Source organism: Saccostrea cucullata, unplaced genomic scaffold (assembly GCF_032062105.1).
Source record: "Saccostrea cucullata isolate Sc308-1 unplaced genomic scaffold, CSIRO_AGI_Scuc_v1 ctg184, whole genome shotgun sequence".
NCBI classification, from domain to species: Eukaryota; Metazoa; Mollusca; class Bivalvia; order Ostreida; family Ostreidae; genus Saccostrea; species Saccostrea cuccullata.
The window spans coordinates 15,970-88,058 of record NW_026926406.1 but is presented as its reverse complement, the minus strand read 5'-3'; the positions used below and the strand labels follow the sequence as shown (position 1 = coordinate 88,058).

The following is a 72,089-nucleotide window of genomic DNA, read 5'->3' as shown; positions in this document are numbered from 1 at the left end:
TTACTATTACTATTAAGTATTTATGTGTATCAATATTAAGTATTTATATATTATACTTTCTCAGATTCCATTAAACATTACAAGATAGGAGCAGAGCAAACAAGGACTTTTAAAATAACAGAGGTGGAATCAGGCGCCATGGAAGAGTGAACATCCCCTGCCAACTGGTCACACCCGCCATGTGCTCCTTGTCATTTTGGGGGAAAACCCGGACAAAGCCATAGACAATTAAGTGTGTAAATAATGGCCTTTTAATCAGTAAAAAAAAAGTTAGTGAAAATTTGACTTTATGAAAGACGCTCTCAAGATCATTGTATCGACCATAAAACTTACGATATGATGAGTATAAGCGAGACTGCTGATATTCTTGCTACATCTATTGTTTTTCAATATTTTTCACGTTTTAGAAATTGTTCTTATGTAGAGCATGACCTTTTGAATCAATTGTGAGATATAAACAACATATGCAGGTGACATGGGCATATTGCTGCATAAGTAAGGGAATTCAAATGCAAAAAGTTGAAGTCATCATGTCTTTCATGACGTCACGTTTTATTGACACCCGGCTCAAGTCGGCTGCACGGATATTTGCACCCAACTTTGTAACCGATCAAAACTTAATTTCATAATTTCAATTCTTTCCTAAAACCACTGATTAAAAGAGCAAAGTAGATATAAATTCCTGTTAAGAAATTGAAGTTTGAGCATCGATGGTTTTATATATCTCATTAAATTTGATCTGAAGATTAAGAGTGTTCTCTACGTACAAACAATGCAACAGAAGCAAGCTATCGGTAAACAAATTGATACTAAAAAGGATAATAACAGTCTCGTTCAAATTAAACATTTTGCAACTAAATAGAAATAAAGAACAGAACATTTTATTTCTATTGAAAAAAATACAAGTAATAAAAAAGCAAAACAATTTATGCACATGTGTTTCGTCAAACAACAACTAAAATGTGCAGTACGTAGGGGGAACGTGTACAATATTAAATCTTATAATATAGCTAATAAATCGACCGTGTAACACTTAACAATTCATATTTTTGAAATGATTTAGAGTTTTAGAATATTAATATATAAGTTCAACTTTTTAAATTTTTAAAAATCAAACTGATTTGTGTATATTGAAATTTAACATCTTTGTTAGAAATTTAAATTTTCAAATTTCAAAAACAGGTTTTTGAATTTTAATTTTTAGATTTTTACCTTAAACATTTAAAATTAAAATTTCCACGAACAAATTTTGTATTTTAAACTTTTAAGTTTTTAATTTACCGTTTGTTTAGAAAGTTTACGCTTGACAATCTGAAGTTCAATACAGGATTTCAAAACGTTTTAGATTTTTTGAAAGTTAGAAGTTTGATTGAACATTTTAATTTCAAACAACCAAAACACTTGGAGGTTTTAGATATTTACTTCACATATCCAAAATAAAAAATTTCCAAATCTGGCTTGAATTTTGAAACTATTTCAAAACCTCATTCGGTTAAGCAAAAGAGCTTTTAGATAGTTAGAATATTGAACTGATATTCAAAATTCAAATCGGGTTCAGAAATTTGATATTTGGATATTTGAAGTAAAATTCTAAAGTGTTTTAGCTACTATAGTATTTGAAATTAGAACATTTGAATCAAAATTTCAAATTTCTAAAAATCTAAAAGGTTTCAAAGTTTAGATTTAGAAGGTTCGAAGTAAATTTTAAATAATCAAAAGACAAAATATATTATCTGAATCTTGGATTGTTAAGAGTAAATTTTCTAAACAAACGGTAGATTAAAATTCAAAAGATCAAAATATTCAAAATTTGTTTGAAGAAATTTGAATTTTGAAAATTTAAGGTAAAAATCTAAAATATCAAAATGTTAAAACCTGATAAGAAATTTGGAAATTTAGATTTTTTAAATAAAATATTAAATTTCACTATACTAAATCAGTATGAATTTTTGAAATTTAGACATTTGAACCAATATATTAACATTCTTAAACTCAAAAACTATTTTAGCGATTTGAATTGTTAAGTGTAACACGGATCATAATAATCTAAATTAAAACACTTCTTTAAATCTAGAGAATTTTAGCGTTCAATTATTGAACGCCGAGTGTTCGAGTATATGTGTCCAAAGCATTCCGAATATGAGCGTTCAATATCTAATGCCTGTTGTAAACACGTGTCTCCTGATCAACACCTCAAGATAATAGATAGTGGTAGCTAGCTAGGATGTGTTAACTTTCACAAAAAACTGAAATCATTTTATAATTAAATACATATTAGTCTCCATAAAACTTCTTTAAGAAAACCATAACTCTCTGTAGGATTGTTAGAATTGGTATTGAACGCTTACAGGACAAACGTTAATTAAGATATTATTAATAAAAAAGTTCTCATAAATTAGATTCGTGTGTGACCGATCGGCAGGGATGCTCACTCCTCCATGGCACCTGATCCCACCTCTAATGTATTGGAGGTTCGTGTTTGCTCTACTTCTGTTGATCTTGAATACTGTTCATTATCTCTATATGTTTCATTTCTTGTTGGATTGAAATCTTTAATATAAATCAATGTGAGATGTTTAACTATATAATAAAAGAATTATTGAACTTATATTGGTGACAAATGGCACTAGTTGGCTGTACAAATGCACTTGCATTCTCGTGCATTTGAACAGTCACCTCGTGCCAATAGTCATCCATATAAGTTCAATAACCCTACATTATGTGAACATGTACAATAATGCATCTTATGTGAATGGGAAAAATATTTGAAAAAAAACCTGTTTCCTTTGTATTGTATTCTATTGTACTGTTGTGTTACGTGTTATTTTTATCAATCTTATACTTATAGGATCTCGACTTTAATTTCTTCGACGGCTTTTCTTTTAAAAAAGAAAATAGTTCAGAAGCATGCAGAAGTTTTAAAGCGCAGACTGTTTATTGGAGTTGAACTGTTTTGTTAAGCTCATTAGGGATTACATACGGTAGTTTTTGTTTAACTCGTTCTGTACTTCCGGCTTGTAAGTTTAAAAACACAATTAAACCGGTTTACAGCTCAAAAAAAAAAGGAAAGCGTTTCTTGTGGAATACAAGTTTACATTTAAAGATGACTGCAATATTTTTTCAATTTTATATTTAGACAAGAGACGCCCTGCATGGTTCATGCCCAAAAAACAATTCATTAATGTCGTCATCATCTATCGGCATTGACAATATCGCCAATACAATTTCCTCATAAATTCACATAGCTGGATTTCCCGAACATCGCCAACTTCTTCGTGAATAGATGGGACAAAACCTTATACCCTCTGTGTTCAAGATGCCGAAAGATGTCAAGAACATGCTTTATACTATCTGTGTTTGTATCGTCAATAAACAATAAAAATATCATAGCAATACTTATCGTTCTTACATGTTATAAAATAAACTTTATCAAAACAGCATCCATCTTGAAGACTTTGTTGAGAAACAAAGCGAAGAAAAATCACGCTGGAATAAGAAACAACGCGTTAAAGGTTTTCTCAAATTCTTTTTCTTAACAACTGTTAAACGCAGTCTCAGCACGAAGAATACCACGTGAAACTGTTCTACACAGTAGAATATTGAACTATTGACCTTTGACCCTAATCCCCATGCTTTGATCCATTTTTCCTGACAACTAACGGCACACTGTTTCGTCCAAACCAGACCTTACTAGCATCAATGTCTGCAAATCCTCGCGTGAGTTTTGGTAGACTGTGGTCCGTGAGGTATAGGTTTTCCAGACTTTCTAGACTGGGAGGAACTGTGTCAGATATCTCTGCGACTTGGTTCCCAGATTAGTCTAAGACACTGAGGTTCTTGAGGTAGTTAACTGGCATTACTTCTGTAATCGCATTGTTGCTGCAGTTCAGTTCTATGTTGTAAATAGTTTCAGTCAAATATGTTGGAAGACCTGTAAGATTTGATTCGAACAGTCCATGCATATTCTTCGAAGCAAATTTGCTTTTTTTCTGCCTGATTTAATTGTTCAGTAAACTTGTAGTTGAAACATTATTTTGTTTTGACCAAGGTTGCGCATTCATTGTAGCAGCCGCTAATGATAAAATGCTTCTTATTGATAGAAATATCATTGAGGGTTACAATTTTATGCCAATTGTCATAAATTACTGCATTACTAGTGACATTCTTAACGAGGCTGGGGGATGGCAGTCATTTTCAGCTTATTTCGACCTCCTTTAAAAGAAGAGCTCCATATAAAAATATACAAAAACTAGAAACTCTTGTTGCTACAGCAACAAAGAAGGTCTTCCGTTCTCCTCTATTTATCTACATGAATGAGCTTTAATCTATGTTAAAAAGGCGTATAATATTTTTAATGATTGTAGGAAAACAAACAGCCGGAGGTGTAACTTACCAAGATTCTTCACTTTACTTTAGACAATTATAGTCTTAATAACATGTACAAAAATCATTTTCAGTTTTTTATCACTTCCTGTGACGACCAGAAGGAACGGCGTACGCATTTTACCCTATATTTTTTGCCTTATCTTCATGTTGTTTTATTCATATAAGTTTAGTGTCTTGATCTGTTACAGTTAAAGAGATCTCGTAATATTATCTTCTCATTTTGAGGACAAATAATCACGTGACCGGAAGTAAATTTTTGAAAAGATATTTGAGGTTACTCTAGATATTTCAGTCTAAATAATATGTCCTAAAATCATTTCTAATGCTCTTCTTATCAAAAATATTTATTGCATAGTATAATACTAAATTTATGCAGTTTTTCTTTCATAAGCGGAAGTTGTCCATTTTGTTTCCAGTGGGACCGACATATTTCCAAACTACAAAAAAGATGCTATAATGTATTACTAAGAAAGATTCCATAAGAAAAGTTTTTATTCATTTGTTCACTTCCTGTGACAACCGGAAGTGACGGTGGACAATCTTTTCCTGACTAGTTTTGCCTACACATCAAGATCTACCACTTGTAAAAGTTTGGTGTCTTAATCTCTTACCGTTTACGAGATCTAGTTATGATAACTTCTCATTTTGAGGACAGGAAATCACGCAACCGGAAGTGAATTTTTTAAAGATAGTTGGCGTTACTTAAGACAGTTACAGTCTTAATAACATATCCAAAAATCATTACAAATACTGCATCTATAAAAAGTATTTACTGGAAAGAAAAATACTCAAATTATGATAGAAGCTTTTCTCTTATAACCGGGGGTTGTGTTCTTTGTTTTCGGTGTTACAGTACTGACTTTTTTCAAAACTACAAATAAGATGCTATTGTGTGATAAAAAAAGTTTCCATAAGGAAAAGTTGAATTTTTGGACTTCTTTGATCACTTCCTGTGACGACCGGAAGTGACGACAGACGATCTTATCCACCATGGAATTGCTAACTCATCAGGATATACCACTTGTCAAAGTTTGGTGTCTTAATCTCTTACTGTTTTAAGAGATCTAGCTATAATAATTTCTCATTTTGAGGACAGGAAATCACACGCAACCGGAAGTGAATTTTAAAAAAAATAGTTGATGTAACTGTAGACATTTGCAGTCTGAATAACATATCCAAAACAGTTGCAAACACTTTATCTATAAAAAATATATATTGGAAAAAAAATATTCAAATTATTTAGTTTTTCTCTTATAACCGGAAGTTGTCGTTTTTGTTTCCAGTGGAGCTGATATATTTTGAAACTACAAATAAAGCGCTATAATGTGATGCAATAAACGTTCCATAAAAGAAAAGATGAAATTTCCGATTTTTTGACCATTTCCTGTGACCACCGGAAGTGACGGCGGACAATCTTAACCCAAATGTTTTTCCCTTTTCGTCAAGATATAATACTCCTCAAAGTTTGGTGTCTATATCTCTTACCGTTTCAGAGATATAGCCATAAGAACTATTCATTTTGAGGACAGGAAATCACGCGACCGGAAGTGAATTTTCCAAAGATATTTGACGTTACTGTAGTCATTTGCAGTCTTAATAACACTTCTAAAAATCATTTCGAAAACTTCATCTATAAAAAATATTTATGGTAAAGAAAAATACTGAAAATATGCAGTTTTTCTCTAATAACCGGAAGTTGTCGTTTTTGTTTCCGGTGGGACTGACATATTTCGAAACTACGAGTAAGATGCTATAATCTGATGCTAAAAAACTTTAAAAAGAGAAAAGTTGAAATTTTCGATATTTAAGAACACTTCCTGTGACGACCGGAAGTGACGGCGGACGATCTTAAATTGGATTTGCCTACTTATCAAGATATCATCCCTGTAAGTTTGGTGCCTTAATCTCTTACCGTTTCTGAGATCTCACTCGGATTAAATATTTTTGAAAAAAGCGGAAATCGGACATATCTGACGACCGGAAGTGAATTTTGAAAAAATGAAAAAAACGTCTCGGGGTATTTTCATTCTCTATCATCCCTGAAAATTTCAGGAAAATCCGTCCAGCCATCTCTGAGAAATCCTGCCGACAAGATTTGGGGAAAAAAATAATAATAAGAATAATAATAAGAAAAAACAGTAGAATCACTATAAGGTCTTCCGTCTGAAACGGAAGACCTTAATGATCAAATTTTAAAACTAAAATATATGATTTTTTTCTTTGCCAAATGATTGTTGACAGCTTAAGATACCGTATCTAAAAAAAAAATAAGTTAAATCTGGTGGTTAATTTGTGGTTAATTTGTTGAACCCCCCCCCCCCCGCCCCCCCAGCCTCCTTAACTTCTAATGCTAAATCTCTGCTTAATGAAAGAATTATTATATAATTTTGCAATCTTAATAATAAACCATTAAGCTGTTTTATCATAAGCTGTTGCTACCGTGCATAATATAAGTTAAAGGTATAACTGCAACTGAAGCAGTTGTTGGCAGGATTAGTACGAAAGCCTATTAGGACCAATCTAGAGAAAAAAAAATTAAAAGGCGTTATAACGCCTTTCGAAAAGGCGTAATAACGCGAAATAAGGCGTTATTACGCCTTTCCATTCCAAAAGGCGTTATTACGCCTTTTTAAAAGGCGTTATAACGTCTTTCCATTCTAAAAGGCGTTATTACGCCTTTCCATTCTAAAAGGCGTTATTACGCCTTTCTATAAGGCGTTATTACGCCTTTCGAAAAGACGTTATTACGCTTTTCCAAAAGGCGTTATTACGCCTCTATTTTGAATACATGATTTAACATATTTAGCCCAACCGAGGGGTGAGGGGGTGCAGAAATCTTACCTTTGGGACATTAATTTTACAATTTGATATAGGCCTAATTTCTCAAAAAATAATTTAAACAGATAACAATTAGATCTCCAGAAAAAAAGATTTTTAAATGCGTCATATATTTTCAATGTTGAACCAACTAAGTCCTTCTTTAATACCAGACACACTTCTACCAAGGATCATTGATTTCAATAGCTCATCATACCTATGCAAATAGTTTGCCTACTTTTTTCCAAGAAGAGAGAAAAATATCTTCAAATGACATGAATTTTAACCCATGGCAAGCAAAGCTCCAAGATTCATCTGTCTATATCGTATCTTAACAAGTAGAGTACGTGTTGCCTTCTCTTAATATGCATGCAAACAGTTGTCAGTGTGATGTGCAGGAATATAGAGAATTGCATAAATAAAGATGATTTTGATTAAATCTTTCATTTATTTATTAACATAAAATAACGCCTTTCCATTTTCAAGTAGGCCAGTAGTACGAGTGCAAATGGGGTGCCCCCCTTTCACATATACATACTTTTGTACAGTTGAAATATTATAATTAACTATTTGGTGCTTAGTTTCTGAACATTTTGTTGCAGTGTATAAAACTGTGTCAAATTATTGCATTTAAACAAAGTTTTACCTAGAAGTCCCCCCACGAGTTTGGCCAGTAGAGTGGGGGTGGTGGTTGGGGGGGGGGTGTAAAAGCACGGGCCTGTTAAATGCAAAATAATAATTATTCAAAAAGAGTTAAAACCCTTTTGGAAAGGCGTAATAACGCCTTTTGGAAAGGCGTAATAACGCCTTTTGGAAAGGCGTTATAACGCCTTTTAGAAAGGTGTAATAACACCTTTTGGAAGGCGTAATAACGCCTTTTGGAATGGAAAGGCGTAATAACGCCTTTTGAAAAGGCGTAATAACGCCTTTTGAAAAGGCGTAATAACGCCTTTTGAAAGGCGTAATAACGCCTTTTCAAAAGGCGTTATAATGCCTTTTTTCGCGTTATTACGCCTTTTCGAAAGGCGTTATAACGCCTTTTAATTTTTTCTCTCTAGATTGGTCCTAATAGGCTTTCGTAGATTAGAAAGCCTCGACACAAACAAATCATTTGGGGGAATCGGGGGGGTGGTAAACAAAGTTCATAGCTGGGAAATTGTAAGCCTTTTTGAAAGAGGGAAAACAAACATTATTTTTAGACGACATTTATATAAATGATTCTTCGAAGCATCAGAAAATAATTGATTCTTTAAAAAAAAAAATATTTTGATACAGATGTGTATTTAATTCTTGGCTGTTTTGCTTGGAACCGGAAGGGCCTCATTAAGTTTTTGTTTGACTTTATACTTCCGGCTGGTAATTTTAAAAACACAATTAAACCGGTTTAAAGCTCCCAAAAACGGAAAACGTTTTTTCTGGCATGCAAGTGTTCCTTCAAAGACAACGGTAATAATATTTTCAATTTCATTGTTGGAGAGCAGACTCCATGTATGTGTCATTCCCAAAAGCACTTCATTTTTGTCTTCACCATCTTTTGGCTTTGACAAGATCACCAGTACTGTGCGGCTTTTCCTTATATTCTCATACAGTTGTACTTCTCGAACATCGCCGACGTCTTCATGAATTGGTGGAACGAAACACTCGTACCCAATGTGTTGAAGATGTCCATAGATGTCAAGCACGTACTTAATAATATCTGAATTTGTATCGTCAAAAAGAACATAAACATCATAGCAATAGTTTGTGTTCTTCTTTTTCCTAAAACGATTCTTTATTAGGATAGCATCAAATCTGAAGACTCGGACTATAAGCATAGTTATCAAAGCTATAGCAGGAAGGAGAAAAAAGGCAAAATAATTTTCGTCGAATTCATTTTGTATGCAATTGTCAAACGCTATCTCAGCACGAAGAATACCTTGTGAATCTGTTCTACACAGTAGAAGATTTGAACTATTGACCTTTGACCCTAATCTCCATGCTTTGATCCATTTTTCTTGACAACTACACGGCACACTGTTTCGACCAAACCAGACCTTACTAGCATCAATGTCTGCAAATCCTCGCGTAAGTTTTGGTAAACTGTGGTCCGTGAGGAATAGGTTTTCCAGACTTTCTAACCTGGAAGGAACTGTGTCAGATATCTCTGCGACTTGGTTCCCAGATAAGTCTAAGACACTGAGGTTCTTGAGGTAGTTAACTGGCATTACTTCTGTAATCGCGTTGTTGCTGCAGTTTAGTTCTATGTTGTAAATAGTTTCAGGAAGATACGTCGGAAGACTTGTAAGATTTTGATTCGAACAGTCCACGGTCATTCGATACCGACTAGGTTGTTCTATACACGTACAGACAGACGGACAAAATGTTTGCTTATGGCAAACAAATATGTCTAATAACGTAGAGTCATTAAATACATTCAAAACATTGAAGTTCTTCAAATGCCTCGGGGATGAACACGTGTATAAGCCATCATATTGCATGTTATAAAACGTTTTGAAGATCTCCATATCTCCCAATAGCAGCACTGCTAAATTGCAATCACAGGGAAGCTGAAGGGTTCCAAATGTAAACTTGCCAATGAAGTCATATTTATACATATTTCTAAGCGAATTTACGCTATTTCCAAACACTAACTGAATGGGATGTTGATTAACGACGCAATCATCACACGCTACTTTGCCGCCGCCATACTGTACACCGGTTTGTAAATGCATTTCTTTCGTTTTCACAAAGGTTATATTACATCCTGCCAGTGTAATGTTACAAAATGTTCTACGCTTGAAGTAGGAGTTAGATACATCATAAGACTGGAAAATATTATTTGATAAATCTGTGACAAAAATCTCTGTACCCATCGATATGAAAGTGTTAGGTCCGACAGATCTTATGTTTGTATTAGTCATCAGAAGAATGCGCAAATTAGACATACCATAAAAGGTTTCATTGGATATCGATGAAATTGGATTCTCACTTAAATCTAAAAAGTCAAGAAAATTCAAGCAGTTAATACCATCAACATCTCGTATTCTGTTCCCTCTGAGCTTGAGAGTGACCAAGGTGGTGTTAAATTCACAAACATTTTCTGGCAACCTGCTCATATAGTCATATTCATCAACAAGCCAATAGTATTCTGAAGATGAGTCATTTCCAACAATGTTTGACCTTCCAAGTAAGTTTATATACTCAACGAACAATGGGAGATAACTTTGATTTGAATCAATCCGCCATATTGGTTCTCCATTACAAACACAGCATTGGACATAATCCTCCTGGGGATCTTGGAGGAGACAAAAGTCTGGACAGAGAACGTGCGGCTTGTCGGGCCCAGTTTCCGATTTCCAGCTGTGAAATTCTTGTACATTTGTCGCAGAAAAAAGTGCAAAAATTTGTAGAATGATTACAACTCTTAAGTTCTTCATTGTGTTCAATGACTGCATGGATTCTCTTCACACTTTTTATCTTCCGTGAGTTTTCAGTACAAATGACAACATAAACTATCATCAGGAGTTAAAATGACGAATCGACTTCCGCCTACTTTCTCTTTTAATTGTAAATTCCAAACTACAAGTCTTTAATAGTTTTCTTTTTCTTATTACCATTTTGTAAAGTTTTTTGAGTACATTGTTTTCAAAACAAAAGTGTTATGTTATTATCTTAATTTATGGTGACTGGGACATTTTTACAATGGTGATTTTATCAACTTAACAATAGTTTTGAAACGTATACATTTAAATAAATTCCAATCACGAGTTGTTATTTTTTTTTACAATATAACATTACAAAGACTTATCTTTCTATCAGCAATTATAGACAAGACATGATTTTGAAAGGCTTTTTAAGACCATTGGATATTAAGCAGAAAACACGTTAATATCTTCCTCATGAATTGGACAAAGAAATGGAATTTCCCTCTTCTTTCCACCTCCTGACCAAACCATTTCAGCTAGACTTATTTATTTGTATAAATTATGTAGTTTTTTAAAATTGATTCATATTTATTTATTATTTTTCATATTAATCCATTCATTCAGAAAAAAAAACATGTCAAAGTTACTAGTATATAGATATCTACAATCATTAAGGATTAATTAATTTTTACTTTTTTAATTACTCTTCAAATAGTTCAAAGGATGTTTTTACCATTATCTGTTACTTTTACAAGGTAAACATATTATGAAAATGTTTCTTATATATATATATATATATATATATATATATATATATATATATATATATATATATATATATATATATATATAAACAGTAATACTATTTAATAGCAAGTTTCAGATTCTTGTTTTTGCTGAAGTTTCAAAGGAACTAGTTAAAGTTGAACAAATTCAACAATTCAATTCTCTTTGATAACAGTGTTGATAATAATTATTTTGGGGATGTTCATATTCAAAATTTTCTTTATTTTTGAATACAAAACACAAATTGCAAATTTTTTTATTCAAAATATTTTAATTTTCAATCAACATTCAAGCATCACATAAATCAAAAAAGAACAAATTAACAATGAAAAACAATCAAACCTTTAAACAATAAATTATAAAATGATAAAATATGAATGATATGAGTGGTATTTTATGAGAAGTGCGTTTACTGACGTCACGTGACGTCATCATCATCATTCCTTCTGTCGTATGCAATATCTTGCCCACCATTGGCTTTTGGATAGCTTTTCGTCAGGGGGATGCTTTGAAGTCCATTCTCTGCTACACTAGACTCAGATTTATGAAAAGCCCGTCCACACTTCCATTCAAAACGAAACTCCTTACATATTTCAGACCGCCACGGAGACTGTAAAAGATTTTCATTTTTAATTCATTATACTCTAGATATTCTATTTTAGAACATTAATTTCAGTTAGTAATAATAATTAGTAATTTCATGATAAATACAGTACTACTCTTCTGTAGAGCAAATTAATAAAGTTTGTCGAAGTTTTTGTAGAACAAATAATTAAACGACGCATTTTAAACAAAGGCATTTACGTCATATTTCACCAGGAATTTATGATTTTGCCTTGCAAGAGAGTTGACTGTTCGCAGTTATGGTGAAAGAATTTGCTGCTTGTATGTATGTTAAAAAATTGTAATGCATTAATTTGAAATACTGTGAAATTACTAATTTTCGTCGGGGTTTATTTTCCGTTGGTTTAGAGGCATAGAGAGATCCATGAATTAATGAAACCCTCGAAATTTAAAATTTCATATGCAAAATACTTATCATTCTCTAACCAAGAAATCAAGTCACCACAAACCTATACTTTTTCCTCAAACCTGGAAAATTTGACCCCAAGACTATGTGAATTTACAGTATTATTACTTATTAACTAGTATTGAAATTATTTTTCTATATTAAAATAAGGCTTAGAAAATAATCAGAAAAAGATGTTTAAAACTAACATTGTATTTCCTGGCATTTTGTCGTGCAATCCACAGGAATTCCCCAAGGGCGACAATAAGCCCACAAAACGTTCCTATAATTAGCACGAGGAAAATCCCGCCTACATTCTCCATCGTGAGCGGGTTTGTCGTTTTGGTTGTCCCCCCTGAACAATCTACAGCTTTCTTCTGTTTCCACCACTTGTCATACATACTTTGAATTTTCTGCTCTTCTTGCAATTTTATTATCTCCCTTGATACATCGTCTGTTAATTCTGAGCCTGAAAGTTGAGGAAAATCATTTCATGCATTGATTACTTATAATATCTCTTTCGGAAATACTGTTTCACATTAAGATAACTACAAGAATTATTTCTCTTACAGCATTTTTCCTTAAATGATCCGCCCAAAGGCATATTATTGAACAGCAATTTTTAAAGATTTCAGTTTTTACGACACCTTTTGGAAGACCGATCCCGTATCCTTTGGAGTCCAGCCAGTTTCCGACCTGCATCAAATCGCAGTTGCGCTCAACACGGTATTCGATGGAGGACGATTCTGATAGGTAGGCATAGTCTCCTTGGAGGACTCGTCTCTCCCCCTCCTCTATTTTGGCCCACACTGGAGGGTCTGCACTCTCCATAACGTTATACATTTGAACGTATGTGGGATTGCTAGACGTCTATAAAAATATACATGTAAAATTTTAATTACAATTTCATCAATACTTTGGAATGAGCAGTGACAAACTCTATGCTCGTGTCACAACAAACTGTCAAATTGTTACGTATGAATCATTGCAGGTTTGAATCAGTGAGAACAAAGGAAGAATCCTCCCCCTTTCTGCTTTATAAATCTTTTCATTCAAGCGGACCCCATCCCACATTTATTCACTGTAAGTATCGTTATCTGACTGACCTTGAAGAACTCTAAGGTACTCCCTCCTTCGGTGGTTCCGTATTTGATCTTAGACTGTCTGGCCAGATCCTCGGCACTTTCGATTGGTGAGACTACATTTTCCACAGTCAGAAAGGCAGCTAGATTGGCGGTGTAGGAAGAGATCAGGATCAGCGTAAAGAACCACCAACATGCCGCCACAGTCCGCGTTGATATCGCCACAGGGGCCAACTCACAACCTGGAAAACAACAAGGAAACTAATCGAACAGGATTATCTTCAAAACATAAAGGTGGTGTTATAAGCGTACAATCTGTGAATTAGTTAAGTCTGGTCTTCCATTACTTGTCTGCTATCTTTGCGATTCAATCCGACGCAAGGATGCTGGAAATAGTCAGTGAATAAAGTAAATTTGATGATATGGTCATAGTAATTAAAAATATCTAAAAGCAGATATTCAACACCAATATATACTGATAAAAGGTCACAACGAAAAACAAAAACAAGCGATTCAATTCAGAATTACTAAAAAATTTTCAGTGCTTTTTTTTTGAAGACAAGTAATTATCTTTAAATAAGAATTTGCAAAACTAAAAACTTAATATATGAAATGAAATAACACCTACCCTGCTGCATGAGCGCCGCTATGACATACCACAGGGAACTAAGGGGAGTGAACTGGTTCTCCACTTCCTCTGTTGTTGGATCACAGGGATGCGGATTAATCCATTCATAGGGCGTGAATCGAGCCGTAATAAGAAGCACCAAACTGACCCCAAGAAACACCGAAATTATCCCTGCCCACACAATGTTGTCAAGGGGGGCTAAGAAGGACATTAGTTCCGGGGGATCAGGTTTTGGCTTCCGGAACAAAACTGTGATCCCCAGATTCATAAATGGTTTGGTAAAGTCTACATATCTCGCTCTTGTGTGTGTAATAGTAAATCCGGTAATTGCCATGTCCACTTCCTAAAACATAAACATTCAAATAGTCCGTTTTAGCATTCAAATAATCTGTTTTAGCATTCAAATTTAGTCCGTTATAATATCTATACGTTATCAATCCTAATTTGCTTCATTTAATGTATCAGACAGAGCAGCAGGAAAATAATAGAAGCGGTGAAATTTTGTCTTTAAATATATATGCCCCAGCCCAGCACTTTTAACATTCCATATATATACTGGTCCTATTGCTGATTACTTACGTTGTCGACTAACATCTTAACCATCCCCCAGCACTTAATGGTACCATTAGCCAGCTCTTCACAGTTACCGTATTCTCTGTCTGGAGGTTGTACCACCTCGTACTTAAAATTTAGTCGCTCTGCCAGAGCATCCATTATGTCGATACAAAATCCCTCATATTCTCCATCTTTTAAAATAACATAGGGTTTGACCTGGAAAAGAAACATGTCCAATTATAAAGACTGTAGCCTGACTTTAGTTAGCAATAACTGTATTTCTTAGAATGCTTTGCAATAACTTCACTAAGTATAACACAAGAATAAGCATGTTTGTATATAAACAATATTTTTATATAAGTAATTTAGAGTAATGCACTTAAAACACACAAAGACACAAAGAAGCTAAGATGGAGTCGTCAGGCGTTGATACCTTGGTACCATAACAGATCTCATACTTTGCTCTCATGTGTGTTTATTTCAGAGTAATCTCAAAACGACATGAATGACTCTCAATAAAGTTCGATAAACGTTTTTTGAATGGAGAAGGAGGGCGAAAGAGAGTAATCATCTGGGTTTTCATGAGAAATCCAGCAAACCTATCTGAAAAGAATGAAGAAAGCAACTCATCACAACCATGGCCAATTCATACTTTCACCACAAAAACTAAAACCCTAAACTGCTCACCACCAGCTCTGTTACTTTTAAAATCTACTGACAACCACCACTGTCTATCCATACTATCCTACACTGCCCTCCACTGCTACTTTATAATTAAAAAATATTTTATTCATATCAATAAATTGGATTGAAAGGAGGCATATGATCGTTCTCTCCATTGCCTTTTTTATACATCTCACCAACACCACTTTGCTTTATACTACTCACAATCATTTCTGTTGCTTAATACTACTCCTCATTACCACTGTTGCTTTATATTGTTTACCACTACCATAACCCTTTTATACTAGGACAATTATCTGTTAAGCTTGGCGTTTCAGTAAGGTGTGGCATTCTCAGTGCTTCGTAATTACATGTAGTCTGTCAAACGGCGAATAGATTCCCATTTCTTAAGAAATTAATAACATGATCAGGAACTTTAAATTATTGTTGACAACGATGAGATGACGTAAACTCCACCTCTTTGCCTGGCAAGACAATGTTATTTGTTATTCGGTACACTCATGACATTTGCCCCAATTTCTATCATATTTTCTGTTTATTTCAACAGTGAATGAAAGCTATGTAAATTTCAGATGCTACTTATGTAACTTCAGGAATGCCACGCCTTACTGAAAGTACAAGCTTAACTGAGAATTTTACTATTCACAATCACCAATATAACTCTATACTACTCGCAATCATCCCTAGTACGTAATACATCTCAGAATCACCACTTTTGTATTCATACACTCACCACCACTACTGCCACCTTGTAGGTCCTGACTCCTCGTATTCGAGTTGCGTTTCTGTGTACTAGCTTCATATTAACGGACTGTACAGGATCCCAGGACCCAATCTAATATAGATCGTATAGATTAGAAATAAAAGGTTTCAGATGATTAAAATGTCCATGTTAATGACACATAATCAATTTCAAAAATGAGAAAAGCGTATCTCTACAAGAAAAATGTATACAAATGAAATGAGATTACTTAATAACTTCAGAAAATATAAATAAAGATATATTTTTTAAAAACTGGTAGAAAAAGCTATTCAATAAAATCCTTTACGAGTAATGTCTTACACGTCTAAGCTGGCTCCTGGTTAGTTGATATATATTCAGCGTGAACATGTTTCTTTCTCCAAACCGACCGATCTGAACCATTCCAGTTAGACCGTCAAATAATGTGATCTAATAAAAAGAGATTCCAGTTAGACCGTCAAATAACGTGATCTAATAAAAAGACTGAACCATTCCAGTTAGACCGTCAAATAACGTGATCTAATAAAAGACTGAACCATTCCAGTTAGACCGTCAAATAAGGTGATCTAATAAAAAGACTGAACCATTCCAGTTAGACCGTCAAATAAGGTGATCTAATAAAAAGACTGAACCATTCCAGTTAGACCGTCAAATAAGGTGATCTAATAAAAGACTGAACCATTCCAGTTAGACCGTCAAATACGGTGATCTGATAAAAGACTGAACCATTCCAGTTAGACCTTCAAATAAGGTGATCTAATAAAAAGAGATTCCAGTTAGACCGTCAAATAAGGTGATCTAATAAAAAGATTCCAGTTAAGCCGTCAAATAAGGTAATCTAATAAATGGAGATTTTATTCGTTTCAGAAAAACAGGTTCTCAAAAAAATCACAAGTATGAGAATCATGCCTGAGAGCCTCTTGGACCTAGATGCTCACCTGGTCTCAATATTATTTATCTTAAAGGACTTACTTAAATGACCTAAAGGTTCCTATTATATCTATATTAAGGTTAAATAAAATAAAATAATAAAGCGTTCTCAAACGATTAGGGGCTCGGAAAGAAGGGAAAGGAGTACCAATTCAATTATTTAATAAATTTAATTTATCATTGCTTGAGTTTTAACAAGACTTACTGTTCTGATATAATCATAGAAGTCTCGGCCATCTTCCCATGGTGCAGCCTTGTCACAACTCACGCTCTGACTGAAATTCAGGTGTTTTTTGTTCGACAGAGTCACGTTCAGAGCTTCTCTCAATAACAGCACGCTATCGTATATAAAAGCCAGCTCAGTCTATAAAAAAAGCAAAATAAGAATTCATTCCTTGCTTCCAATACATGTACAAGTACATTGTCGTGTAATAAATCTATCTGAAATTTACCCTTTCATAATTTAATCACTTGCATTATGTGTCCTCTTTAATACACATTGTATAAACATTGTTGAACATATATCTATATGAAAAAAAGGAAATTTTGAATTTATTCCAGCTGTTTTGTGTCACTCGACTTCCAAAATGTATTCTTCTTCCGGAAATATATACATAGCAATTTTTCAGTTTAGGGCATACTTTTGAATAAAACACAGTGTCCAATTAAAACACTCACCGAAATCTGTTGAGGTCCATTATAAAAAGGTGAGTAGGGATCATTTTTACCCGGAAATGACGTCAATAATTTAGACTTGACTTCCGCAAGAACTGGGCTGTTTACGTTGATAAGACTAACCCCGGTAATATTGGCTCCTGAATACTTAAACGGTGACAAATCAACCATGTGGAGATCCTACAACAGAAATAAATGGCATTTATATTCAACATGATTACTCCCATTTCAGCTTTCTTTCTGTGTTTATTTTAATATATTGAAATGTACTTACTAAATTTGTAATGAAGTAATGAAAATTCTCTGTCAATGCATTACACTGCAATGCCTGTAAAAATAGATCATCTGTTGAAAAAGTCAGTGAAGTAAACTAAATGTAGATCCCGGTCGAATTAAAATTTTCTTTAGAGTAGAATTCAAACTGGAACTCCTGGTATTGGTGAGAGCAGTTTATACAATATAAGAAATATTCTGGGTGGATATAATATGCATATAAATACAATCATCATCATATGGAGATCTTTAATAATGGTATTATTATGGCTTAATTAGCCCCCCACTTTTTTTTTTCAAAGATAGACATAATATAGGCATTGAAAATTGGGGTTTACCTTTTTTTTTATCATTGCATTGAATTTAAAATGCCCCCCCCCTATTATTTTTGTTGTAGAATTTTACTCTGTTTCAATTTACTTATTGAGACTATAGATTAAATAGTAGAAGTCTTATTCTATGTAATATAGATTCAATAGTAGAGGTCTTACCCTGTGATATATATGTATAGATCTTGCCCAGTGTTTTATAGATTTAATAATAAAAGTCTTATCCTATGTAAAATAAATTCAATAATAGAGATCTTATCCTGTGTAATATATACATACTATAATAGTAATATATATTATACTGTAGTATCTTACCCTATCTAATATATGTAATATATATATATATACTGGAGATCTTATAATATATGTACAATGTTATGTAATATATGTACAATAATAGAGGTCTTACCCTATGTAATATATATGTACAATGCTGGAGATCTGGAGATCTTACTGTGTGTAATATATATATGTATAATACTGGAGATCTTACCCTATGTAATATATGTACAATACTGGAGATCTTACCCTATGTAATATATGTACAATACTGGAGATCTTACCCTATGTAATATATGTACAATACTGGAGATCTTACCCTATGTAATATATGTACAATACTGGAGGTCTTGCAGTCGAGGACAACTCTATATTCTTCATTGTCCTTCATTTCAGTAAACATGTTGTACAAGCTTTCTGGATTATCCTCTAACTTCCGGAGGTACACTTCTGTTGTCGGTTCTAACTTCATTATTTCTTGTGCTCGGATTAATCCTACAATAATTTAACTTTAGATTTTATAATCATTTTTTATTCTTTGTAAAGTTGGCAATAAGGGCTAGCTATGAACAATATTTCAGTTGCACCACAAGAGTTTGGGTACCTATATATCAATTTTACCGACATTTTCTATAAATTCAAAATTAATCCTACAATAATTCAAATAATTATTTTTTAAATATTTATTGAAACTTTCGATGAAATTGATATGTATGCGAACTCCTGTGGTTGCACAATGCACATTGCTAAGTGTGGTCTAGTGGAACTTGTACGAGTTTCCTCACCGTTGTCGTCTTCATAGAGCAATGTTAGATTTTTCCAGTGGAATTCCCGGACGATGTATCGGTATCCCTGACTCAGGTTGGCGTAGCTTGGGTACAAATTGACAAAGGAGGGGCTTTTGTCTCTGGAGAAGGAATTCGTTATCAGGTCCCGGGGGTCCCAGTGAGCCTGTATAACCGGTATCTGGAGACCACGCCCTATTGACTGCACGTGATTGGCTGACGCTCTACTGAAGGGACCAAAGATGACTCGACTACCGTTCCGTATAGAATCACATACTGAAAACAAAGTAGATAAAAAAGTTGTTTATGGTAGAGTTATGAGGTTATGATAATTAACATCTAAAGCAAAAAAATCTGTAAATCTATCACAAAAAAGAGCTTCATATGTACATGTATATATGATTATGATGAGGAAAAAATTGTTAATGTCATTTCATTCTAATTATTTAACCTTGCCTTCCTGACTCATAGGGGTCGTCTCCCCTCACTGACTGGGACAGGAAGTTGGCCGTGGGCACACCCGGGTTCCTCAAACTGTCCATATTTAGTTCCTTCATCGCCCATTTGAACATGTTAATGGCGCCGATACTGGAGTCTCCGAAGAACCCATCTGACAGAAAAGGTAAGTCATTGCAGATGAAACATTTAGAGGTTTTGTCCTCCCCCCCGATACAATCAAAGCAAGGTAGGAAGATGAGACGAGACCAGTATAATGTATTTATGGGAATATTCATAGTCTTTTTACAGATTATAATGTCTTGCAATGTCTTCACAATGTCTTACAATGCCTTTTAAATGTATAATAATATCCTTATAATTAGTATTTCTTTTCTATGTTTAACAATGTCTTGAAATGTTTTCACGTCTATACAATGTCTTGGACTTGGTAATGTCTAACAATGTCTTAAAATGTCACTTTAATGCCTAACAGTGTTTACTATGTCTTAACAATAATCTTACAATGTCTTACAATGTTATATTCTCATGTAATTTTTTTTTTTAAAATGTCTTAACTATGTCTTTCAGTGGAATTCATATCAATGATTTTGACAATGAATAATTCCGCTCTGTTGCTTTGTTGGGTAAATCATAGATAGATGAAAGTTGAACCCATCCACGTCATGCCTATACATTCAGAGATGAACTTGATCAAATTTTGGATGCTGTGTTTGAAGTTTTCTTTTCTTGCTGTCTGTGTGCTCGAACTTCTTTATTACAGAACGTTTTTTTAATCGTTGTATAAATTATCAATAATAAAATAATGCACGTTTATAAACAGCTGAAAAATAGATTTCCAATTTTCACCAGCTGATTCTAAATGGATAACACACATAATATAAAAGATAGCTACCGCAGGCTTTTTGTGCTGGGGAGTTAAACAACACATGTTGCTGGAGTATATTGACTGTAAGAAGAAACACGTGCATTACCTATATACATAAGTCATTAGTGGTTCTCCAGTAGAGAGAGAGCGCATATCGTGTGTACCAGACAGGAATCACAAGTTATTGTATCAATGTACCAAGATTTCATAGATACCAGAATGATGCGAATATTTTACCGTACATCAGCACGACTTAGAACACACAAAACTGAAGATTAGATAGTTCATAATGAAGGAAACGAAATGTTTTTGTATGTATTTGCTAAAAATACTGATTTAAACTTCGTAGATGACTTTAATTCCTGATTAGTGAAAATTAACTCTCTCTGATAAATCATTAAAGAGGATTACTAAGTTTTACTTTTTAATAGCTCCTAAAGGAGGCGTTCCGATAGACAATAATAATAATAAGCAGCGACGTAAGGTTTTAATCATATAGATTTAATACCTACCCACTCTGAATTGCTGTATAGTGCCTGCGACTCCCGGAGACAAAGACATGAAAATCAGTATCCAGTACATCTTAATGTTTTTCCTCATTAACATGTAGGGGAACACAAGCGTGTAACAGGCATACCGCTCATAAACATCACTTATTTATCATAATATCAAACATCTCAAAATATCAAGCGAGTAAATCACGTCAAATCCCGATCTTAAAATAATCGGATTTAGGAAATAAAGAATTAAAACAAGATATCACACGCAGTTAGATCCCTCTTCTTTAACTGTTTTGGGAGTTCTCCAGGATTTTCTCTGCTGATGTTAGTGTTCGGTATGTTGGTTGTTTACTGGTTACAGATGTGCAGTCATTAGCATAGACATTGATAAATCATATACAACAAAACAGAGCTTCCTACTTAGCCAACAGTTGCACTTACAAAAGTACCGACGCGCATTTATTTTTAACAATTGATACAGCTAAGTTATGTCAAGATCCAGTGCACAATGTCAGTTTTCAATAAAATGTATATTTTTAAAAAAACATTTTCTGTTGATGATTTATTAGTAAATGTCAGTAAAGTTATTCGTTTATTCTATTAATGATGAATTGTTAATTATATTTATCCACTATTATTATATAATAATGTGATTTGACCATGTTTCAATACTCACAGGAAAGACAATTATTTTTATCGTTTTCAGCTCACATGCATTGTTTAAAAAAAATAATAATAAAATACATATATATATATATATATATATATATATATATATATATATATATATATATATATATATATATATATATATATATATATATATACTTTGTATTCATTTTCTTACTCTGGACACATTTAAATATTAGGTACAACCTTTGATGTAATCGCATCTGTGGGGAAAAAAATGCAGAAGTCCTACGTGATAAAACATCTTTCTGAGCATTTGATATGTAAAATTGTGTTTTAATAGTATATTTATATTACTGACAAAGCACAACAAAAATGTAAATATATAAATACAGCATAAGGTTAATAACCAAAACGTGTATTTTTACAGCGCATATACAATTGGCACACGACTCTAAAATCAACAAATAACTACCTTAACTTAACTTTAATCTATCGATCTATTAATTTCTTTTTAGAGATGTTTAATTATAATACAAAAAAGTCATATTTATCCATTATATCTGTAACAATGCATTCCATAATAAAGAAATGATGAAATTTTATGAATAGCCAACATACTTATAAATAGAATTCAGACAAATACAAGATTTGTTTGTGAAACACTGATGCCCCCGTATGGCAACATTGCGAAGATTAAACTTTTCTTATATGCAAATCTAATATATTGATACCCAAAATAGGATATTCTCACTGGAAATACAATTGTGAGATACAAAAGAAGGCCAAGGTTAAAGTTTTTTTCATAAGTACGGAAATCTCCAAGGTCAAGGTCAAAAATCAAGGTAATTGGTATCCAATGAAAGGTCTTTTCACAAATAATACATATGTGAAGTATGGAAGTTCAAGCCATAACCTTCAAACGTTGTGGCCAAGGTTACCAATTTTAAAAAGTAGGTCAAACTCCAAGGTCAAGTTCAAGAGGTGAAAGTTCTTGATATCAAATAAAAAGGTCTTGTTACAAGGATTAAATATGAAAAGTATGAAAGCACTAGCCCTAACCCTTTAAAAGCCATGGTCAAGGTTTACTTTTTAAAAGTAGGTCAAACTCCAAGGTCAAAGGGTCAAAGTTCTTGGTCTCCAATAAAGGGTCTTCTTACAAGGATTAAATATGTAAAGTATGAAAGCACTAGCCCTTACTGTTCAATAGTCATGACCAAGGTAAAAGTTATTCTATAAGTATGGAAATCTCCAAGGTCAAGGTCAAAAGGTCAAAAGGTCAAAGTTGTTGATATCCAATGAAAGGTCTTGCCACAAAGAATACATATATGAAGTATAAAAGTCCTGGTTTCCATTGTTCAAAAGATATGGCCAAGGTAAAAGTTTGGAACTTTTGCGTAAAAGTGGGTCAAACTCCAAGGTCAAGGTCAAGTGGTGGTACACAGAAAGGTCTTGTCACAAGGAATACACATGTGAAATATGAAAGTCATAGCTCCACTAAATCAAAAGTTATGGGCAACGTTAAAGTTTTTGTGGACAAACAGACAGACAGACGGATGAACAAGACAAAAACTATATACCCAGAAACTTGTTTACGGGGGCATAAAATTTTATCTTCAATACATACTTTACACCATCTTAATTGTTGCGCATAACGGGTCGGGTTCGTGAACGATATACCTATAAAGTTCCATTCAAGCGTGTTCCTGTGCAAGTTATATCTCTTCTTTAATTAAATTACATTGGGTATCCCATTGTCGGAACCCAAAGTTTTTTTTTTTCTCCGTTACATTACATTCAGTTAAGTACAATATAACAGAGAGAAAAACCCGTGGGTTCCGACAATGTGGGTCTCCGTGTTTATAGAGCATATTTAGGATCGGAGATATTGACTTACCGTGGTTATCGACTACAAAATGACGAACCTTTTGTGAAAATAAAATTGAAAATACGCTTCGAAAGCCCGCTAAAATGTGTACATTTTTCCGATGGTAGTATTTTTATGGTTCATTCAAGTTTGTAACTCTTGCATCTGACGTATTTACTGTATTATTTTTCCCTTGTCTCAGTTTTTGGTGTTGAAATCTTAAAACGAGGACAGTTATTTATACATGTATATACAGCGTATTAACTGTATAGTTCTTAGCCAGAAAAACAACTGCAACTTATGAACTCTTATGATGAATATATAATAATAATAAAACAACAAAATTGTACATAATACAAAATTAATTTATTGGCTTATTGGCATATAGCAACTATAGCACAAAATAAAACTTGCTCCTCCCAAACGAAGTTCAAGAAAACTACTAGCAAACAAATGGATATTATTATCATGTTCACAATTTAATTTCATATCTTCGCATTCTTTAAAATATATCACTAGAAAAAAAATAATCTTAAATCTTAGGCCATTTTGTCCATAAAATATTGTAAACAAAGTAAGGAACAGTTATCCCTAAACTAATAATTGTAGAAACACTGTCTCATGTGCATCACCAAAATCTGGGAATTAACTTTTACTTTCTCTGGTGCAATATCCCAAGTTTGACAGTCCTGTTCAACATAGGCAATTTGAATACTAAAACAAAATATCAACATGTAAAAAATTCTTCATCTAAAACATTTGTCTTTGGAAACCATGCATTTGTATTATATAATTTTCAGGATGCATAGCTATGCATGATAATCTAAAAGAACTTCTCTAGTAAACTTGCGTGCATAGTCGCATTAATAGTAATTCATGGACAATAGACACAAATAATGTACAGTTATTCAAAATAGATCAACAGAGAAATACATGAACTCTGATGGCGTATGTATATGTACTAAAATGTATTTACATGGTATAAATTATGAGACAAATTGTAAGAAAAAAATATTCTAAATATCTAGATCGGAATGTCACATTGCACACAAATTAGATGGTTTTATATGCAAATGAACTAGTAAGGCACTTTAGACATTCAATCATGTAATAATTCTTCAGAATTGGTGTTTTCAAACAAAACAGGTAATGATGGCATTCACTTTTGTTAAACATGATTATGCATAAATGCAATACATGTACATGAATTTGGTAGATAATGAAACAACGAAACCAAAACTCTCATACAACCTAAATGTACTCATTTTAGATGATGTTTTCGTGTAAAATTCCACAGTAAACAAAAAGTATAAAATCCTCGTGTAAATGATTGTCTACGTTATGGTTTTACACAAAACATTCAAACACTAATGGCTACGAGAATACATCCTGACGTCCATTGTTTTTATAACTGTTCAGAGGCATGCTCTGTAAACCATTGTCTGTGACGTCATAACTTGGCTTCCGGTGCACGGGTTTGGAAGCAGAGTCAAAACATCGAACTGCAAATCGGAGTTCCTCGCCAATTTCCGAACACAGGGATTGCTGTAAAGTAAAGTCATACAGAACATTATAGATTTTGAAAAAATTAATGAAGAGACACGATCCAAAGCTCAATGACATCACAAAAACTGCAGATTTCAACAGCTCTCACCAGAAAGCGCGCTACGGACGCTCAATTCTCACCTAATTGTGTTATTTTGTTAAATAGCCCTTCATCATATACAACAGACTTAAAAATTGAAGAAAAATAGTTCCATACATCTCAGACTGATTTTCATGATGAAGTAAAGTAATTTACAAGTAAAATTGATGCAAAGCATCAAATCGGCCGCTAACATATTTGGCATGTCAAAAAAGTACTTTCACAATTCAAAGCATTCATGCAAGAAAAGCACAGGATATTCAAAGTTGAATTTATAGTGATAATTTTTATTTCAGGCCGTCTTCAAAGCATTTAGATAAATAAATATTTTAAAAAATTTAATAGAAATTTTAGTGCATTTACTCAACCAATGGACTTATAGATGTAAAAAAAAAAAAAGAAAGGTCAATGATGAAATCAATGAGACATTATTGGCTTCAAAATGAAGATGTAGGTTCACCCTGGATTTTAGTCATGGGATAATGCCTATTTATTACATTTTTACCCGTGAAATACTGTAATTTATTCATTGAATAAAAATGATATCCTGTCACAGTATGAAAGGATATCAAAATGATATCCTGTCACAGTGTGACGAATATCAGAAGTGCGGGAAAACTCTCAATATCCCTTCCCATAACGAAGATTGCTGTAAAAAATATTCCTTGACTTAATATAAATAGATGGAAATAAATAAACCATTCTGACAGCGAATAAAACTGTCAAATTACCAAAAATATGTTGCTAAATCCATATTTACAGTGTTTTCACCTCACTTAGCTATGACGTCTCAACCGCTCATTCTATGACGTCACGAGCCTATGACTGTATTACAAAAAGACACAGGCAAAGGAAAAATCAAAGATTTCTTCTTTTTTTTAATGTAATAAACAGAAAATTCAATGTTTTGTAGTTGAATATGAAATTTATTTCACTCGTGATACAGGATTTTTTTGATATTTTCACTCGTGCTTCGCACTCGTGAAAATATCAAAAATCCTGTCCCACTCGTGAAATAAATTCCACATTCAACTACAAAACATTGAATATCCTCTATATGGTTTCTGCAGAGTAGGCTATGCTGCATGGCGCGGTGCAAAATGTATAAAAATATATCTTTGTGTCATTCGCGGCTGTAGCATTTTAATACGTTTTTACTAGTTGAGCAAATTTTCAATTTGTTTATTCACCATGCACTTTTACCACGTACAATTCATGATTATCCGGAAAATCACGACGATTTCCTTTCGTATCTTACACACTCCCTGGATGGGGAATACCTATTGTAAATTCTTTTTATTTAACCATCAATTATCAATTATCTTATGCGAAATGATAATGAAATTGAAACATAATAACAACGATTAAAACTTAGTTTAAAGCAAGTTTTTAAAATATTTTACTCATGATTTTATACGTTATCATCTGAGAATTATTTTACTGATCTAATAAAATAATAACATCTCATTTCCCCATGTGCACTTTCTAACACAACCACAGGCCGATAATAAAATAGTCTTTATTCCCTTTTGTAGTTACGCTACATCTAAAAGATAAAATATAATTTATCAATTCGGGCTTATTTCTTTAAAAACAAATTAATCAAATACAGCAAGAAATGTCCTATCGCTATCATGAAAAATGAAGAGATTTACGAGCTTTGTTTTCACACATTATATTCTATAACTCCTGCGTCTACTGGGTCGTTTTTAAACAATTTTTATCGCAAATTCGAATTTGTAATAAAGTGAAGAAAAAATCTAAGCCATTATTATACTTATTTATTTCTAAAGAACAACTTTAAAAAGAAAGAAAAATTGCATTATTGAACATTAAAAACAAATAAGAAGCCAAATCTCTATCGAGATTTCATTACTCAATTCCAACTAGATTTTTGAAAAGCAGTATACAGAGTTGATCATTGTTACGTAATCGATGATCAGGACTAAATCTGAGTAGATTGACCGAGCTATCTATCGGTGTCTGATTACAAACGATATCTTCTACCCCTAAACAAAACTAACAAATTATGTATGATTTATTTGATAAAAATTTGTGTAGACACAGATTCCGTCATGATAGCAGCATACAATGCTAACATGCAAACATATAATATTTATACATTTAACCCTACATTATGTCATTATTTAAAAGTACATGCAAAGATTAATTAGATTAATTGAAGTAATGGGCATTCATAGAGTCTTCTGGATATAAAAAGGGACTGCTTCAAGGAAAATATATTAAAATTATTACAATAAAAGCAAAACAAAACGCAATCCAAAAACTGTTTTGCTGTTGAAATTACTGTATCTTAATGTTGTCAAGTCACAATTGATTGGATTTTAACTAAATATCAGAGCCTGGTAACAAATAAAGATTCCTGCTCATCTAAAGCTTCCAGATCATGAATTCTTCCTTGGAAGAATGGGAACTCCTTTAATATGATAAAAAATCATTTTATTTCATATCGATTAGATTCTGCTTGGTAGGTAAAAGCTTTATATACCCACCCTGTAAACCTTCCTCAAATTCGTCGCATAGAGTAAAATTACATAGTTAACCTGTTTTTTTTTCACATTGACAATATATATCGAAATCACATGACTCCCGTTAGCATACTGACCTTATCTACTTTGGCGTTTTTCCGTGCTTTCCACAGAAATTCAAAGAAGGCCACCACAGCTCCCGCCATTGTGCCTGCTATCAGCACCACAAATATACCGCCCACATTTTTAATGGTGAGGGCGTTAGTCTTTTTCTGGGTGGAATCTAAACACTCTCCGTCTTTATTCTTTTCCTTCCACCACGTGTTGTAAAACTTCTGGATCATTTGATCTTCTTGCAATTTTAGAATGACACTAGAAATTTTGTCTCTGTATGGCGAATCTGAAGAAAAATATATTTACCGAGTCATATGTTTCTATATCGTTACTGATGTAGTGTATTTGTAAAATACCACTTCAATTTACTACACGTAATTCGGTTGTTTTAATGGCCAGTCAATATCTGAGTTAGATTAAATTCTGAATTAAAGTAACAAAAAAAAAATATCCAGCACAAACAACAATTTTCACCAAATTCCCATTTGTTTAATTTAACCTCGCTCGAATTCGTCCTATTTGCATTCACGCATGCGCACTCACCCTGAGGAAGTCCAATACCATAACCTTTGGAATCTAGCCATTGACCGACCTGCATCAGGTCACAGTTCCGCTCCACCATGTACTCTATGGTGGACGACTCCGCGAAGTAGGCGTAGTCCCCCTCCAGCACACGTGTCTCTCCGTCCTTGTTACTGGCCACAAACACAGAGGGCGTGGCCGACTTCATAAACCCCCACATTCTCTGGTAGGTGGGAAATTTGGAACGCTGAATGTATAATGAAAACGTTATCTATATTTGGAATTAATGATGAAAGGACATACTTTTTTCCATGGAATTGTATACTAGGATATGTACAATAAGACTTAATTGTAAAAATAAGCTGTGTCCTCTAGTTTTGTTTTGCCAGAATCGCACCGGGTACATTCAGGGTTACACAGAATTACTAAATATAAAGTGCAATACGCATTATTGTTAATGAAAATAAATGTACATGTATTCAATTTTCCTTAAAAACTACAAGACAAATTATCTTTATCTGCACTATACAACCCCGCTACCGTTTCCTTTATTTTTCTTAATCAAATAAAATTTTTCAGCTAGCTACATGAATGTAATTTTTACAATTCAATCCCTCTTATAATACTTTCTTGAACTTGCAATTTACTATAAATCATGTAAGCTTCATTTAATTTTTTCCATATGCTCTATTAACGTAAGTTCTACAAAAATCCGAGACATCGTTTTATGTTAAAATTATTCGAACCTCAAAGAATGACTTTGTGCTTCCGGACCCAAGACTTCCGTATTTAATTTTGGTCTGTTTGGAGAGATCCTCAGCGCCCTCTATCGGTGAAACCATTTTCTCGATGGTAAGGAATGCCGCTAAGTTGGCGGTGTACGAGGAGATGATAATGAGAGTGAAAAACCACCACACACCCGCCACCATTCTGGTGGACACAGCACGAGGGGCGATCTCACAACCTGAAATGTAATACAGTGTTCAACATCAACTGAAACATATAGAGATAATTTGGAGTCTACAAATATAAAATAAGTCCATATCTTCAGAATTGAAATCTGCAAGAACATGTAAAACTTAAAAATTAACAAACTGTTGTGAAGTTTTACTAACCTTGCTGCATGAAAGCCCCAATGGTAAACCAGAGACTGTTGAGTACTGAAAACTGGTTCTCCACCACGTCCGTGTTGGGATCACACGGGTGCGGATTACACCATTCATAGGGCGTGAATCGCGCAATGACGAACATCATGAAGCTAACACACAGGTACACAGCAATGACGTATATCCACACCTGCGTATCTAAGGGCGACAAGAACGAAAACAACTCTGGAGGTTCTGGTTTGGGTTTCCGGAATAAGATCGTGATTCCGATATTCCAGAACGGTTTAGTGAAGTCTATCACTCGCTCTCTCTCGTACGTGATCGTCATACCCGCTACAGCCAAATCAGCTCGCTGTAAAAAAGAAATAAACTTTGTTTAAGTTATTAAAGAGTATATTCATTTTCTTCATTCTTCATATATCAAACCTCACTGTTGGGAAGCAATATAGTTTTAGAATCTTACCCTCTCCACGAGTTCCTTGACCATCCCGTTGCAGACCCCGTGTTCATCACAGTTGCCGTACTCATTTTTGGGAGACACTTGGATCTCGTACCGGAAGCCGAGGTTTCGGGAAATTTCATTCAGAAGGTCTATACAGAAACCTTCATAAGTTACGATTCCATTCTCATCCACTTTTTGGAAGACGTATGGTGCGTCCTATAAATAAATTTATTTATTTATATAATTATAATCAATTAGTTTAATATACTTGTCTTTTATTCACATTACACATTTAAAAAAACAAAACCATGATAACTGGACGAGTTACAAGAAGATTTTTAACAAACAGAACTATATTTTGTTGTCTGTAACAAAGACTATTTTGTTGACATACCAGTACGGTAGTGACTACTAGGGTCTTGTTGGCTAACTGGTCACTCATTTTCTTCGTGTTTTCCTTGACATCCTCAGTAATATTCACCAAATTTTTGGGATCCCAGGTACCAATCTGAACAAATCAAAATATCACAAAAATGCAGTTCTTTCTCCGAATTTTCAATCATCTTCATGCAGATATAGCACATTTTCAAATAAGTGAGAGGGTTAGTGATATTTCTTTAAAAATTGTATTCAAATGGATTCAAATGTTAATTAGACTATACCTTTTTGAGTCCCATTTTGTCGAGTTTTGTTATGTCTAGCGTAAAATCACTTCTTTCGCCATATTTTCCAAAGTGGATCCTTCCAGTTAGTCCCTCGAAGTCCATCTGTACCAAAAAAGGAACAATGTTATAGTGTACCAAAAGGAACAATGTTATCGTGCAACAGAGGGAACGCTGGTATACATTGTTAACCAAGATGAAAAATGTTCTTGTGTACCAAAAGGAACAATATTATTGTATACCAATAGGAACAATGTTATCGTGTACAAAGAGAAACAATGTTGTATGCCAAGAGAAGAACAATGTTATCGTGTGTTGTTGTGAACAAAGGAATGATACTGTGTGCAAGGACTGAAAGGAGTATGTCTGTTTTACAGTTAATGCACGTTCATTTTAAGGTATTTGTCACAATTAAAGAATATACATGTATGTAAAATACAATACTGAGTATTTGTTGAACATGAAGAAGAGAGATATCAATAGAGGCAGTGAGTGTTCCCGTCTTTGAACTGACCGTTTTCATGTAATTAAGGAGACTCAGGCCGTCCTCCCAAGACACGGATGAGTTACACTGAATGTTTTGCCGGAAGTTCATGTTCTTGGCCTTCTGAACCCCGTCAAGACCACGTGCAAACAGGTACACTGCGTCATAGATTAGCGCCGTCTCCGTCTGAAAGAAAACCGAATGAACATGTCATGTTGTTTGTGATTTGTTTCTTGGAAATATTTCTTTTTTCTTTAAAAAAAAAATATTTTGAATTTAAAGAACATGAAACGAGTCATGACAAAGCGAAAAAATACGATTTTAGAACAGATATGCATTCTTTTCGCTCAGAATATAGACGATGAATACAGTAAGGATCGATGGATTCTGTCGAGATAAATTTCATTCACTTTTATTCACTTGCGGCACTTTAATTAAATACATGCATTCGTTAGTCGAGACAAAATATGAAGTAGAAATATTATGAGTTAAAGAGCATAATTTTATCTTTTTAAATACAAGACATTGAAAATATGACGGGAACCCAAACTTCTTGGGATTTCTCAAAGATATTAAACGGGAAATTTCCTTTTCCGTAAACTTATCATCTGAAATAAAAAAATTTCTCGATATTTTTAGAAGACTTAAACTAGAAAGGATCAAAATGCGAATACTGGGTAACTCAGCAAACAAATTTTTATGGATAAAACCAGAGGAGTTCTGTAAAAATGGTCGATACATCCACATTATCAACAGAATACATCCTTAAATATAACACGTGTAGCAAATGCACAAAAGGCGGTACAACACCGAATATTCTGAAATTAAATTAAATTTCAAAGGAAATTAAAATAGAATTATGCAATCTTATAAAATACGTGTACTAGCAGAACAACAAAAACTATTTAAAAGTAAATAAGAAAAAAACCCAGAATATTTGGGCTCTAACATTGTCAGAGACAAATATAGATTACAGGAAATCGTGCATAATTTTTTTCCTCAGTTTACAGTGCCATAGTTCAAAAAAAAGATAAAAAGACAACAATAATTGTACTCAACAAGAAATAACTATAACCTACCAATGGTAGATATGAATCATTTCGTGGATAAAAATCGTTTGCCTTCATTCCAAAAAGGAAGCATTGTAAGTTATAAAAGGAAGAAAAAGTTAATAAACTGGATTTTCTAGAAGACTTAATATTTACTTAAAAATTACCAATACAGGTACATATATTAAAAGAGTCTTCTATAAAAATGTCAATGGGTCAAAGTCTTAGAGTTAGTATTTAGAGCTTGCGGACTATAATGCATACATTTTTATTATTTTTATTTTTTACACAATACAGATGATTCTTACAGGAATTCCTGCTTGGTCCACGAGGGGCGAAGTCCTTGAACTGCTGCTGAACATCTCGTATTTCCATTCGCCAGTTACACCCGTCACCAGGGGGCGCTCAGGATCCACCAATCGCATGCCAGTGATGTTTGCACCTGCGTGCTTAAATTGCTCCAAATCAACCAAACCGAGATCCTGATAAGATAATTCAATTATGTAATCTAAACAGCTTCTTATTCAAATTTGTTCCTTCAAAATCTTGTTCAGGGTAAAATCCTACATCATGGCATTTAAAAATCTCTTTAAAAATGGAGATCAGAAACCTTTAATAACGACATGCTCTCATTCGTGGGCTTCATGTGTAAACAGAATATAGATTATTACTTTATTCAAAACGGAAATAAAAAAGAGAAAAATTAAAGTTACTTACAAGTGTTGTGAACAAATAGTGAAAATATTCCGATGCGGCATTGACTTGCAGGGCCTACAATAATAAAGACAGGGCTATCATTAAGTGTAATAACTAAAGAATCTAGTGCGCTGAATAAAAAATTTATGAAACTCGAAATCTGGAATGTCTTGATGTGTGTTTTTCTGAAAGGAAATGATTATATGGACTCCTTGATTAAAAGAAAAAATCCTTGCTGCTCTGACACTCACTTTTTCCAGTATAATCCCAACCCTGGAGACATGACAGTCTATTATTATCCTGTATTCTCCCTTTTCCTTCAGATCTTTAAATAAACTTATGTACGTTTCCGGATTGTTGTTGATTCTGCGGACGGTAACTTTAGTTTCCGGAACATTTGATGCCTTTAAAACTTCCTGTAGCCGAATTAAACCTAAAACAAAATTCAAATGGGAACAAAAGTATTAGTACAGAGGGGCTTTAATTGATGCTGATACTAAGGACTGACCGACAAAGTCTCAAAAGCTTTCACACTCCTGAAGTCAAATATGTTTTACGATTTTTATCCCTGAAATTGCTAACTTTTGGATTTAGCAAATCTAAAGTGTAAAATCATAACCTGTCTGACATTTTACATTATACACGCAATATGACTGTCATAATAAACTATCATGTATTGTATCTAACCCCTAACACGGCGATGCATTTAGACACATACTGCATGGTTAACTATATGAAAAAGTTCCATAAAATTTCCTGTCTGATTTCTTTAGCTGCTCCGAAGAAAAGTTGAACTAAGGTTTGAGAATTAAAGTAATAGCTTAGTTTGACAGGAAAATAATATCCTTAATCGGCAAGCGTACTTAATAATCACTTAGTCTTTCAACGAACGTATTCGATACACAACGTCCTCATCACTCAATTGTCCAATGACTTCGGCAGTGACATCCGATATCTTCTTCGCATAAATGTACTCATCTATTTTATTTATCAGTCCCAATAGCCCCAGTCTCCGAAGCTTACTTAACTGTTCCTTTTAACAATCATTCAGTCAATGTCCTTGGTCTTCCTTCATTTGCAACCCACCTTGTATTGTTAACTCGTGCTATCTGTTTATCTACCATCCCTCTAATATCTTAATACTTCATTACAAACTCAACTGAGATTTTCCACCTAACTTCCATAGGCGCTTGGGTCAAGGATACTGTATATTTTCTATATAATACATTGTCGAGGAAATTCGAACTTACTCGTAACATTTTTTTTCAGTGTGCAGTGTTAATTTTTAGTTTTTTGTAAACCTTTGTGCTTCATATACACTAGAATGTCACGGAAATTCGAGTTTATGCACGCTTTAAAAATTACATATCCCACTGTATACTAAAAAGAAACTTTCTTTTTAGTATACAGTGGGATATGTCATTTTTAAAGCGTGCATAAAATCGAATTTCCGTGACATTCTAGTGTATATGAAGCACAAAGGTTTACAAAAAACTAAAAATTAACACTGCACACTGAAAAAAAAATGTTACGAGTAAGTTCGAATTTCCTCGACAAAGCATTATATAGAAAATATATAGTATCCTTGACCCAAGCGCCTATGCTAACTTCCTAACAAACTTTGCAGGTCTATTCTCTTGTCATCCATTAAATATCCCTTTCTTCCTAACACACTAAGCTGATCTATTCTCTATCATCCATCCAATATCCCCAGTCTTCCTAACACACTAAGCTGATCTATTCTCTATCATCCATCCAATATCCCCAGTCTTCCTAACACACTAAGCTGATCTATTCTCTAGTCATCCAGCTTGTATCCTCGGTCTTCCTAATTTGTCCCTTACATCTTCAATATATTTTCACATTTGCTCAAGCAATCCATCCTTTAAACATCCATCCAAGTGACACACTCAATCACTCATCGGATTTATTCATCGGTCACCCACCCAAATTTTCCATTGGAATTTAGTATACTCACGTTTCTTTATTATTATACCAAGCGTATGTCAATAACTTCCTACATTTAATGATAATATTGAATACAAAGACAAGAACGGTGTACAATTTTAATCATACCATCATTGTCCTCATAGATAACTGTAAACTGTCTCCATTGCCAGAAGTCAATCAAATCCCGGAAAGCGGAGCTCAGAGCCAAGTAGTGTGGATACAAGTTTATCGAGAAGTGATCCTTATCCGGGTCTCTGGTATCCGTGATGACGTCACGGGGATCCCAATGCGCCTGGATGTGAGGGATGGCCAGAAATTTACATATGGACTGCACGTGACTGGAGGACACACGGGACCCAGGTCCAAAAATGACCTTACACCCGGCAGCAATTTCTCGACAAACTGTCAAATACAAAAATGGATTTCTGTAAATTGCTGAATGCTCTTTTTAGAAAGCAAACAAGATGTGTTTGTGAAACACTGATGCCCTCGTATGGCAACATAGCGAAGGTTAAACTTCCTCAGAATTAATGCAAATCAAATTTGTTGGTACCTAAAGTAAGGCTTTCTCACAAGAAATACAACCGTGAAATATGAGAGCCCTAGCACCACCTGTTCAAAAGTTCAAACTCCAGGGTCAAGGTCAAAGAGTCAAAGTTGTTTGATTTTAAAGAAAGGTCTTGTCACAGGGATTTACATAAGTAAAGTAGGAAAGCCCTGGCCCTAACCCTTCAAAAGTTGTGGTCGAGGTTTGTTTTTTAAAAAGTAGGTTAAACGCCAATGTCAATGTCAAAGGGCCCTAGCCCTTATCAATTACCATTCAAAATTTATGGCTGAGGTGAAGTTTTGTAAGTACATAAATCTCCCAGGTCAAGGTCAAAAGGTCACAGTTGTTGGTATCCAAAAGTAGGTCAAACTCCAAGGTCAATGTCAAAGGGATAAATATATGTAGTCTGAGAGCCCTAGCCCTTACCATTCAAAAGTTATGGCTGAGGTTAATTTTTTTAAGTACATTTATCTCCGAGGTCAAGGTCAAAAGGTCAAAGTTGTTGGTATCCAATGAAAGGCCTTGTCACAAAGAATATATATGTGAAGTATGAAAATCCTAGCCCTAACCATTCAAATGTAATGGCCAAAGTAAAAGTTTGGAATTTTGTGTAAAAGTGTGCCAAATTCTGAGGTCAAGGTCAAGGTCAAATTTGGTGGTACCTAAAGAAAGATCTTATCAAAAGAAATTGAAGTATGAAAGTCATAGCTCCACTAAATCAAAAGTTATTGGCAAGATTAATTTTTTTGCAGACAAACAGACAGACAGAAGGACGGACACAACAAAAACTATATACCCCCGAATCTTCGATTAAAGGGGCATAAAAATCATCTTGACAATTTAGAATCTGGAGATTTTTTTCTATAGTACTTTGAGAAGACTCAATGAGTTTCTTTAAAAGGAGTCTACCAAAATATGTCAGAAAAAAAGACAATGATTTGCAAAACGGGGAAGTGACTGGGTCTTTCTCAGAAAGTTATAGGGTTCATTTCTTCAAGCACCCTTGCTAACCCCCAGGTAAAATATTGAAAATCAAAAAAATATTGATAAAAAGAAATCAGGTTTGTTCAAATCACTGCAATTACATAAGTGTCGTTTACTGAATTAAATAAAATAAGTACATGACTTTAGTGTAAAGTAGTAAAGATAAAATATTCCGTATTCCTACACAAAAATCACTGACGTTTACTTACATTATACAAAATATGCCAATACGGTTCATTTAATGTACGTCACCTAAATTAATGTTAAGAATTCTTTTACATGTATTTATTTCAAGCTGTGTCATTTACTATGCTTCAGATACTTCATTTACTTTATTTTACTCCCAAAGGGTAGATTACTGCTAAAAATGCATTTATTATAGACAGTGATAGAGCTTCCATAATTAGAAAAGTCAAAAGACCTTTATGCTTTGATTTGTTCTTCATATCATTTCCATTCTACTGTATTTTTCTTAAGAACATTCTGTTAACAGACATTTATCATTAATCTGAAATATTTAGTTTATTACCCAAGGTTTTGATTGTGTCTTTAGTGCTGAAACACAGAATAGGGTACACCTGTACGTATGTAAACTTTTTCCGATATTTAGTCAACTATGTGGTAGATGTTTATGGAATTTTCAAAAATATTGTACTGTTATATGCTTATTATAATCAAAGGCAAGGGCCTAAGTTTTTGCTCGAGTCAATTGAGCTTTATACATCTGGGCACCATACCTTGATATATTTAGTTTATTTTGCATCTTAAGAGATTGAATATTATATGTCTTATCCATGTTCGGTTCATAAATAAAGTGTATATTGCTTTTCCTTTATAGGTATACAGGTCTGGCACTCATGGGCTTCCGTATTATTTTGACCGGATTCTATTATGAATTTAAGCACATTAGCTGAAATGGTCAGTGTTATGAAGTAATTAGGTTAAAGATTCCCACAGCAAATCTGGATTCTAAAAAAAGATTTTCAACAACAACTAGCTGCAGCTAATGAGAGCAGCAGGTGTTTGTGAGAGGGAGTATTCTAGGTCAATTATAAATAAACTTCAGATTGGAAGATTAGATCCCCGTAAATATTCATACGCAGTAATTGTACATCATACAGGTATTTAATCAAAAATTTCTTTAAAAGCATGAAGGCATAAATAATGTTACAGAATGAAATTTTACACAGTTTTTACCTCTTAAGTTTATACAATCACTCAAACCAAAGCATTTTTTGCTAGAACTATAATATTTGGCGTATGGATCACCTTGATGAATGCGTGATAAATTTTACAGCTCTGAAACGGCTATGTCGACAGGGAGTAGCTCGCTACGCGAGCCAACTCAAAAATGGAAAGTAAAATTCTGTACCAAATTTTGCTCGTTTTTCATTGAATACCTTAAGAATATTTACAATGCAGTGCAGCTTTCTTCATGCAATTAACGGGAGCCTTTTTCTAATTTTTCTTTTGATTTTTTTTTGGGGGGTGAATTCAATTTTTTATTTTTAATAGTTCATGTTTATGCAAATTATCCATTCAATTGGTGAATGTGTGGTTTCAGAGATAAGAGAAACAGGGTAAAAGATGTGTTATTTTTTTCTTCGTTAAATCCATATTACCCGTGCATCTTCTCTCAAATCCCTATTAATTTCAGTTCGACGCGAGAATTTATATCTCCTCTAGCATGACGAGCTGTTCGTTCTGCCTTGCACGTGTCAAGAAATAAACGCATTCTTAAATCAGGAATGGTTTACAAAAACTTATAATTACTTGCACGTGATTTCTTTCTGTTCAATTTATGAAACATTTAGAGACGAATTAACATTATAAGAAAAATATTTTTTTTGAAAAATCGTTAATGAATTTCTGATGATAAAAAGAAATTAAGATGTCGAAGCGCTTGAAAAAAAAAACTTCAGATGTGTTGAGATAAATGGGTTACGTAATTTGCAATCGGGAATAATCTCTCCAGATCTGAGGGACTAGCAGGAAAATCCCATTTCTGGAAAATTACACTTGTTTTTTATCAGTAACCAAGTCCGCAAAAAACCTGATGTTTTTTTCACTACTAACAAAGGAAAATTAATTATCAATATCAGTTCATCAAATAAACAGGGAAGAGATTGTAATATTATTCCAAGACTACAAGAACAAGACGCTAATTTCGTTTTTACATGTACAGAATGTAAAATGAAAGGGAAGACAAATTTTGTCTTACCAATGCTCGTGTGTTGTGTGTGTGGAATTAATGACATCCAGATGCCGACTCAATCATCTAGCCATTATCTTGGATTCATCGCGGTTCTATCTGATATAACCCTGCTATTCCCGATAGGAAGTCGCTATCTGCCCGCTATACTTTCACACCAGAGAAGTGTGCAGCATAGTTATTTTTTTTTTCAAAAGGGAAAATTGCAAACAATGCCTTCTTAAACTATGGTTCAAACCATTCATGTTGCTCTGAAACATCTGTAGCACGGTATTTGTTCTAATTTTCTAATTCTTACTGATAGAGATACCGGTACATCATATGATAATCATTGAAAGGGGTTGCGATACAGTCTAGAACTGATGGTAAACCGAGACCATATTAATCTCCCAACTTCTGGTTGTTTTTTTTTTTTTTTTTTTTTTTTTTTTTAACGAAACTAAGCTAGAGAAATGATAATCTTTATAGTTTGTGAATTTTAATCATTCTGAAAATATCCACTTATCCAGTGGAAAAACAATCGTTTGTACCAAACAAATGACCATTGTTTATAATAAAATTCGTATAAATCAGAATAAAAACAGCTGGGGGATCTACCTTTCTTGGAGACGTCGAAGCTGTCGTCCGGGGTGACCTCTTTGACAATGTAAGCCACGAGGACCTGACTCAGAATGTCATTCCGAAGGTTCACTTTCTGCATAGTCCATTTGAAGGCCAGCTCCGCACTCTTGTGTTCCGGCTCAAAAAAGCCATCTAAAATGACAGTATAATGCATAAAAACACTTGTTACCCTTATTTTGAGTGACTTTTTACTATACAGTTTTAATTCATTTTAGTAATATTTCTGTTCATAATCTGTATTCGTTAGTACAATTCTCTGCCATTCTTGGACTTTCGGTAAGGTGTAGCATTCTCGAGGCTACGTAATTAACGTCTCTCAAATGGCGAATAGATTCTCTTTGGTTAAGAAATTTATAACATCAGCAACTTAAAATTGTTGCTGACAACGATGAGTTAAGCTCCACCTCTCTGTCGTGCGAAATGCTATCATGGATCCTTGTTACACTTGTTGAAATCTGCCCGAATTTCTATCCAATGTATATTTCAACAGTGAATGAAAGCTACATGTAAATTTCAGACGCTAATTACGTAACGTCTAGAATGCCAAGTCTTACTGAAAGTCCAAGGATAACAGATAATTGTACTAAAGCCATCTTGACTCATTCAATGGCTATAGTAGAACATGGCCCTGTCTTCAAAGAATAACTTTGTTAAAATATAAAATAATGCATTAACAAATGTTGCATGTATTGGTCAATTTCTTTGGCATGTGATTGAGTCATTAACTCAACTTTTGCTTTGTAAGTAAATGTCTAACTTTGATCTGGAATATGATATGGTAAATATTAGACTTTTGTTCTGAAGTATGATATGTTATAATTTCTGAAGTATAATAAAGTAAATGCGAAACTTTTGTTCTGAAGTATAATAACAAGAGGCCCGCGGGTCTTATAGGTCATCTGAGTATCATATTACAACTTTCAAACAATTGAATTTAGTTCGTATTTAAAACCAGAGGCCATGAAATTCTCAATTTTGTAAGAGGCACCATTGCGTATCCTAACTATACACTCAGCATGCTTACTATGGTTTACTTAAAACCCAGAGGTAGATCAGAGTAACAAAGAGAAAATGCATTTCCTCTTTATAACCAGTTGTGCACCCGAATAAAGTAAATGTCAGAGCTTGTTCTGAAGTAGAATGTGATAAATGTCAAACTTTTGTTCTGAAGTATAAAAAAGTAAATGTCCAGAGTTTGTTCTGAAGTAAGATAAATGTAAGATTTTATTCTAAAATTTAATATGGTAAATCTCAGATTTTGTTCTAAAGTATAACATGGTAAATGTCTGAGTTTTTTTTTTTTATTAAGCATCTATTTAGAAAATGACAGACTTTCGTTTTGAAGTATAATGTAATAAATGCCAGACATTTATTCTGAAGAATAATAAAGTAAATGTCTGAGTTTGTTGTAAAGTATAATAAAGTCAGACTTCTGTTTTTGAAGTATAATAAAGTAAACGTCAGCCTTTTGTTCTTCGTATAATATCGTAAAATTGTCAAGCCTCTGTCCGTCGTATAATATAGTAATAAGGGTTTTGATCTGATGTATCATTTGAGTAAATGTCTGACTTTGTACTGAAGTATATAATAAGGTAAATGTCATTTTTTTTTTAATAAGTATAATATAGTAACCATGGTTAATGTCAGAGTTTTGTTTTTAAGCATATATAAAGAACATGACAAACTTTCGTTTTGAAGTACTAAATATAATATAATAAATGCTAGACATCTGCTGATTATATAAAGTAAATATCTGACTTTGTTATAAAGTATAACTAAATAAAGTCAGACTTTTGTTTTGAAGTATAATATGAATGTCAAACTTTTATTCCCAAACAAATTCTTCGATAAAATGAAGCGTTCAGACTACTTTAAAACAACGAAAAATAGACAATGCCATCGTTTCCATCAACTACGGAAGATAAAACGTCCGGATTATTGTTGTTCGGATTAACGATGCTCCACTGTATTTATAACACTACTAGTACTAGTATCTAAATCCCTTTCAATCGGGCCAAACATTTCTTCCTTGTTTTAAACGATGCCTCATCGGGCATTATTGTTCTTATGTTATAATTAATAAAACATATGTTACTGTTATAAAACTTAAGAAACAAGACGTTTATTACTAAGACTTGAATTATGTTAGTCATTGTTTAAAAGGCATTTTTTGGAAGATTAATGGTCTGACAAAATAGCAAAATAGATCGATATACACGTGCGCAGCATTGCGTATTTTTATAAAATGTTTTCAGTTAGGTCTTATCCAAATATTAATTAGAGTTTTAATCTTAATGAGATTATGTAACCCAACTGTTATGTCTCTGTACTTCGTTTGATTCCAGATTGATTTAAGAGATAGCTGTTCAATACTTGGACAGCGTGAACACAAAGTCTCTGTCATTTAATACGGAGTCGGTCAGGATAGTACTCCACGCCATGTTCACAGGGGATTCAAGAATAGAACCGACCAGACAAAAGGTTTTATTTATCTGGTTTGAGAGTACAGGTATAATAATGAAGAAACAGTGAATTTTTGGAAGGAAAAAAAAGCAGACAAAAATCAGTTGTTACCTTTTGTTGGTGTAAGTGCCAAAATGAATAACAATGTTGTCTATCTTTGTTGGTTCATCACTGACCTCTAACCTCGGATGTTGTCTTATAATGCACTCTATTAACAATGTATTTGAGGGGTTATTTTCGTGTCAAAAGAGCAGTATTTTTTTATAACCTAAGCTCATTGAAGCCGCACCCCTGGGAGAATAAATACCATAGTATCTTTGAGAGGTGGACATCATCTGAAATTCCAGCTTCCTGTTCCCTTGTCATTTCTCTTCGCCCAGTGTTTTTAAGTTTAATGTTATAAATTACAAAGTTATCATTTCCCAAAGGCCGATTTAGTTTTCAATTTTGTGTGTCGAAACACCGTTAATTTGTGGCCCTGATTGGATTACAAGTCGCTTCAGTGTTTTTAATACGGTTAATTTCGGGATGAAAACCCACCTCCAGCAATAATAAACTGACGTATGATCCTCAATTTCTCCATTAACTTCAAACTGATTGCTCGGCTCCCAGGGTTTTTCTTGAAAATTGTCTTTAAAATATTGGAATACGTGTTTTGTTTTGCTTTTTCAGTATTTTTAAAAAGTCAATGTGTCTTATTAAAGAATAAATCTTCTCCGCTGTTCTGGAAGAAAATTACTCATCACAAACCTGATATATTTGCAAATCCATTTTTTTTTTCAAATTCAATTTTGCTGGATTAAAATTTTACTAAAAGAAAGAAAACTAAGTAAACGTGAAAGATGAATGCGAATTGTGTACGGACTGCGTAAATTATGGTAAATAAAACACTTAAATTTTAGTATCTGGCATTTTTTAAAATAAAAACTTTTGCTCATTTAGTTTCTGAATGACAATTACTTCGTCCATAATGTAGCAATCGGTGATTTCTTTTAGCACTTTAAGATTTGTCGGTGTTATGTATAAACATTTACTTTACCTCTCCAGTATGAAAAGCGATAGAAAATCATGTGTACTCCAAAAACATTGCCTTTTAAGTACTGTTAAAGGTAAATACAATTTAACAAATCTAATATCAACAAATTCACAATGTACGCCATATAAAGAGAAAGAGGAGCATCAAGCACCTATGTTTATAAAAAAAAGTTTTGTGTTGGGCGGTTTTTTCGCTGGTATTGTCAATCTTTGTGATATTATTTCAGTTGTCAACGCTAAATAAATGGGTTTAAATTGAAAAGGAACTTTAATAGGCAGTAAAATGTCTTTAAATCTTATAAAAGAGCTTCTATTCAACCCCTCTATTTAGAAATCATTTAAATTCAATATTTTGAAGGTTCTGGGTGTAAAAATTTAAATTAGGTTCTGATTTTTAATTGATATTTTCCTATCTGTATACAAGCAGACCTCCATCTTTATTGACTCACATGAATTATCATCATTTGGTACTTAAAATCGGGATCGTGTAGTCCTGAGAAAACGATCACAAAGGGTCATGACTTTATGTACAAAGTTAGGCAGCATCTGGTCTCTGATCAATTGCTGTTTTAATATTCGTCCAGTGTCACTCGATACTAATTCGAAATCCCTTGTGTCTGGGGTTTACACAGATTTTTAAATGAATGAATGGATAGTTATCCCCTTAATTAATATTTACCACGACAATATGATAATTACGTACTGCTCCGGTATACATAATTTGATAATTTCAAGAGTTTAAATGAAAATTTATATTTTAAAAATATTTGAGGAAGTTAAAGATCACGGTCTGTAAATGAACTTAAAAATTGTGAGACCAATTATACTCATTGTTACGATGACATTCCACAACCCTGAAAAGCAATGCTACATTATTTTTTCATTTTTTTCAAACGTAGAACATGTAGTCAATATTTTCCAGTCTTAAGACAAGGCCCTTAAAATATTATTTTGGTGATGAAGATGAGTCGAACCATATTTATTCCTTCGTCCATTCATCCCTTTGTTTTCAGGGGATGGGTATAATGGAGGGATGATGAATGTGTAAATATTGACTCAGTAAAACTTACATCAGTGCTCGTTAACGCCATGTGCAACAGAACCATAACACATGGTACCGTGTTATACCGAATTCTGCGGAAACATGGACAATACTGGAGGATAAAAATACGTCAGTGCCAAAATGAAAATAACTAGGGAATAGGGAAAAAATCCTCAAGAAAATTTATTTCCTATACTCATGATCCAGGAAGTTTTCGACGAGAACACAGTTAACCTCATGAATCTCTTTGTCGCCTCTTTAATCAACAAACACGCGAGCGGCTCATCTTATGATAACAAAAATATAAAAACGTTTTGACGTTCATTACCCTAAACCTAACAAACAAACCTGCTACTAATAGAAAGTAGAAAGGTACTCACCAATTCTGATCGTGTTCGGGTATTGTTGAGTTTCACAGAAACTGATTAAATAGAATATCACAAATGACAGAAATAGTACACATCCGTGCTTATGCATTTCCAAATGAAAGAGAGAAGACTTTCACACGGAACACACGGTGTGCACAGCTCTTCTCCCTCCCTCCGACTCGCCCCTACACACAGAGCTAACGAACTCCCAGAAAAGCCACCAATGTGGCGTCATTAAAATTCACAAACAATGTTCATCTCACTAGGCGCCCTCTTCTCGCTGGCATCTGAAAATAAGAAAACGCTGTAAAAACTTCACACACAAAAAAAAACTTCACAGACCCATGTGACATTTTAAGCTGAGCTTTAAAAGCTACTGTCAATTTAAGCCTTAGAATGGAGTAGCAAAATAATGTTTGTGGTAAACTTACAAGTTTAAATTATATTAAATCTCGTATCCAAATGTTTTCCGTTAGTTTTGCCTTCTTGTTCGTGTGGCGGATTCTTTGCACTTTTTAACGGCAAGGCGAGGATTAGTAAACAGTAGGGATATATATCCTCCAAAGGCCTGTTGAATCAAACAGAACTCATTTCAAAATTACACAAATATTTTGTTAACGGCACTAAAATCAAATTAATCCTTCGATGAAATTGCTCTTACGCTGAAAACAGAATAAACCAGAAGCCTTCCGAAGTTGCCCCATAAGACAGCGGGGGTCGGATTTCACGTGGTCCTAATCGTTATCGGGGAAGATCTTGTATCGATGTAGGAAATTATATTTATATTTAGATCAATACATAAAATCTGGTGTCATTCGAAACGGAGGGTGATATTCAGACAGGAATTCCAGGGCAAATAATGTCGCTTCAATATAAGTTGAATTTTCTGTATATACTGCACAATAGGAATGCATCCAAGCATCCCATTATAAACGATCGTATCTTGTTCTTTATCGCTTGTCAAAGAAACAGTCGTATGTGTCTTGACAATTTCGATCATAAAAAGCAAAATAAATTATGTCTTTGGCAGAAGAAATAAGTAAGAAGCTATCTTTTTTATGATGCTATGTTTAATCTTAACAAATTAAGGTCATAAATTTGGACAATTGTTGATTTGATTTGGGGGCGATACTGCCCCAATATAATCGTATTAGTAACACATCCCCAACAATAAGAGATTTAAACTTTTTATTATGTAGATGTGTTGTACGATCAGTTTGTATAAAGTTTGATTACAGTGAACAGAGCTGATTTTAATTAGATTTAACAATCCGGACCCAATTGAGTAGCTTAATTAATAAATCATCAGCCCATTGCTGACCTTTATTAATGTTTAGCACTATTTGTATCATGTACGCTATTTTATCAAAACAAATATGATACTTTGTACAGATGTAAAATTACTTTGCAATTCGATCGAATTGTGCAATGCTGAAAAAATCTTGTTTTCAGAATGCTATATGACAACTACAAACGGAACGCGCCCCTTTTTCAGTGTATGTAAAATACAGGTGGTACAATATTAATTTGACTAATTTTTTAAAATGGAAAATGGAAAGTTAAAAGAAAGCATGAGATCGTCCTCCAGGATCATGAGGACAGACTTATAAACTTAAGTTAAAATCTAGATTTGGATAATCTTGGTGAAGTATGTGGAGATAGCGATCAGTATATTCGAGCGCTTTCAAAATCACAAAAATAGTAGAGTAGCAAAGTCTGACCTCCAAAACATCAGGGGATCATGTGCATGATTGTTTTTTAACCCCCCGAAAATTTAAAAGTTAAAAGTTTATATAAAGCAGAAGTACTCGTAAAAATATGTTGCTTTTTTTTAAAATTCTGATATGAATTCAAGAGTGATCATATTGATTCTTTTGAAATTTGAAAATTAAGCCTCCTCTCAGTTTATCATCTAATATTAGATACTGGTCCATGCAGGGATTATAAAACTTCTATATTAAAGCTGAAGTTGAATTTGTATATTTTACAAAACAAAGAGTGGAATCTCATAGTCCTTTTACCCCCCCCCGTGAACTTCATATTTATAGTGACTCTGTGTAATAAACTTTGGATCTACTGACACCCCTTAGTCCGTGTATACACAGCCTGACAGACCGTCGCCGTGGTTTATTGGGGAGACCCCCCGCTAGGTGTCAAATTGAATTCCCTCCCCGCGGCGGGGTTAACAGCTGAGCAGGGAGTCGTGTTGAGAAGTTCGGGGCCCACCCGTGATCGGGCAGGTTGCTTATTGATCACACGTGTTTTATATAATATCTATCCTTTTTATCTTTTTATCTATGACAGAATTCAGCTTGACACAATTAACCCAATATGACTTTCATCAGGGATCTATAAAGTCCCTGCCTCGGTTCGACTTCAGATTGGGGTTACTCTGACAGTATGACTTATAATCGACGAAAAACTTATAAAAGAGACCTCAGCCTAGCTGTCATCATATCTAACTATTAGCTGTTATTCAGCCATTTAAAACATTTACACTTTATATAACCAAAGAGCAATCACCGGGGTTAAGGAGGGTTGTGGTTCTTTGATTTAAATGTAAGTCAGTAACCTTTACAGATTGAGTAAATTTTATGTAGAACGTTTCCTAAATAAAAAAAAATTTTACAATCATGCAAAATACACGCTTTACATAGCCATTTATTTATAATTTTCTGTTTTTGGATCCTCTTAATCGTGACTTATTTACTCATTAATTATTATGATACTGACTTATTTATCAAATTATTTATCAATTTATTAAATTATTCATTTATTTATTAAATTTATTTATTAACTAATTAAATTATTTAGTTATCTATTAAATTATTTAGTTATTTATAAAATCATTTATTAAATTCTTTATTTTTTTTTATTTATGAAAGCATTTGTCCATTCATTTATTTATTTTAATCCAAAAAACTTTCATCAGTTTAATCCCTGTTTGTTTGGGTGATTTGTTCCGTTTTGACTGTCCGTACCTTTACAGCGAGATTTAAACACCCCAGTATTTGGATGATTTACTAATTCCAATGACTTCATGTCCCAGGTAGTCTAGTGGTTAGGATTCCGCGCTCTCACCGCGGCGGCCGGGGTTCGATTCCCCGTCTGGGAATAGTTTTTTTTAGCTTTCGAAATTACGTTTTGCAAAAAATTAATGTCACCTAAGGTTTCTAGAAATTTTGCTTCTCTTTTAAGGGGGTGTAGGGTGTTACATTTTTCACTCCCTCGCAGTCAGAATTTTTGTTTAATCATGATAATGGATACCATTTTATTTCTTTTTTTTAAATTAGCTTCTGGTCCCTTATGCACCATAATAACCTCCCAGTAGTCTGGTTACAAGAAAAAGCTGCCTAAAACTACTGGGCTAGACTTGCTCAAGTCTCTGTGTTTTAGTGCTCTATCATACTTTTTCATAATGTCAAACATAGAAAATCTATTTCTTTGATTGATAACATTTAGCAGAGGACAGCAATACAAAGATTGATTGATTGATTGATTGATTGTATGTTGTTTAACGTCCCTCTCGAGAATTTTTCACTCATATGGAGACGCCACCACTTGCCGGTGGAGGGCTACAAATTTTGAAATTTGAAAAAAACATTGTACTATTTATACGGTCTCAAAAATAACGTCCCGCATAAAAACATACTCCTTACTTCGCGAGCAGACGCTCTAACCACTGCGCCACGCGGGCGACTCAATACAAAGAAGAACAAAGAAATTTAAAAAATATATTTATGAAAAAAATGAATAAAAACAAAAAATTGAGCAAGTCTACTACTGAGCCAAAAGCATTAGTCTTTATTAAGTCTGAATTGAAGCGTTATCTTGCTTAATGTATTATTCTGCAAAAAAAGTACTCTAATAATTACTATAAGAACAGTCTGATTAAGACTGCTATAAGAATACATTTTAAAAAAAAAAAAAACATTATCAGAAATAATTCAAATATGGATGTGCTTGATAAATAACATGAAAATTTATTCACAATGTTGTGGATTAGATGCATGGAAAACATCAGGAAAGTTAACCGAATGTAGACAAATATTTTGATCAAGTGCGCTTATTTTCCCATGTAGAAGTGGATGTTAAAATTGTAAAAATACCGTCTGCCTGAATAAAGTAAAATTCTCCATTTATTGTTTTGAAATGAAAACCCTACAAATCAGAATGATGCTTCCTCTTTAGATATATATTACGGAAATTAACAAAGAAACATATGGGACTACGACATTAAAAGTATTCAAGCTCAAAAGGTCTTTAAACAATACAAATCTTGAGTAGAGCAAACACGGACTTACAAAACATCAGAGGTGGGATCAGGTGCCATAGAGAAGTGAGCATCCCCTGCCAACCGGTCACATTCACAGAAGTTTGAACGTGTTTACACATCAATCATCTTCTGATTGCGAGAGATTTTAAAAAAAAAAAAATAAATATTTCATCCACCTTGTTACTAGTATTTTCAAAATATGCACCATGACACATGAAGCCTTATTTATTCCATATTCCCATATAGAAAAAAAATTCTGAGCTCTTAAGTAACAAGTTCGTGAAGGTTAAACACGGCTTACAATTGAAAAAAAACAACTAATTCTAGCTATCTGGGGGAGCGCTAATGGCCCGATTCCCAAAGGAAACGTCATCTTGATTTGATTTCAGAACGTTACACAATGACACTATTAGTCCAATTTTATAGTGCACTTATATAGCCCTAGCTGCAGATCTGTAGCGTTATGGTTTTATATATTTGTTTAAAGAAAGCTACAGATCTCTTTAGCTAACTTAGCCCTGTCTGGGACCTAAATGAAATATTCTGATCTTATATTCCCTGAGATTTTTATGTTTTGCACATATTCCTATGCATGTCTATATGTAAGTAGAGTCCTGTCGTAATCAATTTGTTAACATTCTGTCCAGAACCATATGCAAATTTGTTACAGCTGTTCTTTCAACAATTGGAATGATTTCTATGTACAAAAACCTAAACCAGGCTTTAACCCCCCCCCTTTAAAAGGACTGAAATGTATAGTTGTAGTTAACATCGATGATTGTTACAGTATCTTATAAATGTATACAATTTCTTAGTTTATTTCCATGCCACCATAGCTACATGTAATTTGAAAATCCAGCTTATTGTATTATTTTGTTTGCACCTTCTCCAACAAAATGTTCGATCTTCTAGGAGACGGGTTTATTTGGAATTAATAAACAAGTTAGCCTCATAGATTGACCGAGAATTCTTGTTTAAAAAAAGTTGGACTTTTTTTGGCGACATCATGCAACAAAAGTATATTCTAAAATATCTTCCATAAAGAAATTAGTGTTTCGTTTTGTTAAATTTTGTTAATAGCAATCACTTGTACAATAAAATTCCATTAGCTAAGTCAGATCATCCAGAAGACAACAGAGTGTCACTATAATTTATTGTCTTTATCAAATGATATGTCTCGGTATTACAAATGGTTCGTCTTGTTCTGAGCGAATCTTAAAACATCTTACATGTGCAACACTGTCACGGAGTTCTGGCCTGGGGGCCATAAAACTTAGACGAGCTCACTTTTGATCTCAGTCTCACTTTTTCCAAAGGAATATATAGTAGAAAAGTGAGACTGAGATCAAAAGTGAGCTCGTCTAAGTTTTATGGCCCCCAGGCCTGAAGCCAGTGAATAACATGTGCTCACACTTAAAGAAATGTATTACTGGAAATCAAGGAGCAGCTAAAAAGAATTTATATCGTACAGTAATATGACTAGAAATCTCATCTCTTTACCTACACATACATGTATATAAGGTTATTTAGTTAACAAAATCTATCTAAAATTTCTAAATTCATTTTTTAATTGATCATGCAATTTATAGGCTGTATATATATATATATATATATATATATATATATATATATATATATATATATATATATATATATATATATATATATATATATATATATATATAGTTGTATAGGAGGAGTTCCGTATAAGAGATGGGCACCCTTCAATACTATAGAAAGAATGGCTGTGTCCATGTTTTGCTCTGGGAAACCCAAAATGTGCGTCGGATCAAAAAGTTGTGTGTCCGATCAAAAAGTAGGAGTTACAATGGTATGTGGCAACGCACTTTGAAAAAAAAATTTCAAAGTGCGTTAAAATTGGGACAAAATCAAAGCACTTTGAAAAAGATTTTCAAAGTGCGTAATTTTTCAAAGTGCGTTGTAACAATGGTACTATATATGTAATAGAGATTTCGTTAAAGTTTCATTTAATTTCATATTGTGGTAAAAGAGGACTTGTGGGTAAGAGATGGGTACTCCAAAGCGTAACAGACGGGTGGACGTACAGACGGACGGACATCCTGATCACTATATATACTAGTATACCCTCCCACTTTTCAAGCGGGTGTACATGTATAAGAATATACAGAGAGAATGCCATAAAAGAGCGGCGCCGTAATTCGAAGTTATTTCCGATGCTTGGTTCTGTTTTAACTGTCTGGATTTTCTTTAAACCAGAGAGCTGCAGATCGTTCCTAATTCAGTGTTGACGGCAGCTCATGCACTGTAAAAAATGCGCTTAGAAAATAAACACTTCCGTTACGTGTTTTGACCTAAACATGTATAAGATTGTGTTTAACGGCTAAACACTTAGGTCTTAACGTGTGTTAGATTGTGTTTAACGGCTAAACACTTAAGTCTAAACGTGTGTTATATCTAAATGATGTTAAGATTTAACACATGTTTAGATATAAGTGTTTAGAAATTGAACACTTTTCTGTGAAGTGCAGAGTTATCTTCCCGGAAATGACGCATATATATTCGAATGATAAATAGAGCGGTTATCGAAACAAAGAAAATCCCAGTGTTAGCTAAAGAAGATGGATGAAAGGAAGTGAATGCAAATCAATGTGATAACCATGAAGAGATTGTGAAATGCATTTAAAATGCAACATTACTGTGATTAAAGGTATGTTAACTATTATTGTTATTTTACATAAATTGACCACGATGGACTACGAAAATAGACATGCGTTTGCACATGTCGTTGTAGATCAAGATTCCCTTTGGTTATATTTTGCATTCCTGAAATCTAGAAAGGAGTATATTATATAGAATGTCAATAATATCTATAACGGTATCGGTACTAAATGGTGGTTAGATGAGGTTCAATAAAAGTAGCACAATAATAGCTATCAAACAATATCAAAAAAGTTCATACAACTCCAGTCAGTGAGGAGTATATTTTGATAAAATTTGAATTTCTTTCTTACAGGATATTGTTCACATCGAACTTGAAAGCAAAAATACACGTATCAGAGGAACTGTTGTCATCTCCAACGTCACAATGACATGCCATCGTTCCTACATTTTTCAACACTTCTTACTTTCTAGAGGAAACTGAGTTTTGTGAAGTCTGCTGTTTTGAACAACCTAAAAATATTCTCAAATAATGGCAGTGGATTACCTACTGACGGTCACGGATGAAAAAAAATTATGCGAGTGTTGTTCAGTGAAGAATTGCTGGAAGTTAAACTTGATACAGACATGAGGAATAACTGCTTGCAAATCTGATTAAAATTAAAACCAGCGTGTAAAAATAAATATTTAAAAATAATGTATATTTACTTTAAAATTCTTAATGATTAATCCATGTTTGAATGTTCATTGAATAAAATTTAAAATGTAAACAATCTTTTTTTTCAGTTTTCTTGCAGGAAGACAATGAAAACATCCAAGTGTTTAATTTGTAAACATGTTTCATAACATGTTTTGTAAAGTGTTTAAAGTCTAAACATGTAAGTGTTTAGGCTCTAAACACTTTCCGTTACACGTAGTGAAATTAAATGTGTTTAGAATTTCAACGCATAAAAAAAAGTGTGACAAGAAAGTGCTTAGGAAAGTGTCTATCATCTAAACACATTTTTTACAGTGTGCTATAAGAGTCAAAGACCTTAGACTATGAATGGATAAGAAAATGGCCGTTCGGTCATACTTTGTCTGCTGTTGCTGAAGATTTAGGTTTAATGTAGAGTCCAAACACCCCCTCCCCCTCAACAGAATCCTATTCATAGGTTCTGGATATTTAACTTAAAGATAAACAGTGTTTTCTACTCAAATAACAAATGAACCAGGCTTCCTTAAAGATTTTGCATGCCAGAGAATGATAACATAGCAATGAAACATTGTCTACAGCACGATAGAAAAGGAAAACCTATGTTCTAATTGCATATTTAAAAAAGTAATGAGATAAACCTAATAATTCTATTTTTAAATCTTCCTAATACCAAAGTCAATATTTATCATCCTTAGGTTTCCCAAACGGGGCAGCAATGAAGGCTAAATTGGAAGAAATATGATTTATCGTGCAATGTAATGGCATCGGGAAAACCTATAATCAAGCCTTAAGTAAACCGTTCCTCACTAAGAATGTCACAAGTAGAAAAGGTCCAACGAAACTCCATAATCCATCCTTCTGTACTGCGTGCAGCCTGTCAGTCGGACCCAACTCAGTAAAATGAGGCTTTAAAGCGGTCTCCAATCCGTGTTCACAAAAGGTTTTCCCCATGACAGTTGTTTGTCTGTTGGGTGTTATAATAAAAGCGTCTTTATTACATCGACTGACATCACTATACTTCATTTACGCGTAAGTGCAAAATATTCAATCAACATTTTCACTTGAATGAAAATGCTCGTTATAGATACAATTTGTGGTCATGACAAGAATCTTCTTTTGAGAATCCCTTTAGGCATGCGCATTATCAAAAAGAAGTAAATGACAGAGAGTTCTTTTGAGAATTCTTTGAGGTATGCGCATTATTAAAAGAGGAACATGACAGTGTGCCTTTGAGAATTCTATGAAGCATGTGCATTATTAAAATAATGACACGCAGTGTTGTTTATGACTGCTGGTAAATATTAACATACCTGGTATGACTTAATCAAAATCTAGAATTATGTAAATTTCAGAGTGGAAAAAATAAGCGAACGTGTAAATCGGCAAGTAACACAATTTCAAAATTTACTTCCAAACATTTTACGTAAGATCTTAGATAGGAAAGCACCTGATTTTAAATAGAAGCATCCTTTGGATAATTAGTGAGTACTTTTGCTTCCTAAGTTCAGAACAACAACAGGTTTAGAATCAGGTGTTTTAACAGCGCTGTATCTCACCATAGGAGAGATCTCCTCCTGACTTTATAGCGGTAATATCCTCTCAAACCAAGAACCTACTTAATCTACAGAAAACAAGGCTTGTTTACTTCGTCAATATGTTTTACAGAAATTTACTCAACTTACCTCCACAAAACAGCTTGGAAAAACAATCAGCTCCCGCTATTTCATTTATCCTATTCACAACTGCCGAATTTCACAGCAGCTTCAACTTTTTTTTATGATTTTTAGAATCTGGAGTAAACCCATGAAGGCACGTGTTCCTTAGCTGGCGAGCGTCCCACAACGTGTGTGTATGTTTTCCTAGAGCTTATTTCCTGCATCATCTTTGCATTGTGAACAATAATATTAAAATAGATACCCATATGTGCTATATGTCACAACACATTTCGTCCAAGAGAAGAACGTCCTGTTAATCCATAGAAAATTGTATTCGTTCTTCAAATGAAATGCTTAAACTCTAATTGACTTTAACGACGACCATAGTTGATCACGGACAAGAACAATGCTTTGAAAATCCTTTACATTGCTTACAGCAGTATCATTTTCCCGTACTTTTTTCCTCTCTAAAATTGACCAGCTTTGAAGTAGTCTAACTGGAATTAATCTTTAGGGTAAAAAAGCGGCCGATAATGCTTCTGATTACTGCTTTATTGATCCAGTAGGCGTAGAATTCCTCGACCTGTCATGGACCAGTGTGGACCGTGATTGCCGTAAGAAACGGTGCCCGTGTCGAAATAGAGACGACTCAAACGTCCAAAGTCTGTAAGGTATAATGCTTAAAACATAAAAATACACTGTACTCTATTAATTCACTGATATATTTAAAATCCCTTAAATTTTTTTCAGAGGATAATTTAACAATGACCTACAGCTAGAAGCTGCCAAAAAATGAACAAAATATGGATAATTTGTATCATTGAAAAGAATAAACGGACATGTTTTCCATAATATATTTATAACGAGATAAAACGTGACTTTTCTTAAGGTTTACAGGAAGTTAAAATACTTAGTAGCAAATAATTGCTGTAGCCCAAGTGAAAATTAAGATTGTTTCTTTAACTTTTTTTTAATGATGCATTCAAGCACTTTTATACTAGGTTATCAAATTGTGTGCAATCCATTGATTACTAAATTTATACGTTTTGGCGTAAACAATGCGATCATTTATGCTGGACAGACGTAAAAATTATTGGATTCAAGACCAATTCATTATAATTGTTGAACCTGTACTTGTCATGTAAATTTTGAATTTACTGGATATGGTAATACAGTACAACAGTACAAAACAGTGCACCATTTATAAGCATAAGTCATATAGTCATGGATATGTTACTGTTAACTTTTAAACTTTGTATACTTAAATTCTTACCTGTTTATGTTGTAAAAATATTATCAAAATTGATAAATTGTTGGTTTAAACAAAACAGTCAATTCTTGCAAATGAGACAGTAGACCTTAAACATTACGCGATCGTCTATGAGTTACATACATAAACAAGATTTTAATACGTGTATGCTGATTCCTTAAATAAGCATCCCAACGTTATATGAATGTAGCATTTTTTTCTGATTTTTTTCTTCGTTTAAAATAAATTAAGCTGATGGAAGCTGAGCGGAAGAAGAATGTCATTGGTTAAAGCCCTATGGAAATTAGTTAGACGATTTCACCTTATTGTACTGAAAAAAGTTTTTGTTGCTCGAAGGTGGTGATTTTATAGCAATATCACCAACAAAATGACAATTTCCGGTGCTGTATTTACACAAACCGTCTGAGTGTTTCCAATGATGTATTTTTGTCTCTAAGATCGAGAATAGAAATAAGCCTACAATTCCAATTATTCGTTTAACAGATTTATCTGTTTCTCCTATTTGTAAAGGGGACCGGATCTGGAAAGATGGTTTGTAACACTGATCTGATCTCCCAGAATGCAAATCCATTTCCGTACCGCTTTATGGAATAAGATATATCCTCCCTAGTTCACACACGAGTCATCCCGCCAGCGCTAATCACCTCTTCCTAAACCTAGGAGTTATTAGTTTAGCTAAGGTTTTATGGTTTTCCAATTATCTTCTGGATACAATGGCCAGTTATAAGAGAAGCCGGCTCGCAGACCATTCTTGGATTAGGCAAGATTGGCTTTTTGTTTCGTGGAATTAATGTACGCATCATTGAGTTGCTAACAAGATGAGACACCGATGGTAGACTGATACCGTGAGAGTTTAGATCCCCTGTCTACCCTATCTACTTAACCAACTGATTCACAGACAATCAAAAGATTACGAACTGATCGGCATTTTCTGGCTGTCTTACACAGTATAAGAACCTATTAATCTGCTATAGCATTGATGCTTATTGACTATATCTTAGCTCTTTCTGAATGAAATTATCGGAATAAATTGGATGTTCTTTTTGGTTTTATATAATGTTCAGCATAGGAATTATGAAATCCATGAATGAATACCCTAATCCGAAATGAAGAGTGAAATGTGATAGAATATCAACAAATGCGATTTATCAGAAAGAAGACAAATCAAATGGTTCGAGGTGCGGTACCAGGATGCTAGAATGAGGCTCCATGGTGTAAGTTCCTGACCGTGAGTGGGGAAACTTAAATTGGTTTCTACAGAAATAAAACGCCATAAGAACGAGGACTGACATAGAAGTTTATATGCACTCGCTGAATAATCTCTTATTCTTCTTCTAGAATATCAAGGGAATGGTGTATAATAGATTTTGTTTATTTCCCCAGAACATGAATATAGATTAAGCTTGATTTAATAAACATTTCTAGTCTGCTTCCTTTTATGACACTCAGGTCTATTTTCAGTTGGTGGCAATATTGGATGTTCACTTTCTCTGATATGAGAGAATCCATAAAATGTCTATAAATGACAAAAATAAAAATACAAGAATCTGTGGACCGGATCGAGTTTGGAGTCCATACAAACACTAACACCTGTACACAGATTCCAGAGATGGGGTCAGGTGCCTTGGAGTAAGCATCACCCGTTGAGCGGTAACACCTGTCATGAGCCTTGCGTATTAATCAGGTAAACGGGGTACTCAGTTGTCAACAAACAAAGGCCTATCAGTTGGTATGAAAAAAATCAGGCAAAATATGACCCAGCATTAGATTATTTTTGTTATACAGGTATTTGTTTGCAAGATTGTTATATCAAGCAAAGAATTTACAAATTGCTGATTTTAAACAAGCTTCATTGTAGAAATCCTTCCATTTCGAGTTCATCTGGATATTTCGAGTCGATATATGAATAATACATGGTAAAATTGATAAAAGTTGATATATACATGTATTTAAAAGTCGAATTAGAGGTCATAGCAAAGTTCTCAGGTAGAAGCTTTTGAAAAAATTCTGCTTCAAAAAAAAAAAATGAAAAAAAACAATGTGTGTTTGTGAAACACTGATGCCCCCGTATGGCAACGTTGCGAAGATTTAACTTTTCTTAAATGCAAATTTAAGTGAGCGTCTCAGAGAAAACCATGCAAAATGGCAAAAATGGTCCACAAGCTTACATCTCAAATATTTTAAAACTGGTATAAAACTGGAAGAGCATCCCATGAAAGTCCAAATTTTGAATTCAATTACCCCTCAATGTTGTTCTATTTTTAGCTTTGACCTATTTTATATAATGGCCCAAATATCCCTTGAAAATTGTGAAAAAAATACTAAAAACGATATATTTTGAGTACCAAAATATGAAAATAAGAGAACAATTCATACAAACTTTGTATTTATATGTAAGTTATCTATGTCTTATTCTTTCAATAAAACAAAGTTGCTTTGACAGTACTGCTTTAATAAAGGTTAGGTAGAATTTAGAAAACTGGCATATCTACACCTTTGCTAGATGCCTCAGAAAATGCCAAATTTGAATTAGGTATAAATATACCCGTAAACGCTTGTATTTTCTCCTTTTTACTAGATTATAAAACTAGAAGACCTAAATCAAATCTGGAAAAAAATCCATCTTTGGACTCTCAAGGTTTACTGCACAATTGATTAACATTGACCCATACATTTATGGAATAAGCATATTCTAGGTCATTCTTGAATTTATCTATATTTTAGACATTTAGACCCTAAACGTTTCTAAAATTTTGAATTAATTAAAAAAAAATATTTTCTGGCCATAAATACTTGTTAAATCAATATATTCCTTGTTTAAATCGGGTAGATAAGTTTTGTGTCTATGAAAAAAATTATGAGATTTACCTCCCCTTAAATGCAATCTCCAGGCAGAGGAGGTAGAAAAGAGAAGGGAAGTCAAATGGAGGTCAAAAACAGTGATCATGATGAGTTTGGTTAAACTTTTAAGATCTATGTGGTCAGATCATTTTAACCAGAATGACTTCCATTATTTTTATTGTTGATTTGATTTATTTATAATTGGAAATGGAGGTTCATTTGCAAGCACCACCTGTGTGTGACTTTCATGATGGTGAATCTGATTGTGATTTTGCCGAAATGTTTCATATTTATGAATGTGACAGAGATATTTTGAACCATCTATATTCTCTGCAAAGTGCAGAAATTATACACAAGCATGTTTATGATGCCCACAAATGCCCTGAGTATATGTTAATATTATATCGAAGTGGGTATTTCACAGTTGATAAAACCGTTCTATCGATGAAAATATGCATAAAGCACCGTGAAGAGTTGGGGGCAAGATGGAAAAGACCCAGGCGAACCTGTTCTTATCCTAGTCATCAGGGAAAGATAAAAGCAGACAGAGGAGCCAGTCCAACGTTGTGCAAAGAACTGTGGTTAAAGACAAAACAAATATTACCAGAAGGGTCAGGTTGGTTATAATTATTGTGAACCTAGTTATCAATTTTTCAATTAATGATTATTTTAAAAGTGCATTGAATTATGTAATGAAAGAGTGGAATAAATCTACAGTAAATAATTATAAATTCAAGAAAAATAAAGAGCTTATACATGAAGTAATTTGAGAAAATGACAAGTGATTTACAAACAGATCACTGCATGCAAGTAAAAAGACTTATATGGTATGTTAGGAATTTATTTGAAAATTACATAAACCATTATAATTTTTTTAAATGAAAAAAGGAGATTGTCATTTAGGCCCATTATTGGAAACTGCATTAAATGTTGTAATCTAAATTAAGACACTCATTGAAAGCTATATAATAAAATATTATCTATAAAAACTGTGAACAACAGGTGATCACTATTTATAATACATATGTTAAGCTTAGGAAATTTAATGGAATTGAATTTAAAAATAGTGATGTGTATATGCCTTAAATTAAGTTCTGTTTAAAAGAGTGTACTTGTACTTTGACATAATGTGCATTATTTACTTGTCTTGTAGCAATATGCAAGAGGTGCTCAATGGAACATAAGAAGAATGTCTCTCCATCTTACAATTTAGAGTTTGTGGAAGAACTTGGTAATTACTAATATTATATTTGTTAACTATACATTAGCTAGCTAATATGCATATTGCACAGAGATACATGTAACCAATTTTCAGATTCTAAATGCATGGCCATGGGGGGGGGGGGTTATTACTAGGAAATAATTTTCCCCATGTATAGAATACTGTAGAAAAATTAGCTACTATAGCCTATATATATACATGTGACCCCTCACAACTGATGACTTTTTTTTAGCCTGTTCAAGAAATTTTTGTTAATTGATAGTGCCCCCAACTCAAACTGATTGGCCTTGCTCCCCTTTCCCCCAACTGAAATTGCTTTCTATGAGCCTGAAATTTTAGGAAAAAAAATTGAGAATGACAAAGGGTTCTTTGCTTAATGATTTTATACATATAAGACAAAATCCTTTGTTAAGTAGAAAGTACTTGGACATTTTTTATAAAACTCATGAAATTCTGAAACTTCAGTGCTGCATGTATATGATATGCAATATAGCATGTATATGGTATGCAATATACCTTGCTAGTTTAGTACATTATTGCACAATGGCATGCAACTTGTGCCATTCCTGACAAATTGAATTTTTTTTTATTAAAAAAAAGTACATATTTAGAAGATCACATTATTTTACTTTCAGAGTGGTGTGAACAAATTTGTACAACAATTAGAGGCAAATGCACACAGTCAAAAATTCAAGGTAAAATATTTTTCATTGTTTTATGTTGATAATGTATGTGATTATTCACTATTGTGTTATCATCATTCTTGCCATTCTTTCTGGAAATTACTTTGTAAGTAGACTACATGACTTTATTTTGGACATCTAATTGTATTCCAATGAAAATTTACTATAAAGTTCTCAAGATCTATTGTTTTAATAATGCAGGAAAGTATGTCTGGCAAATTCAGAAGATATCATATACAATAATCTGTGCTTTGATCCATTTATCATTTATAATCTCTATAAATTTAAACCACTTATAAAGTAAATTTATAGCATAAATGTAAGGAAATTGAATGAATTTGGTTCATTTCATTAGGTGAATGTCTACAGTCGCACTTGGTGGATACCCAAATTGTTGAAAATGAACAAGGAATGGCATTTGAGATTCAGGATAAAGACAGTATGTACACTTGTATGAATGAAAATAGTACATCTTACCAATGTAAAAAAGCCATCAATATGGTCATAGAGGTACATGTAACTAACTCTATAATGCCGCAATAAGTCAGAACGATTAAATTTTTGTTTCAAAGATTTTATCATAAATTAAAATAAAATATAAATAGCAAGGCTAGACATATAATGTGTGCAAAATCTGACTTATCATTATGACAATTGACCATGATTTTTTAAGGGTTAAGTTTATTTAGTTAAATTCATTCTTATCCAAAGTCATATCTGATTGCAGTAAAAGTAGAATCAAGAGAATATATTAACTTTATTCTATCAATATACTGTATTCATTCGATATTACATGATCAATTCATTATAGGTGTACCATGTTCACAAGAAATTTTCACAGGGAGTTTAACTACAGACATGGAGTTTGAGATTTCCTGTGAGTATTTGATACTGCCAGAAATCACGTACATGTAAACTTAGTATTTTATTTAGTGTACTATATTACTTCAATTTATTAGGGCCCCACTCTGTGGGCACCCCATAGTGATCAGTCTGCCTGTCCTTCCATCCATCCGTCCATCTGTCCATCCCAGATCCCTTGTCCGGAGCATATCTTCTCTCTCCTAGTCCTTGGCCCAATCATTTAAAGGTGTCCTTGGCCCAATCAGTTAAAGGTGTTCAATGACCTTGAACCATGTTTCTAGGTCTAAGCCTAAGGTCAAGGTAATAGCAAAATTATATGAAAAATCTTTCTCTAGAGCATATCTTCTCTACCCTTGTTCCAGTGGGGCTAATATACTTCACCCAAAGATTGCCTTTGGGTAAAAGGTGTGCAGTGACATTGAACCATGTTTTTAGGTCTAAAGTCAAGGTCATAGCAAAGTTACATAAAAAATCCTTCTCCATAGCTCATCTTCTCTACCCTTGATCCAATGTGGCTCATACGTCAACTCACAGCGTTTGTTCAAATCATGACCCCCCAGGGGTAGGATGGGGCCACATCTTAAAATCTTGATAACAATAGTTAAGCGATGATTTAGTAATATGGATTTGGAAGCATCCTCTTGTAGCATTTACACATTTTGTCTTACTTGCTTCTAGTTGGCATTGTAGTATAAAACTAATTAATTTAACAATTAATTTTTCTTTCCAGCCACAGGTTCCTGTACCCCATCCCTACCTTCTTCTCAGGACTGGTATGAAAAGAACAAAACACCGAAAGAAAAACTAAATGAAGCTTTGCAGAGACTTGCAGGTAAGAAGAGTTATTACATGCAAATCATGACCCCCCAGGTAGGATAGGGCTTCAATGGGGGATCAAGTTTTTACATACAAATATATATACATGTATACATATATATATATATATATATAGAGAGAGAGAGAGAGAGAGAGAGAGAGAGAGAGAGAGAGAGAGAGAGAGAGATGTTAATCGGTCAATATTTGATAATCAGTTACTCGGACGTTTTTTGGATCAAGTAATCGGGTACTCGGTAAAATTGTAAATACAAGTCTGTTAATTTTCTTTTAAACCCCAATGTTTTTTATTACGCTTTGAGTGCATGTTTAAAAACATCGAGTTCAATGAAAATGATTTATTGTACTTGATTGATTTATTTTAAAAAATACACACAAACAAAACATATCACTTTGATACACCAATAGGACCGCAATAGGTGAGAAAAGCTGTATAACAGGTAATTGGTCACTAATTAGTGTATAAACACAGCCACAGGCGATAACTGGTGTTTTAAATGGGTAAGGGCAATGGCACTCTTATTATCGTATGCACATTTAAGTTATTTTTTGGTAATTTTTTGATAAAGATATGTACTTTGGAATATGGAAAAAAAATTATACATCTGAGTAACTGAGTTTGAGTTTATTCTCATTAAGAACAAAGTCATGATCAGTCAGTCAGAAGCATCCATGTCAATGAATGTAGTGTAGAGTAGAATCAAGTTTGTTCAAATTATCCCCCCCTCCCCAGGGTAGGGTGGCGGACAAAAAAGAATTTGTAATCAAGAATAGCAAAGCCATTATGAGTCATATGAATATGAAAGTATCCTCAGGTAGTGAAGGTTCAATTTCATTTAAAACATGAACCCTGGGGGGAGGGTGTGGCTAATGTGATCAAAGCTTTACATATGAATGTGTAGGAGAAGAAATCTGCTGATAAAGAACAGTAGGGCCATATTGACCTAGATGAATGATGTGGCCCATGGGCCTCTAGTTTGTGAATTCCAGTAGAGGATTACTCTCCTTATATAACAAATTACATTCTATATCCTAACAATGACTATTTTGCTTTCAGGAGATCAGTTTCAACCTCTAAAGTCCCAGCTTACAAGACCTTGGTCTGAATTAGCGAAGTCTGCAAAGTATTACTATATCAGCAAGGCTAAAGAAGCTGTAATGATAGTTCTGTCCATCATTGCCCCAGGACAAGAAGACACCATTCTTGCCAAAATCTGTCCAACATCTGAAAATGAGAGCAAAGAAATAGACAAAGCCACAAAACAGTTGATAGATGCCTATCATGCCACATCAGACAGAAAAACACAACAGCAGATCCTGTCATTGTTTGTAAACAACTTTACAAAGCAAAAGCTTCTTCAGCTTATACCATCTCTTACACAGTCCAAAATTGATGCAGCTAGAAAACATGCCTCAGTCATAGGACCAGGACAAATGCTGAATCCACCAAAGATATACAGAGTACGTCTGACCAGACCAAAACTGCTGCATTTTATTGAATATGTATCTATGCCCTCAGTTTCCCAGGTTCTTGGTTTTGGTGCCACACAGCTACATTTGTCAAGTGGAGAAAAGGTGCAGATTCCAAAGGTCATCAGAAATGCTGTGAGTGCCAGAATCATTGCAAACTATCAAGAGTATTGCAAGGAATCAGATTTCCAAACTTTTAGCCGTGCTTCATTGTACAGAATCCTCAAAGCCTGTCAAGCATCAAAAAGGAAAGCAATGCATGGACTTGACAACACCACAGCCCTTGGAATGGATGCCATGGAGTCATTACACAAGGTTGTGACACGACTTGGTGAATACGGAATGGAGACAGAGAAAAAAGAGAATCTGATTGACATGATCAACATCTGTAATCAGCATTTGAAATTTGATGCAAAGAGTCATTTTAGCAGAAGTTCATCATGCAGTGATCATTGTACAATATATGCCCTGAGTGATCCAGCAGACACATGCTTTTCAAGTAATTGTGACCATGAACATTCAGACACTTGCTCTTATTGTGTTTTGACAGACAAACTTACAGAATGCATCAAGGAAGCCATGGAAACAGTTCAAATACCATCTGAGGATTTGATGGAGGAATTGCAGCATGAAATTGTCATGACCACAAAAGCCATCAAGGACTGGAAGGCTCATCTTCTCAGAACTGTTCATCAAGACTTTGCAAGATCAGATGTCTTACAACACCTTGACCTAAACCAAGGACTACTTATAATGGATTGGGCCATGAAATTCCTTCCTGTCCAGTACAGAGAAACACAGTCAAATTTCTTTGGAAAGAGGGGGATTAGTTGGCATATATCCTGTTTAATTACCCAGAGGAGTGACCCTGAAGCAACAGCTAGCACCTTGCCAGACCATTACGACTTGAACACCTTTATCCATATCCTCGAGAATGGAAATCAAGGTTGGTTTTCTGTTGCTCATATCATTATGCACCTCCTTCCAACTCTGTCAGAGCAATTTCCAAACCTTCAAGAGATCTTCCTAAAGACAGACAATGCTGGATGCCACCACTGTACACCATTAATTTCATTTGTCAGTCAGAATTACTGCCATTTTCCTATTACCATCAAAGAGTTCAACTTCAGTGAAGCACAATCTGGGAAAGATCTTTGTGACAGCAAAACTGGTTCCTGTCGAATGCATGTGGCCCGATATCTGGATGAAGGAAATGATGTTCTGTCTGCCTCAGACTTGAAGAGAGCTTTAGAAAGCAATCATGGATTGAAAGGAACTAAAGCCTGTGTTATCTCCATTGACAGGGCAGAGGAACTAAAAATAAAATCCAAAATCCCTCAAGTCAGCCTTCTGAACAACTTCGAATTTAACATGGATTCAATAATTGGGAGAAAGGCATACCAGGTTGGTTGTGGAAGACTCATTGAGACAAAACCCCTGAAAAATCAACATCTTGATGTGAGAGAAATGAAAGGTTTCCAGGTAATTGTCATAATTACAAATCTATAATCACTTTTGTATGGATTTACACAAATTATCTTAATAGTTGTTTTTTTTAAATTCTACAATATACAGTAGAAATGCTATTCTTTCAGTTAAGTATTACTAATGGATTATGAATTTTTTCTGGTATAGGTTTTAGAAGAATTTCCGTCACATGCAGTTGATACTGGCCAAGTTTGTGTGAGAAAAAGAAACCCTAACAACAGAAGTGAAGCTGTCGATGAGCAGGACCAGGATCAGACACAACTGGAAAATGAATTGTATGCCTGTCCAGATCCCTCTTGTCAGAAACAATATCTGAGGTCTGCCAATCTCGAGAAACATCTTGCTCTGGGGAACCACCTGTACAGAAAAGCAGAGGAAACTGGGATTGATTCTGGAATAAGAATCTGGGCTGAGAAGTGTTCGGCCATTCGCGACAAATACACTCACATCTGTGAGACAGTAACCTCTCACAGTGATGATACCTGTTCCCAAAGTTCAGGAGGGTGGGCATTAAAATCTGTAAGTAAATGCCTCAGGTTCTCGCTAAATGTAAAAGACTATGTAAGGCAGATTTTTGAAAACTGTGAGAAGACAGGAAAACGCCCTAACTACGCAGCCTTAAGTGGAGAACTTAAAAAAGCTTCCGATGAAAATGGTTGTCGCCTCTTCAGGCCACATGAGTGGCTGACTGCAAATCAGCTAAGAAACTTTTTTGCATCTTACATAAATAATAAGAAGAAACAGTGCAAAGTCAGAGAGGGACGTACAGATTTTTCAGTTGAATTAGTGGATACAGAGAGCATTGTGAATGATGAACATCTCCAAGAAATTGTCATGAATCTCAAGGCAGAAGAACATCATCAGACTTTATCAGCTATGTATGAAAATGTGTTGAATGCTGTAAATACATAATTTTGTGCATCCATGGCAACCTTTCTGATAAATTTGTAGGTGTGAAAAGTGAATATTTTGCAAATTTATTCAAATAGTGTAAGATATTTCTCAAGATACAAATACCAATTCCAGCATTTCGTGAAATGCACTTAGCATATGAATATTATTAGCATATTTGTATTTCCAATTTAAACACTAGATATTTAAAATTTTGTTTTGTTTGGTAACCAATTGGTAAACATTTCTATGGTAGCTTTCATGCTATGTTAGTAAAAATTGTTCTTTCAAGTTTTGTATCTCCTTCACAACACAAATAATAGTTGCTTAAAGTCAGATATATATTTATATATATGTGTATTAGCAAAGGTAACGATCTAAAGTATTCCCATAGTATTCGAAGTCTAGCTTGCCTGAATATGTCAGAAAAATTGAAAAAAAAATGTTTATAAAAAATTATGTTTCCATGGCAACATTTGCATAATTTTCTTTGTTTTTGTACACCAATGTTTATTTGTAAACCATTTTTAATTTTAAATGTTTGTAAATATAAGACTTTTCTTGATTTTCTGATTTAAGTGTAATGAATTAGTAAACTATAATTTTCATCCTTTTCAAAGTAAATGATAGAACTCCAAGAATATGGTATTTCCATGGCAACATATTCTTTATTTTTACATGGCAAAAATACATTTCTTACAATTTTTAAACACTTTGCATTTTGTATATAAAAAAATGTTTATTAATATGATTAACTTTAACTTTTTCTGTTCAAATAAGTAACCGACCATTTGCTATTTTCAAAGAAAAAATATACCAAGATAATGTCGTTACCTATGACAACATATATGTTCTGTATTAAAATGTTTTAGTCTTTTTTACATAGAATTGTGTTATAGTTGTCCTGTTTGTTCTGAAATATTATAAAGTGACATGCTGAAACATTTCGAGCTTATTTATGAATACTAGATATGAGCTATTTTAACCATTTTCATTACTAGTATGATTTGCAAAACGTCAAATTAAAGCATTTTCGTGACGTCATACCTATGCTATTTGAAAAAGTCCTACGACAGATTTTTTATATTTTTTTAATTATGGTCTGTACTTCAATGTGTTATTACAATTAAACAAATTGCAGCGTTTACAGACCCTGTAAAAGTTATTTGAAAGTACCTAAATATTGAATTTTTTTGGAAATTTGAATTTTGGACGATTTGTGACCTTTTTGCACTTAGATTGGATAAGTACTAATTAAATTTTACTATCCTGAATGATACTCTAGGCAACATACTTTTATGCCTATCAATTAGTTTCAATGCATGAAATGTCATAATTTGATGAGACTTGCTCAAATATGTCTAGATTCCATGATTTAAAGCTTCTAATTTCTTATTTTTAGTAACATGCCTCTAACTCGTGAACGGAGGCAAAAATAAAAAAAAATGTGGCAAATTCAATGGTATATCAATACTACATTGCACACAAAATTTACATTTTTCAAAAAAATATTTATAAATAGGCAAACTAAAACTTTCCCCTGTAAAACCATGATTTGTAGTATGTCAAAATATAGCATTGTTCGTGACGTCATATCTATCCTACTTGGAAGAGTCCAAAGATAGATTTTTTATATTTTCCTAATTATGGTCTGTACTTTAAGGTGAAATTGCAATAAAATAAATTGCCGCGTTTACGGACCCTGTAAAAGTCATTCGAAAGTTCATTAAAATTGAATTTTTTTGGAAATGTGAACTTTGGACGATTTGTGACCTTTTTGCACTTAGACTGGATAAGTTCTGAATAAATTTTACTATCCTGTATGATACTATAGGCAACATACTTTTATGCCTATCAATTAGTTTCAATGTTTGAAATGTCATAATTTGTTGAGACTTCCTCAAATATGTCTAGATTCCATGATTTTTAGCTCCTAATTTGACTACAAGTTCTATTTTTAGTAACATGCCTGTAACTCGTGAACTAAGGCAACAATGAAAAAAATATATGTGGCAATTTTAATGGTATATCAATACTAAATTGTACATAAAAATTGATATCAATACATAAACCTTGCCTGTGGAATGTTTTGCATGGTTTTCTCTGAGACGCTCACTTAATATATTAGTACCCAAAAAAGGGTCTTTTTACAAGAAATACAATTGTGAAATATGAAAGCCCACGCACCACCTGTTCAAAAGTTATGACCAAGGATAAGTTTTTGAAAAGGTAGTCAAACTCCAAGGCCAAAGGGTCAAAGTTGTTGGTTTCTTTAAAAGTAAGGTCTTATGTCACAAGGGTTACATTTGTGAAGTATGAAAGCCCTAGCCCAAACCGTTCAAAAGTCTTTAAAAAGTAGTTCAAACTCCAAGGTCAAGGTAAAAGGGTAAACGTTCTTGATATCAAATGAAAGGACTTGTCACAAGGATTAAATATGTGAAGTATATACTAGTAAAGGCCGTAGCCCTAACCCTTCAAAAGTTATGATTAAAAATAAGTATCCAATGAAGGGTCTTCTCACAAGGATTACATATGTGAATTTGAAGGCCCTGGCCCTTACCGTCCAATCGTTATGGCCAAGGTTGTTTTTTCACAAGTACAGAAATCTCTAACTGGTCAAAGTCAAAAGGCAAAGTTGTTGGTATCCAATGAAAGGTCTTGCCACAAAGAATTAAGTGAGAAGTATGAAAGTCCTGGTATTTACCGTTCAAAATTTATGGCCAAAGTAAAAATGTGGAATTTTTGTGTAAAGGTTGGTCAAACTCCAAGGTCAAAAGGTCAAATTTGGTGGTGCTCAAAGAAATGTCTTGTTAGAAGGAATACACATGTGAAATATGAAAGTCATAGCTCCACTAATTCAAAAGTTTACATTTGCAAATATCCATACACTGCAGATTTGTATTTTTTCCTGTACATCTCACTATTCTACAACTGAATGATTGCGCAGCCGTAAGTTAAAAATCAAAATGGCGGATATTCATCTTTTTTTTTAAATTATTTTAAAATTATTTCTTAATGTCGTTTACATAGGAGAAAGGAATTGTGAATATCTTATTGAGAGTAGTACAACTATGTAAAATGCCAACAGAACACTAATTTGATCACTTTAAATCAGAAAATTTAGTCGATTAAATTTGAAATTTACAATTAGCTCAAAATGGCGATTCAGAATGAACGTCTGAAACACTTGAATTTTGTATAAACTGCTTAATTCTGGTTCGTTTTGCTGAAAATAATTTAAGGTTTGTTATTTATATATATAGTATATTGATTAGTCCATTAAATATGAACAAAAAATACTTGAAAAAACTCATTTATTTCTGGAAATAGTTAAAACAAACTCGACTTAAGAGTTTCCAAATTTCCCCCTTCGTATTTGACCGTACGTGTTCCAAAGCCTTTGAGCCCCCGTCCACCTAAAATCACTTCCGAATCCTGTTATTATCAACTCGCACTTCTACCTCAACATCCTTAGGCACACCATCAAATATAACTGAAGAAATTCTTGTCCGAACGCTTTGTTCTAGCTTTTTAGCACTTATAAGAACTTAGTATTATCCCCTAACATCTTCTATTCCAGCTTTATTCGCTCTATGTTTCAGTCTGTCATCGAAAGTTTGGAATTTTCAATTAACACTCAAGTAAAATGGTGCCCCGTGTCAAGGATGACAACCCCCTTGGCATGTAAAAGATCGTTTCTCAGGAGTTCGAAAAAGAGTAAGCTCACTAGGGGCCGCCAGATAAACCAAAATCCTCCAAAAACCGACTATTTAAACTGATAGTCCGCAACATGGCTGAAAAATTGCCGACTCGGCATTAAACAATATACAATCAATCAACCAACACTCAAGGAACAACACATTTATGTTCAAATGTTAAGAGTCTATTTTGTTTTCCAAAACCATAATTATGCAAAATGATCTAGAGGTACCAGTGTCCATGTTTTGCTCTGGGAAACCCAAAATATGTGTCAACAAGTAAAATAGGAGGTCACAATGGCAATATGTAATAAAGATTCTGTGAAAGTTTCATCTTTCATTCATTGGTATGAAAGGAGTTGCGGATAAGAGATTGGTACCCCATAGCGTAACAGACGGACGGGTGGACATACACCTGTACCGATTACTCTATACGCTCCCGCTTTTCAACCGGGGGGTATAAAAAAATCTCTGATATTCAAGACATGTAGCTCTTTATTTGTGACCTCGTATAGATTTGTTGTCTTTTAGGGTATAAAGGTCATTCTATTAGCAAGAAAATTCTCAAACTTTATCATCTGAAATCAAATTGTGTGCGTATTTTGGTGAGAAAAGTTGTAAAATTATGCAGTTTAAGAATGCCTGTCGATTCCTCTTGATTCTATCACTTACAAGCTTTCGTACCAATAGGCCTAAGCCATTCCTTATTTCGATCTAGTCAACACTTCTCTTGACAACAAAATTTTCTTGAACACATCAAGAACTTTACAAGGCAACTTGATTCACACTTCTTTGTTAGGATAGTGTAAGGTTGTATCAAGAATCGAGGGGGGATTGAACACGTACCAACATTTTCTTCTTTCAGATTTTGTAAATTTCAATTTTTTTAGATTTATATACACAGTTCAATACAAAATTATCCGTTCACAGCATGAAATATTTGAGAATGCAGTTGAAGTTTAGACTGAGAATAACAAAATGCAAATGAAGGGACATTGGATCAGAGCTGGACAATCAAGAAAATTTTATGTATTACGTATATGATACTGATAATTCTTAATACCCGGTATATATGTTTATATTTGGATATTATAATATATTCAGATTTATATGATGTAACAATTACTAGCCCTCTAATTGGTCGTGGTCAATCGTTTTAAAAATCATACTAAGTTATGTTGCACTTGACCTTCCACATGAACATTTATTAAACATATATTTTTTTTCTACACTTGACTAAAAATAGATCAAGAATTTCCAACAACTGAATGTTGACTCGCCTTAATGCTCGGGGGATACTGCTCTTGGGGTAGCTTAATTTTCACATTGTTCTTAAAACAGCAATTATTGTATGATATCATTAACTTTTTATATGAAGAAAAATGGTCAGACAGGTAAAAGGAAAAATGTCTTCGGAAATTTTGTCGTCAAAAATTTATCTTCACAATAGAAGTATAATTAAACAAAAATCAGTGTTATAAAAATCCTAAGTCATTACCAAAAATGTCCTTCAATTTTTATCGCATATTTGAACATTATTTCATGAATTAAAAAAACTGTAATTTATTTTCTGCAAAACGAACCAGAATTAAGCAGTTTGGGTATTTTACGAAATTCGAGTGTATAAGACGTCATTTGAACTGCCATTTTGAGCTAATTGATACATTTCAATTTGACGACGGAATTTTTCGATTTACAGTGATGAAATTAGTGTTCTATTGTCATTTTACATAGTTGTACTATGCTCAGTAAAATATTTACAAATCCTTTCTCCTATGTAAACGACATTAAGAATTAAATAATTTGATAAAAAGATGAATATCCGCCATTTTGAATCGCCATTTTGACTTTTAACTTACAGCTGCACTATCATTCAATTGTAGAATAGTGAGATGTAGAGGGAAAAATACAAATCTGCAGTGTATGGATATTTGCAAATGGAAAATCCTGAACAAAGAAGAATATAGAAAAAGTATACCAAAAAATTAGAGGAAATTCGAATTAAGTGTAGAAACTACTAAATTTTCTGAGTTTAACTAATAATGTTAGCGTCCTTTTATAATTCTTATAGTTATATTATACTTAGTTAGACATTCAGTCTTTACTTCTCTATTTTGAACGACATTAAGAGAAAATTAGAAAAATTGGATGTCCGCCATTTTGAATCGCCATTTTGACCTCTTTAACGCCTTTTTCATGAAGGCCAGCATATTTTTTCGAAATCAGCATACTCGAAATAGGTTAAAAAACTATGCTGGACCAAATAATAATTATTTGCCGTTAGAAGCTATTTCTAGCCTTCTTTTTAAAAATCAGGACCAGACTATAAAGTCTAAGGCAAATCCCACGTTATTGAAAGCTATTAAAACTCATAGTACATTTACTTGTAAAAATAAATGTCTTTTATTTGAGATGTTGGTTAATAAAAGCAAGTTACCGCCATAATGTCACATTATTATTATCTTCTCTTCTTTTCCAATTCTCTGTTCAATTTTCTTTGTAAGGTGGAAAAGTCAAATTATATATATGTATATTCCGATTTCTTCCATAACCATTCTGCCACCATGGACTTTAAAAGATTCCAAATATATATCTATGTTGATTGGAACGTGATGTAGCATTACTTTAATGCTCTTCACGAAAAGGAAAATGTCTGCCAGCAGAAAAGAACTTTGGTAATTTCGAATCCCCAGAGACAGAGTTGACGATACAACTGTCATAATGGATTCGTTCCTCATAATCAGCTGTCATCACCATTTACAAATCTCATATGACAATAGATATTACAAATCCTTGTCATATCTTACTTAATGTTAATTTTTGTATTCTGTGTACGATTATTTTAATAGAATTACTTCCATCATTACTTACAAAGGCTCGCAGGATATTATGATATAGCTGACATCGACCCGTAAACGTAAAGTGCCCTACTCAAAACTATCGTCATTATGTTCTTTCTACAATTTGTGTTTTATTTTCATGGGCACTTGAAGCTTGTTAACATTTATCATTATCCCCTTTAACATTACTAGTTTGTCTGCGGAAAGAAAAATAAACAGAGAAAAGTTTTTTTATTTCCTTAGAACCAATTGGGGTTAAGATTTATAAGGTAATACTATTCACCAATGATTTTTGGAAATAATACTTGACTCTGGCCACGTGCTGTCCAAAATAGCATATCTGTTACCCCTCTTGTAGCTTTTTGAAAACAGCGCGTTTTTTTTTTTAGAATTTGCAGACCTTGAATATCTTTAAAACTGTAAATTAGAATGAAATTTGATCATGGTATTTTTGAAACCTCTCTAGATGTAACAGTGAAAGAGTGAAAGAGTGATTCGAATCGTTGGAAAAATATGACTCATGAAATAAATGGAGATCATGAGCACTATTCAAGCTCAAAGGTCCATTATATACATCACAAAATAGGAGCAGAGCAAACACGGA

At 33.6% G+C, this 72,089-nt stretch overlaps 3 protein-coding genes and 1 non-coding gene across 6 annotated transcripts; 2 read left to right on the top strand and 2 right to left on the bottom strand.

The window, feature by feature from the left end:
- Positions 1-11,644: 11,644 nt before the first annotated feature.
- Positions 11,645-21,552, bottom strand: LOC134271609 (glutamate receptor ionotropic, kainate 2-like). Its single transcript, XM_062753810.1, has 15 exons — positions 21,201-21,552; positions 19,816-19,974; positions 19,365-19,640; positions 18,899-19,074; positions 17,973-18,026; positions 17,702-17,878; positions 17,229-17,387; positions 16,415-16,522; positions 16,085-16,186; positions 14,692-14,883; positions 14,113-14,455; positions 13,509-13,726; positions 13,050-13,272; positions 12,612-12,871; positions 11,645-12,003 (listed from the first exon to the last, which is right to left on the bottom strand). Exons 1-15 carry the CDS (start codon positions 21,292-21,294, stop codon positions 11,812-11,814), a joined length of 2,733 nt encoding a protein of 910 aa, XP_062609794.1. The 5' UTR covers positions 21,295-21,552; the 3' UTR covers positions 11,645-11,811.
- A 2,477-nt stretch (positions 21,553-24,029) lies between these two features.
- LOC134271611 (glutamate receptor ionotropic, kainate 2-like) lies at positions 24,030-53,945 on the bottom strand. 3 transcript variants are annotated; one of them, XM_062753816.1, is made up of 17 exons: positions 53,412-53,945; positions 44,548-44,684; positions 44,129-44,403; positions 39,185-39,340; positions 34,971-35,246; positions 33,146-33,327; positions 32,916-32,969; positions 32,507-32,680; positions 31,180-31,335; positions 30,666-30,770; positions 30,398-30,511; positions 30,025-30,219; positions 29,571-29,913; positions 29,202-29,419; positions 28,477-28,702; positions 27,957-28,219; positions 24,030-25,230 (listed from the first exon to the last, which is right to left on the bottom strand). In XM_062753816.1, the coding sequence occupies exons 3-17, from the start codon at positions 44,223-44,225 to the stop codon at positions 25,060-25,062; spliced, it is 2,730 nt and encodes a 909-aa protein (XP_062609800.1). In that variant the 5' UTR covers positions 44,226-44,403; positions 44,548-44,684; positions 53,412-53,945; the 3' UTR covers positions 24,030-25,059. The 3 variants fall into 3 exon arrangements, with proteins under 3 accessions (XP_062609800.1, XP_062609799.1, XP_062609797.1); XM_062753815.1 differs by lacking the exon at positions 44,548-44,684; XM_062753813.1 differs by lacking the exon at positions 53,412-53,945 and having other exon boundaries at positions 44,548-45,025.
- Positions 47,160-47,231, top strand: Trnae-cuc (transfer RNA glutamic acid (anticodon CUC)). Its single transcript has one exon. It is a non-coding gene; the product is annotated as a tRNA-Glu (tRNA).
- Positions 53,946-58,507: 4,562 nt separating the features above from the next.
- On the top strand, positions 58,508-63,886 carry LOC134271605 (uncharacterized). The gene is made up of 7 exons (XM_062753805.1): positions 58,508-58,726; positions 59,353-59,412; positions 59,756-59,839; positions 60,212-60,277; positions 60,995-61,096; positions 62,156-63,823; positions 63,873-63,886. Exons 1-7 carry the CDS (start codon positions 58,669-58,671, stop codon positions 63,884-63,886), a joined length of 2,052 nt encoding a protein of 683 aa, XP_062609789.1. The 5' UTR covers positions 58,508-58,668.
- Positions 63,887-72,089: the final 8,203 nt, after the last annotated feature.

Coding starts and splice junctions, on each gene's coding strand:
- LOC134271611 (XM_062753816.1), bottom strand. CDS start 44,225: ATGCATAAGCACGGATGTGTACTATTTCTGTCATTTGTGATATTCTAT. Junction 32,970..33,145: donor TTGGGATTATACTGGAAAAA/GTGAGTGTCAGA, acceptor TTATTATTGTAG/GCCCTGCAAGTCAATGCCGC. Junction 31,336..32,506: donor TGGACCAAGCAGGAATTCCT/GTAAGAATCATC, acceptor GTTTTCTTTCAG/ACGGAGACGGCGCTAATCTA.
- LOC134271609 (XM_062753810.1), bottom strand. CDS start 21,294: ATGTTAATGAGGAAAAACATTAAGATGTACTGGATACTGATTTTCATG. Junction 16,523..17,228: donor TCTATGATTATATCAGAACA/GTAAGTCTTGTT, acceptor TCTTTTTATTAG/ATCACATTATTTGACGGTCT. Junction 13,273..13,508: donor GTACCTTAGAGTTCTTCAAG/GTCAGTCAGATA, acceptor ATATTTTTATAG/ACGTCTAGCAATCCCACATA.
- LOC134271605 (XM_062753805.1), top strand. CDS start 58,669: ATGGAACATAAGAAGAATGTCTCTCCATCTTACAATTTAGAGTTTGTG. Junction 58,727..59,352: donor AGAGTTTGTGGAAGAACTTG/GTAATTACTAAT, acceptor TTTTACTTTCAG/AGTGGTGTGAACAAATTTGT. Junction 60,278..60,994: donor CATGGAGTTTGAGATTTCCT/GTGAGTATTTGA, acceptor TTTTCTTTCCAG/CCACAGGTTCCTGTACCCCA.